This window comes from Lottia gigantea (genome assembly GCF_000327385.1).
Source record: "Lottia gigantea unplaced genomic scaffold LOTGIsca_26, whole genome shotgun sequence".
Taxonomy (NCBI): domain Eukaryota; kingdom Metazoa; phylum Mollusca; class Gastropoda; family Lottiidae; genus Lottia; species Lottia gigantea.
This window is the reverse complement of record NW_008708797.1, coordinates 3,019,014-3,091,102: the sequence shown is the minus strand read 5'-3', so window position 1 is coordinate 3,091,102 and position 72,089 is coordinate 3,019,014. Positions and strand designations below refer to the sequence as shown.

Here is a 72,089-nt window from a genome sequence, read left to right as displayed (position 1 = left end):
CCATTGATCTCTGCTTTTAAACCATTCATTCAAAAAGTTATAATCTACATTCGGTCAGTATTAACTAAATACATAACAGTATAAGTTAAAGTCCCACATTAATTACCTAAGAATGCGTCATTTATTTCATATCTAAAATAGTGTTCACACTAAACAAATTCACAACATCAAGGACCATGACCTACTTTTCTAATCCGAACAGGGTACTTTGTTTAGTTGACTTCTTGGCCTAAAGTAAGAATGATTCAGATGCTGAAGAACAACTTCAAGCAACTAATTTAATTCTCAAGAAATATAACATTATATCTGTAGGTGATTATAGGATCGATACTCGTCCGAAATGAAAGAAAAATACAGATAAAACTCACCTTTCTTTTCGATTATGAGACAAACAAAGGCTGTTCCCAGCAAAGCACCGGTCAGCTTCGGACCATTAATTTGCTAGTTCAAACACAACTTTTTCCAAATCAATCACCAATTATTCCTGCGCAAATGTATCAGCAATGAGTAATCATAACTCTCACACGTATTAATTGATGCAATATTTAAAAAATTTGGGTTAAATTCCGTTAGGTCACGACAAACTTACAGGATGAAAACCCTTGCCGCTCAATGGCGCGTGATCTCGCTAAATCTCGTAAGAAAAAAAATTGGCTTCATAATTTTATCGTCTTTTTATCAATTATTTGCAGTATGTTAAAAAATCCTCTTTTTCTTTTTGTAAATAAAAGGAATTTTGAATTCATTCTTAAAAAAAAATAAAACTTAATAAAACGTCATTATGTCTCATGCAACAGCGTAACCAAATTGTTTTCTGTAATCCGAAAAGTTCTACTGAACTGTATTACCAGATCCATTTATTGTATATAACGGTTTAAAAGTACGGTATCCTAAAATTACGCAAAATTACAACTTACTTCTGCTTTCAACTTGGATGATTTCAAAATCATTGAGTTAAAGCAGAACCCGAATTGTATAATATTGTATGGAAATGCAGTAGACTAAATTAAGCCTTTGATTTAAAGGGAAAGGTTCGCCATTAGTTTGACCATTGTACCTTGATATTTTGTTTGTTTTTTATTTTATTTGCTTCAAATATAAGAAGGCATAGTAGACTTCACATCTTTTCAAGCCGACATATCCATGAAAATTTCAGAATTAAAAATGGCTGTATAGATCTAGCTAGTAATAAGAAAAATAATAGAATTCATTTAAACAATTGATTTTAAGAAAGCCTTGATAGTATCAATCATGACTGTATGTATAAAATTCTTGAACTTTTTGGTTTTCGTAAAAATTTCATACGATGGTTAAAAAACACTTTATAAAAATATAACTTTTTTAATAATATAATATTAGAAACAATTAAAAGATAACATTAATTTACTTTGATAATGAAGAATTAAAATCTAGGCCTATATCATTTGTTGATGATTTAACATATTTCTTAAGACAAAATAGGATGCCAGACGTCTTTTTGAATTATTAGAATTATTTAAAGAAGTATCAAATTGAGTATCAACATTCAAAAGCGGATGCAATAAATCTGAACTTATCAAAAGAAAATTTTGAAAAATGTATGAAATTATTAAAATTGATAGTTGAACCAATAAAAATCTTAGGAATCTAATTTTACAATAATTTATAAATTTGAATTGTGAAAATAAATTGCAAGATATTGATACAGTTATTTCAAAATGATGTTTCAAGAAACTTAATCTTATAAGAAACATTCAAGTTATAAAATACATTATGTATTCATAGAAAAGCAATATGTGCCAGAATAAATAAGCAAAAAATTCAATGAAAAGGTTTATCAATGTCTATTGAATGGTGCAGATAAAGTCAAAAGGAAAAAATAACCCAAAATATACAAAATAGCTGTTTGAATATGATCGATTTACATCATTCTAAAATGTCAAAGTATATTTTAGATAATATATTTTGGAGGTCAACTTCTGTTTTTCTGTAATTATGACCAAAACCTAAAAAACATACCTTTCTTTAATAAATTTCTTGAGGACTGGGAATTTATTTATACTAGAAATATTGATAAGTACGGAGCCCCTTAGGCGCAATTATTTCGTTTAATCGAATAACTTATTTCGTTTAAACGAATTAATTATTTCGTTTAAACGAAATACATTTTTTCATTTCGTATTTCGTTTAATCGAAATAAGTTATCGATTAAACGAAATAAAAAATGTATTTAACTTATTTCGTTTAAAAAAACCAAGGATTGACCCAAGTTTTTTTTTACCTAGGAAAGCAATTTACATTTGTCTTGTCACTTGATAAACCAGCGTTTATTTCCCCATAACGATAATAAGATCCACATTCATTCCTTAATAAACGAAATATTTGATAAAAGTACGGAAAATTGCGCCTAAGGGGCTCCGTAGATAAGTATAGATTGAAATAACATGGAATAATAAAACATCTTAATCAGTACTTATAATTATAACTTATTCATGAAAGGTATAATTCTCGTTGAAGATGTTCATACAATATCTACACAAAAATCGCATATTTCCTTCAAAAAATACTTTAAACTAGGAATTTCACTTTCTTTTTCTTTGTTATATTAGTCTCAAAAAATTGATGAGTCGTCATTTTAACTTTCAAACGTGGATTATACTGGACACCCATGCAGATTTGAAGGCTAAAATTTCGACGGTGAGCTGTAAACACTATTACGATTAACTAAGCTAAAAAAATTCCCGTTTCTGAGAATAAAGTAAAAAAATCTTGATCCGTTGCTATATTATTTTAGAAATAAAAAAAAATATTTTCGGATTATTTGATAGGTTACGTTTGAGTTTTGACTGCTTACGATTTAACAATAACAAATCCACTGAGGAATCGTATCGATCAAAACAAGAAAATGGAAAAAGAAGTGAACATGGGGGATGTCAAATCTCTTGAACATCCCACTCTTAAGGTCCTTTTTTCTCATTATTGATTATGCGAGAGTGATGAATACACTGTTTTGTAACCTATGATAAGATCTTTCCTTCCTTCCCTTACGTTTCTGTTTTCCTCCCTCATTCCCTCTTCTCCCCCTTTCAATCGTCTCCTTCACTTTCTCTCCTTCATCTTTCCTTCCCTTCCTCTCAAATAATGTCCATGTCGACCTCTACCCAGGGTTTCAAGTTATAAAGTTTATGGACTATTGAGAGAAAACTGAGTTAAGAATCCGAATCAGGCCCAAAGTCGTTATCTTGCTAGAATTATAGCCTTCTTGACATCAGTGATTATGGTACTGTAATCAGTGTTTCTAGCTAAAATTTAACATTTCCTTTTTTGGCTTGACATGTTCGTTCTGTAATTCTAAAATGAAATTTCGCAGGTTCCTTATGAAGTTTTAAACAAAAAATTTAGAACTGCTCAGAAGAATATAGATAGAGAAGTTTCTCATGTACAAAGTTCTGGTAATGAATTTGAGAAATGTCTACAGAAACCAACTGTATCTGTTGGTGATGTGACTCAAGCAATTGGTAATATGGTTGAAAAGTTAACAATTTTAAAGAGAAAGGTATGTTTCTTTTCTTTTCTGATACAAAAGTCTTTAACAATAATTGTCAAATCAAAATCAAATCTAACTTTGTTTAAATGAACTATTTAATACTATATACTTCTAGGCTGATGAAAGTTTACAGCATGAAATTGATGCTGCTAGAGTAATAAAAAGAAGAGTTGATCATTTAAAAGAAGTAGAGAATATTCCTGCTGGTGCCAAACCACTGTGGCAGAAAAAACGACTGGACAGAATGATCGTGGAATTCTTTTTGCGAAAAGGTTATTATAACTCAGCTTTAAAACTGGCAAAACATTCAGATATAGAGGTATGGTTTAATATATTACTATTGATTTAACTGCAACATTTTCATTATATTTGCTTATCCAAATTTTACAGTTGGGTTTCAGTTATTCATGCCAATTTCAAAATATGATTTGAAAATAGGATTCAAAATCATTAATCAGAAAAACTCTTTTGATTGTTTTCTTGCACATTCTATAACATAATTCACTTACTGTAGTTCCTATTGTGAAAAAAGAACTGGCCTTTTTTTCAATACTAGATTTAGGGAAGATGAATTAGTGAAAGATAAAATGTTTAATTTTGACAGGATTTAACAAACATAGATTTGTTTTTGACTTCTAAAGAAGTAGAAGAATCATTAATGATGAATGATACTTCAGCCTGCTTAGCTTGGTGTCATGATAATAAATCAAAACTTAGAAAAATGAAAGTAAGTATTCGTTTATAATCTATAAGTAGCTGGACTTTTGTTATTAAAGTTTTGATGATAATGCACATTGTTACATGCCTCAATAGTAGAGAGGTTCAAAATCTTTGGCTACATATGTATAAGGCTTTTTGTAAATATCTTTGTCAATGTCATTCTTTTTGGAGGACATCTAGATTTGTGTTCGGTCTTCCATATATAGATGGTAATAGTGTGATGGAGCCAGGAAAACTTAACAAAGTCCCTTCTTTTCAAAAGAAGAAATGAGCATACTTGCATTGCAAATAACAGAAACTTCAACCAACTTTTTTTGCCGAGAATATCTTGAAAAACTATTGACATCTTACCAAGTCTTTTACTGAATCACTTGATAATAGCCATTTATCATCTTGTTGTAGAGTTGTTTGGAGTTTAATGTACATAAACAAGAATTTATAGAATTAGTTCGACAGAATAACAGATTAGAAGCAGTCAGGTAACATTTATGGCAATTATTTTTTTTTTGAACAGTTTATTCCAGAAAAATTTTAGAGTTTTTTTAAATGGACAGATTCTCTATTTTAGCTTTGATTCTTGAATATGTGTAAATATGTCTTCAGAAGTACTAGAACTATATGAAAATCACATAATTCTTTCAAAATATCACAAACTAGAAATTTCTTTCCTATTTTTATGTCTTTTTTATATATGCATTATCTCATGAAAAGATCTTTTTAACTTTCCAATGCGGATAATTCTGGACACATATGGATTTGAAGGCTCAAATTTCGACTCAACATAGATTGGTTTTGCTTAAAAATTCCTGTTTTTAAGACTAAGGTATAAATGATGTATATTATCTGTTTTGATGTTGTTTGATTTACAGACATGCTAGGAAATATTTTAGTAATGTTGACAGTTCACAGATACAAGATATACAGAAAGTTATGGGTCTACTAGCATTCCCTGCTGATACACAAATCTTACCTTATAAGGTTAGATTTTTGTAATTAAAGTTTTGACTGCTGATGTGAAAAATACTTCATTTTAACAAAAAAACAAAAGTGTTAGATATAAAATCCTGATAAATTTATTATCAATTTCAATATGACAAGATATAGCTGAAAGAGAGCTTGGACCTTGCAGGGACATGATATATTTTTCAAACATAGATTCCAACCTGGTAATTATTTTATTGATACACATAAATTTCTAATTTAATGTTTTATTTAAGGAGTTATTTGATCCTGGCAGATGGCATACATTAGTTTTACAGTTCAGAGAGGAGAATTTTAAATTACATCAGTTAAATACAACATCAGTATTTACTGCAGCTTTACATGCTGGTTTATCATCTTTAAAAACACCGTATCCTTTTAATGTAATAATTGTATATATATATATGGTACCTTATTGGCACAGATTACTTTTGTCAGAGGTGTATTGGTTTGAATCTGTCATAGATTAAGATTGTTTCTTCAAAAGGATAGAAAATTATACCAGCAAAAGTTTAATGTATCAAAATGAGGTGCTGAGAAGTGAGATGAAAAGCTAACATGAAAAGCCCCCAATTCTCTTGTGCTAGAACCTCTTCTTTAATTTCAGTTGTAGGTGTATACCTAATTGTTTCATAATGCATCCATTTTTTTTAAGTGACATTTGTATTTGATCCTTATACTTATGTACTTATGAAATTGTTACTGGGGCTCTTTACTGAATCCTTTTCTTGAAAAAATAGAAGAGAATGATAATATCTTAAATATTTATATTCTGCTGTGTTTTCCCTTAATGTATAATGTAGTTATTGTTATAAGAGAGAAAGAGATGGTAAGCCTACAGATTGTCCTGTTTGTAGTAAACATCTAAATGAAATCGCCAAACCATTACCTTACGCTCATTGTGCCAATTCAAGATTGATTTGTGCAATATCTGGTTGTTCTTTAAATGAACATAATCCACCAATGATTCTTCCAAATGGTTATGTGTATGGATTTTCAGTAAGTATACCTGTGATATTGGTGTTGAAGTATAGATTTTTATAAATATTTGGTGTACCTGCTGATAGAGCTTAATTTAATCTTTCTGCAACAAGTTAAACATCAGTTAATCAAAATCAAAGCAGAATATAGACTGTCATCATTTGCATTTAACATTCTTTCAGAATTGTGGCCAGAGAACTACACATTTGATTTGGTTTGTTATAGATAGCTAAAAAAAGAGCTTTATTAACTATTGAAGCAAATATATAGAGAACTTTTACCTTAGATTCTGAATTCAACCTTGTCTGGATCAAACCCTTTTTGAAGATTTGCCAAACATTTTTCATTTGGTCATTAGAAATAAACCAATATAATGTTTTGAATTTATCGCAATTTATTTTTCTTCAGGCATTAGCTATGATGGCATCAGAAAATGATGGAAGAGTAGTTTGTCCTAAAACCAAACAAATATTTCATTTAGACGATGCTCAGAAAGTATTTGTGATGTAAACTGGTTTGACCAATGTGGGAAATATACTTACCTCAAAATAGCACAGTATGCTTTAAGGCTTAATGGAATTATTTGGATGCTTTTAATAATAATGAAATGTATTTGAGTTTGGCAATTTATAAGCATATTTTCACTTTTGCACAATTGTAAGTCTCGTCCTGTTTTAAAGGGACAGGTGCGCCATTTTAGGGGGGCTTGAAATGGGCGTATATTGCCGTCACCCATGTCAGTCCCGCTGCCCTCAATTGCTCGTAAACATTCTACAAGGCACAATTCTTCACTGATTTCAACGAAGCTTGGTATGGTTGTCTGTAATCACCCAAGATGAACCTTATTGAAAATCAGAAGAATCGAAAAATGATTAGTATGAGTTATCGCTCTTGTTCTTGAAAACGCTTTCAATTTTAGCTTGTCACTCTAGAAGGCACAATTCCTGACGGATTTTGACGAAACTTGGTGTGAGTGTTTGTAATCATCCAGGGATGAACCTGCTCGAAAATCAAAAAAATCAAAAAATATTTAATATGAGCTATTGAATATTTCATACAGGTGATTGTTACTGTACTGCCAAATATTTTTATTTGAAATCAATGCGTATATTACCTTGCCTGGCAAGCTATCTTTTCTATATGGCAGTTTCTCAAAAAAAGACGACTTGTCTTTTTAACTTTCAAACGCAGATAATTCTAGACTCTTACGAATTTGAGGGTTCAAATTTAAACGGTGAGCTGTGAACACTATTACTGATTGACTTAAATATGATTGGTCAAAAAAACAGCGCGACTGTCCCTAGGTGCATTATTTGTTTCACGAGTACTTTACATTGGGTAGTTCAAGAAGAAATTTTAGTATATGAAATTTTTGACTTTTAGGCCAAAATTTACAGAAACAATACATCTTATTAAGGAGCCTGTTTCTACAGATGTTTTGTTTATGGAATGCAGTTTTATTTCCAAATGTGTCTGTATCAAAATATGGTTATGTTTCACTTAATTACTAATGTCTGATTTTGCTGATAGAGCTATGCTCCTTTCAGTTTTTGACATTCTGAGTTGAGAAGATATAATAATTGGCCAGTTTTTTCATCTGGTTAAATATAGCCAAAGAAATAAACTGAATATGTAATTATCATCATTTTACCAACTAACATAATAATAACAGATTTATATAATCCTTTTAACATACACAGCAAATGTTATATGTTTCAAAGCTGTTATACACCTACTATACTACTGATATTAAATTTGATAGCTGAGTACAATATAAATATTTTTTCTTATGGCTAGAAGAAAGATGGTCTTAAGAGGAGCAAGGTAATGTCCATTCAAATCTTTCAATACCTTAAAATTGTGAAAAAAATGCGTACTAAATCTGCAGTGTTTAGCTGCTTTATCTAACAATGATAAACTCAGTGGTTATCAGTAAGTCTAATATTTAATTTCTTTCTGTAAACTGGGCAACCAATTTTATAATATAAGTATAAGACACCATTAATTATAAAGTTAAAAACGTATGTCTGATTAAACCTTTGATATTTACAGAATTACAAAAAGGGATAAACAGCTAGTTCTGCACTTGTTTCAGCAGATATTATTTTGGAAAAGTTGAGTCTTTATTGTGCCATTAAGTGTGGATGTAGGCATTTAGATTTGAATGTTGATCAGTATATTGTCCCTTTTTTGTTACATTGACAGTAAGAATTTTTTTTGAGGAATTGAAAGAAACTTAAAATTATTATTGAATTGAAAGCAAGGTATAAAGGTTACTTATAATATTGATGATAATATGCAAATAATCTGTGATTACCAAGGTTATATGGCTTTTAGTTGTAGAAAATTGTGAGTTCTTGTTGAGGTTGGGTTTGAATGAGTTAGTATGATTTGATTGTGTATTGTATCAAGACAATAAATAGAATTTTAAAATACAATGTACTTGTTTTTATACGCCCACATTATAATGTGAATGTACACTGTCCATACTCCTATCCGGTTGTCCGTCAACAACTGGCTTGTGAAAGCTATAGAGCACAGTTTTGATCGGCTTTTGACGAATTCTGTTTTGCTCGATGTGATCCCCCATATGCCTATGGGCAATGATATACCTGCAAAGAAAAGAGCCATGAAAACAGGTGTTGCCTTTGTAAAATATATATTGTCAGGATATGAAAATAAGTCCGGTGGCTGGAAACCAATGTATTTATGAGCCGATGTATTAATGACAACGTACATTGGTTAACAATTCTCTTTTGCCAAAAGGTGATAGAAATGAATATCAGCTCAATGATTTCGCAATACACGTCATTCAACAAGAAAGTACAACAAGTGAAGTAAATAAATGGCGGACATGTAAACACGGTGTAATCAGTTCTGTCAAGATCTAGTTATAACTTTGGAAATAGAATAGACTATAATATGTGATATGGATAATTTAAAAGGTAGAGAGATAAGGATTCTTCTGATCTAATTTGGAACTGATTGACTTTGTGAAATGGTAATAATTTTGAAAAAAACTTTTTTTCATAGAGAATTATAATAATGAGTAGTAATCAATTATTAGGTCAGTTGACTAACTTTATAGAGATAAACAAATAAATAGTATTAACTCTCTTCACCTGTGAACCTGTCACTGTATGGAAGAGTATCTGGTTCATCACGGTATTTAAATTTCAAACCTGCATTCAAAATGAGTGGCAAAGATAAGAAACAACCACCAAAACGACCGCACCCATCTAGTTCGTCTGGTGACGTTTCTTTCCAATCGTCAAATCTCGTTATGATCGATAACAGACTTTCAACAATTGAACAAGCACTGAACAATATGATAACCCCATCTAATCTTGACAAAATGTTATCAGATTTCTTTGTCAAAATTAAACGTGAGATAGTAATTGAAGTGAAAGCCGAAATTGCAATCGAGCTGGAAGAAATTAAACAATCGTTACATAAAGAGAGGGAACGGGTCCTGTGCTCTCTCGAATGAACGTGATAAAATAAAACTAGAACTAGTAGAAATAACAAAAAAAACAAAGTCTTATGGACGAGGACATAAAAGATTCTATTAGGCTCGGCAACCGCAATGAACAATACTCTCGCAAGAAAAATATCAAAATTTTAGGGTTTAAGGAAAACACAGGAGAAAATTTGAAGGAGGACTTTAAAAGGTTCGTTAGCCAACATGCCAAGATCAACATACCAGACCATCAAATTGTTGAAATTCATAGAATCCCATCACGAAATCCAGACTTCCCCAAACCAATCATCTTAAAACTTTTACAATCGGACATTAAACTGGACTTGATGCGAAATAAAGCAAAATTTAGGGATCAAGGGATAAAAATGTTCAAGGATGTTACAAAACGGAACACGGAACTTATCAATCGCTTAAAACGAAATCCGGATATCGAAAGTGCTTGGTGCTTTAATGGAACAATTCATGCTAAAACTATTCGTAATGAACGCATGGTATGTGATTTGTTTGAAAATATTCAAAACAAAATTCAGAAATTAAGATTTAGACATTGATTTCTAATAGTGATGAACAAAAAGTTATTGATATGATAGTCATATTATAAAATGTCGAAACTATTAATTATACAACTAACTGAACCCGCTGTGCAGCTGTCTTATGAATGATAACGTTCTGGGAAACATCGTTATTGATATTCCACATTTATATATCAAATTAAGGGAAAATACACCAAACCTATTGGTCAAATTTATTGACATCCATTATTTGGTTCTGCGGTTAACAATACAAACCCTTACCAAACCAGGTAATCTTAATTTGTTGAGAAAAAGGCTAAGGGTAAAACGATATCAACGAATATAGCTAAATTATAAAGAATTGTGTATTATATTATTAAAAAATACGACCAATAGGTTTGACTTTCAGCAGATAACTATTTCAAGATGGGTTCTCTTATTTAATGAAAATGAAAATGCCAATACTTATATGATTAGAGAGTAGAGGTGTTCTAATGACTGGACACATTTATATAGGTGTACATACAGTGGTAATGATATTATGTTATAAATCATAAGGGCCTAATAAGAATATAAAAATACATGGAAATTTATTAAAACATAAATTATCAAATAGTTGCTTAATTTGACACTTAAAGATAGGAGGACCCACCTTTGGAAAAGAGATACCAGAATTTTTTTTTAGCAATATGTGTTTGACTATGTCTTGATAGTAAAAGTATATTCTATAACAAAATTTGGAAAAGAGCTATGAAAAGATTAATCTAACAAAGTTTAATCTCATACGTAATTCTATATTTTACATGTATTATTATTTAAGATTGACTGCCCCAAATGAATATTACGATATTTATGAAGGGCATTTTTCTTTGTCTTTATTTTTCTCTTTATTTATTTACATTATCCTAACTCATATAAGAATTTTATTAGACATGTATTTTAAAAAATTATGCTATATTATATTCCTTTATATATTTATTAATCACGACAAAGAATATACAGGCAAAATACATCATTTTGATTGTAAAACAATTAAGCGGCGATTCAAAAATAAGAAAATCAAAATCTTTAAAATATTATGGCTAATATCAGAATAGGGTCGTTAAACACTAGAGGATTACGGGACAAAATAAAAAGACATAAACTCTATAGGTGGATAAAAGATAATAAACTTAAAATCGTATTATTACAAGAAACACATAGCACAAGAAATGATGAAAACGCTTGGCAAAATGAATTCGGTGGTAAAATATATTTCTCACACGGGAGAAGTAACTCTGCGGGTATAGCAATCTTGTTACCTAAAGAGGCGAATGATATTAATGTGATTTAGTATGTAAATGATGATAACGGTTATTACAATATCTTACTTATTACGATAGAACAAGAATCATATATTTTAGTTAATACATACAGCCCTGTGTCTGATAAATTACAAGAAAATTATTATAAAAATCTAAAACTACAATTACAAAATGTTGTGGATGAAAATTTTAATAGGATTCTATTGGGGGGAGATTTCAATAATGTTTTAAACAAAGACATTGACCGTCTAGGAGGAAATTATAAAGTTAAAAAAAAGGGCCTAAATGAAATAGAAAATATAATTCGAGACTTTGATTTGATTGATGTATTCAGACAACTTTACCCTAACGACAAAAAATTTACATGGAAACAAAAATCCCCACCCATCAGTAGTCGGATTGACTTCTGGTTAATATCGGAATTGAATTTGAACTATATAAAAAAGACTGAAATAATCCACAATACTTTAAGCGATCACTGTGCTATATCCATTGATCTTAATCACAATGTTGAAAAAAGAGGGCCTAAACTCTGGATTTTTAACTCTACTCTAACCTTAGACAAACACTATATAAATTTAATTAGCTCTTCTCTTCATAAGTGGGAATCAGAATATTACGATAGAAGTGATAGGAGAGGTCTATGGGACTTTATAAAATATAAAATAAAACAACTTACAATTTTGTATTGTAAGGAAAAACAAAAAGTTAAAAGAGAAATTAAAAATAAACTTATTAATGATTATGAGAAAATAGGAAGTGAAATATCCCAAAATTTAAATGTCGACGAAGAGAAACTAATAGAATACGAAATTGTTAAGACCAGATTAGACAATATCTATACGGAAGAGGCAAAGGGGGCCATATTAAGATCAAAACTTGAAAATTATTATGAAGGAGAAAAAAACACAAAATTTTTCCTGAACTTAGAAAAACATAGACAAAACTCTACTAATATATACAAACTTTTAAGAAAAGATAACTCGTTGATTCAAACAAATAAAGAAATTCTGATAGAGATCGAACAATTCTATAAACAGCTATATTCAAAAAATAATGAAAAAAGTCAAAGCGAAATTAATTTTTTAACTTTCAAAAACGATCATCCCATATTAGAAGAATACGAAGCAGAATGCTTAGAATATAAAATAGACGACGGTGAATGTAGGGAAGCTTTAAATACTCTTAAACTAAATTCATCACCAGGCAATGATGGCCTTACAAAAGAATTTTATAGCTGTTTTTGGCCATACATTGGTAAATATGTTCTAAATTCTTTGAATGAATCCTTTGAAAATAAATGCCTTTCGCAAACTCAAAGACAAACAATAATAAAACTTTTACCAAAACCCGAAAAAAACAAAATTGAACTAACAAATTGGCGACTTATCTCACTTATAAATGTTGATGTGAAAATTGCTAGTAAAATACTTTACCTTAGAGTCAAACAATTTCCTAGTAAATTAATACATGCTAACCAAACGGCATTTGTTCCAGGTCGAAATATAAATGAAAACATACGAATTATAGATGATTGTTTTACACTGGCACAACAGAAACGAATTACAGGAATTTTATTGGCAATCGATTTTTCTAAAGCCTATGATTCAATTTGTCCCTTATACAAGATTAAGTCTCTGAAATACTTCGGTTTCAAAAAAATATTCTTAAGATGGATTGAAACATTATATAACAAATTAGAATGTGCAATAATGAATAATGGTTTCACAACCAAATATTTCCCAATAGAAAGAGGTGTTCGCCAAGGTGACCCCATATCACTGGTACTATTCAATTTTGTCATCGAAACCCTCTGCCTATTTATTAGAAATGATCAAGAATATAAGGGAATCGAATTTGGTACAAAAACGCTCAAAATGGTTGAATTTGCTGATGACCTTACTTGTCTAATGAAGGATTTTAAAACAGCAAGACATCTACTAGAAGTAATGAAACAATTTAAATTAATTTCTGGTCTATCAATAAATCTTACAAAAACTGAAGCATTTAATCTAAATAGCAAGTGTAAAAATATATCAAAATGTATCTCCAACTTAGGACTAAACCTATGTACGTCATCAATTAAAATTTTAGGTATTCATTTTACAACAAATAATGCTTTGAAAGACGAATTAAATTTTAAGAATAAACTCAACAATATAGAAAATGTATTAAAAAGATGGGCAGAACAGAACACTAACATTAAGAGGCAAGATTTTGATACTTAAAACATTCTGTATATCAAAAATAGCATTACAAATCCAATCACTTTTCGTATCAATAGAAATAATTAACAGTTTTAATCAAATTTTCTTTAAATTTCTATGGAATGGGAACGATAAAATTAAAAGGGATGTGATATACCAACCAACTCAGAACGGGGGGTTGGGCATGATTAATTTTGAAGAATTTTTGGCGTGTAAAAGCCTATTTTGGGTGAAAAAGTTATTCAATGACGAATATCAGCCATGGAAGGAAGTATTAGAATATACTATTATGCCATACAATCCGCGATTATTATGTACATGTAATTACGAATCTAAATGTATAAATATAAAATCCCAATTTTACTACCAGCTTTTTAAAAACTGGTATCAAATCTATAACCAATATATTAATAAGATTTCTCCAATTCAATCCCAAATAGCATATTTTAATAAAAATGTCAAAATAAAAACAGATGAAAATATGATCCTTAATATGATAAAGAAAAATTGTATCTTTGTTTCTGATTTTCTAAGTAATACATTAAATGAAACATTAAACGTCGCAGAAAAGTTAATCTTTAAAGGGTACAAAAAATCATGTTTAAAATTCGACGACGGGATACACAACGTTACAGATAAAACGAATAAGCACACAAATTATAAAAATGAAACATATTCTACTCTGAATAATGTTTTTCTTAAAATGTATCAATGTGATTTTCAAAAAGTTAAAGCTCGCGACATATATCATCAGAGAATAACCTCCAGATTTGTAAGACCAACAGCAATAGATAAATGGGAAACGGATTTAGATATATCACTAGATCAAGAAGCTATCAGAGAAATATTTAAAAGAATCTACTTAGTCTGTCCAGACGAAAAAAAATGGAAACTTTCAATATAAATATATTCATAAAATACATAACTAACGAGAAACTATATAAATTCAAAAAAGTTAACTCCACCCTCTGTGATTTTTGTAACTCGACAATCGAAACTGTTGATCACCTATTCATTCAATGTACACACACACAAACTTTATGGAGTAGGGTACATGAAGTATTTGATAACAATGAAATCGCGATTAATTTAAATAAAAAATCTATACATTTGGGAATAGACCTCAACCAAGTAGATAATCTTGCCCAGTACCAATTTGTTAATCACATTATTATCTTAACAAAATATTATATATTTAGATGTAAATGTAATCAAATATCTGTCAGTCCAAGTCATCTAATGTCATATATGAGCTCGATAGCGTCTATAGAAAGAGAACAGGATCAAATAAACCATGATAAATTTAAATTATTTGATATTGTATTATAGGTAAAAATAGCATATGTATTACTGTAGTACGAGAATAGCATATTTGATATTGTATTATATGTAAAGTGTAAAAATATGGATACTGTAAATAAACTTATATGTAAAAAAAAAAAAAAAAAAAAAAAAGAAAGTACAACAAATAGCTGCCCAAACACTGGCCGATTCCTAGACCAACGGGGATTTCACGGTAACTGGAAGATCACGATTTTCTGGATTATGTCTAGTCAACGATTGAAGAGTCGCAGTTGTGATGAGTTGTTCGGGTTTACTTTCTATCAAAACGTAAATCCGACCGGCGACATGGGCGAACGGAATGCTATCAGTTAATCACTTTCTCTTTTGCACGTTGGACGCCCAGGTTCCTCACCACCCACTAAAAACAAAGTAAATATTAAAACTTCTCAAGAGACTCAGGTATACACCCAAGGTGGTATCTAATACTCTAGGTTGAGAACAATGGTTTTGGGCGTTTTCAATGAAACATCCCTGTTAACTCATCAACAGGTTTTCACCTTGAAATTAAAGGAACTTAAAGCATCAACAAAACGTTAATTTCTAGGCATTTCATAATAAAATGTTATTTTACAAGACATAACATGGACCTATTTCATCTTGGGCGAGTAAGTGTTGTTGATGATACGCTTTGAACATCATCTAGTTGCAGGATAATTGGCACCATATCTATTAAGTATATTATTCACCATAGCTGTTTCTTGTCTTCAGTACGAGGGGTAAACTTTCGGTGTGCCGTGATAGGAGTATTTAAATGGATTATGTTTTAAGAAAGGTTGTTGTGATATGGCCATAACACGTAGTGGGGTTTTTGGGGTTGGTTCTTTTTGCTGAAACCAATCAGAAGTGGTCGTATCTAGTGGTATGCGCCCTTCCTTGGGAGCAGAATATAATTTAGGGAATCTCCTGTGGACGGGTGGGAATTCTGTTTTATTTCCCATATAGCAAGTTCTATATTCGGTATCTATGTAATATGGAGGGTCTACTCTATGACTAGGGTGGCCTAGGTGATAGGAATCTGTTAAATGCTGTCGTTTATGTAATGAAGCTAAATGTCTTCCTAAATTTCTTGTTTCTTTCCCCTAAAACATAAAAGAGAAAATGTAACCAAAACTTTTGGCTCTTCATTTATTTCTCCCTGCTTGGTTCCAATTTCTTTAATGCTCGAATGGTTACCAAAAGATATCGTAAGCTATGGTGCTGAGGTCGAACTTGCAACTGCTGGAATGAAGGGAAACTGGATTTTCACGGACTACTATAGCAACTGTTGGTATCTGAGACATCTGATACATCTGATCAATCACTGAACAGGGAGCATACGGTGGGTTCGTTTTGCCGCATTGCCCAACTTGCCGCATCGTGCCCAACTGCACAAAAACGACTTGTAAAACGAAACTAAAGGTTTCTGATAAAATCCGGAATGGCCGTTTGTTTCACATGAAACGAAATATTTTAATATGGTGTCCCGCATCGATTTTTATACGCCAACATCTCTCTATGTCGACGTATATTGTCGGCACCCCCGTCCGTCCGTCAACATTTGCTTGTAAACGCTCTAAAAACTAGATTTTTTGATGGAATCAAATGAAATTCGGTATGTGTATACATATTCATGAAACGAAGATCAAGTTCGAATTTGAGCTAGTTTAGAAGCAGAGTTGTTGCCCTTGCCAAAAAGTCTTGAATATTTACCATCTGCATTCCGTGGTGGACGTATATGGCTGTGGTCCACTATCTAATCGCAGGTTCGTCGATTTTTGTAGTTCCTAGTGTGGAGCTAATCAACCCCTTCTACCTTGTCCACCAGGACATTCTGGGACTTATCTGGAATCAGTGGGGGTTGAGCCACTGCCGAATTATAGAGCACATCGAATACGAGAATTTTAAACTTCCCCTTGCTTGATAATTCTGATTTACTATTCAGAAAATTTTCACTTTCAGACATTTCAGTTGCCATTTTTTCTAGCACGAGGGTGGCGTTATTGGCGCGTAGTAGAGGGACATAACTCTCGCAAGTTATTACCAAATTTATTTATTGCACTTGTCTTGTTTCGTTTTATGGATTTATGTATTTTGTTTTACGGTACTGGTCGTTTGTACTTGGTATTTATTTTATTCCAGATTTTACCAAAAACTATAGTTTCGATTTCCCTAACAGGTCCAAATAATACGTAATAAAAAAAAAAAATGCGGGACAACAGATTAAAATATTTCGTTTCATGTAAAAAAAATGGCCATTCCGGATTTTATCAGAATCCTTTAGTTTCGTTTTACATGTCGTTTTTGTGCAGTTGGGCACGGTGTAGCAAGGTGGGCAATGCGGCAAAACGAACCCACCGGTGAGCATATCCAAACTCGCGATCTTTCCAACAAAAAAGGATCTAGTTTGAATACATGCGACCATTCATCAGCAGTCAATGTATTTGTCTAAGTGAATGTGGACTGTCAATGGTCATGAAAAGCTATGGAATCTCCTTAGTTTGTGTAGTGCCATAGTGGTGGAGTCAACAACAGATAACAAAGGAAGCCCGTGCCCCGAATATATAGCTTACTACTCACATTCCCAAAATATGAACCATCACTCTGTAACAAATGTCGATTATCATGTTCTGAGAATTTATTCGAATCTTCCTGTAAATAGACAGAATATAAAATGATAAAAATGTGTTCGATACTCTAATGTGATGTTGCGGACAAAAAAAACAGACCTGGCACCTGGTTAAACAACCTCACGAAATGTACGAAATGTAATAAACGTCAAGGGTGGTACTTGATAATTCTGTAGCCCCTTCACGAAACGCCACTGACCCCGGGGTCAAAGATGTGATAAACGTTTAATGTCCAATGGGTTGGCATGTTTCTTCAGCATCTTTGAAAAAGGACCATGATGGTTGGGTTAGACTCTAAACATAGTTTCATGCACTTACATCATTTTTGTTAGTAAAAGGTGTGGGTGGTGGCGCTGGTTTGTTTCTATTTCTACTATCAAATGGTGCAGACATCATTCTTCCTGTTGATGTAGCCTCACTTCTCTCTAAACTGTTTTTTTCTGTCCCTATGTGCTGGAACTGAAATTACAGTAATAAATAGATTATGACATGATTCTCGAATTTTGGAGATCATTCCTGCTTAGTATACTTCTCCACAAAAGGAAAAGAAAATTCGTATTCTTTTTTTTTATATTCTAAACAAACCGTTTTGACTAATATATGATATATCTACTCCGAATTTCAAAACAGAACTCAATATATCAATAGAGAATCACATTTATACTTTAAAACATGATATGATTCTCACACCCTTAGACCTATATGATAAAGATTAGGTAAGGAATTGCAAAAACTGTTCGTGGTTGAATGAAAAAAAACCTTTTTGATGACTGACAAATAATATTTTAAAAGTGTTAGATAGTTATGTTGTTTTGTGTTGTAAAAACTTATTAAAGTTTTATATCTTCAGAAGTATTTGACACAAATCGACTGAGTATAGAATATAGATACAAAGAATACGTATTTATTGCTACTTGTTTTGAAATCTGATATTGATTATAGTTTTAAGTTGAATAGTAAAGGATCGATTAATCTCGAGAAGGTTGAAATCAATAGCTGTGATTTATTATAATAGAGGATTATAGTCTAATCTTGGACTGTTAAAATCATGTTGTTGGCAGGTAAAAATCGTTAAAGTCGTTACAACATTGTTTTATTGCATTCAATTCGACTTATTTTAAAACACCTGATCACGAATACTTTTATATAAACTAGTTCATGAAAACGGAAAGAAGCGTTAATTTTGATATATAACACAATAATAACCCAATGATAATAAACTATTTGAAAGAATGAATCAACATCTCCTAAATAATAATCGATATTATCCTCAGGCAGATAGATATAAAACAACGGTTCCATGAGTCAAAACAATTATACCATTATTCAAAACATTGTTCTGTTCTTGTGTCCATATTATAAACTTGTATAATCAAATCAAAATGGGTCGTTTCCAGGCTAATTAATGTAATCAGCACGTTTACATAGATTTACATTTTCGGCTGATAAAAATATCGTTATCAAGTTATATGCGATATTATATGTTTCCTACATCGGTAAGTCAAGTGTAGAGATCCGAGAAACATTCCCCTCTGAATTTAGTTTTTCCTTTGCATCTAAATGTGACGCATTAAAAAGTCTAGATAGGACTAGATTGACATTGCAAAAATACGAAAATGATGTTAATATCAGAGCTCTCTGATAACTTTCTGATAACAGAAATAGACAGAAAATAAATCTCTGTGTACTTACCCACAAACCATCTGTTTCGTTTGAAGGAACACACATTCGACCTTTAACCATTTTGAATTATAAAGAATAAATTATTACAGAAAGTGATTGTGAGAAACTCAATAGAACACACATATATATATATTACTATTGTTGTTTTTTTCACTTCTTCATAATAAAAGAGAACAACAACAACAGTTCCTTTCTTACTGATAAACACTAAAGCTCATTGTCACATACAGGTGTTTAGTTACTATAGGTAAACAGAACTACTAAATCACAACCAATTACTAACGTGAGATTATGTCATTATCATTATCATAATCCATGTTTGTTAATATATTCTAAACATTACCCCTTATCTCCACGTACTATACTTATTACAATCAAACGTTGCTAAGTTATTACAATAAGAACAGTAGTCAGGGGACGTCACTCAAGGATAATGAATGCATTATATTTTGAAACTGGATTAATAACAAGGTGAAAATATATATCCATGTAGGCTACACACTATCTGGTAAACCTCTTATTCACAATAAAAAGATACGAAACAATCAAGCAAAATCAAGTATTTCTGCTATCTCTATTGACTAATTGACACTATTTAGGCTACTTCAAGAATTTTCTAATATTGGCTGGACCCTACAAAGTCAACAAAGAATAAAACATGATATCAAGATGTGTTAAGCCTACAACTTTAAATTCCTATATTTAATCTCACTTAATGCCAGAAATAAGATAATCACAGAAATCATATATGGTCACGATGGATCGGTCTTCGAAATACCTATTTGAAGATAATAGTTATAGGCTAGCCACGAGTAGCCTACAAAATGCAGAGACAGTCACTGAAAACTAGTAATTTCTCTTCGAGGCCCTATCCTCTCAAAATCTTAGCAAAGACTACCCCATGCAACCCAAAAGCCTAAGAAACTGTCCTACCAGAATGAAATCATTGTGACCAATTCGTCATATCTTGACCAATTTTCTTGTGACTAATTTATTATTTGTGAGCAAATTTTCATGTCTTAACTGTTTGCGTCCCTACTTACTGAGCCTTTTAGCCACATATTTTCATGCTAGAATTCTGTGCTTTGTATCAAAAGCAACTTCAAGAACTGTGTCTGAACTCCTACCCATTCTCTGCAAAAAGTGTGCCTTACTTTGAGTCAGTTCCATATTATCCATATTTTGTTGGTTTTCTGTCCCATTTCTAAACTGAATGTTTGCTCTTTTGACGTTACTTCAGTTTGCTCAACTGACGTCAAGTAGTAACGATCACCAACACGTCAGTTCTGTCTCCAAATAAAAAAAATCCAAAAAGTTGACATTGTAGTGTAGGCTGGGGTTGCCTCCGACTGGCGTAGTGAAAGTTCTCTATGACGTTACATGAACTTTTGCAACCAGTCTTTTCCAGCAGCCTCGTTCTTGAATTGATGGGGAATATTATTCCGTTCCGCCATTTGGAATGCCAAGCTAAGCACACCCTTGTTGGTTACCCCAAACATCATCCCTTCCATAGTTAGAATGTATCGGACTAGTGCCATTTCCATTTTTTCAGAGAAAACCGACGTGAAACGACCAAGAATCTTGGATGAGCCCTTAACATTCCTGTTCTGATCCAGGTTCCGTCGCTTTAGTGTATTTCTAGGAACGCCAAATTCTTTGGCCGCCCTCTTATATCCCATTTCACCTTTCTGCAGAGTGGAAAGGGCTGCCTCCATTGAGACTGTTGTCCACGATTGTCGATTGCTAATATTTTGGTAGTTTCTGGGCATCTTTAAGTCTTATAGCTTCACCCTGTTATTGAAAGAAAGAAGAACTGTCAGTGGGTTTGAATGACAAAGTTAATGACAAATGATGGACGTCGTGGGGTCAAATGAGCCATTTTGATATAAATATGGCTACACGGGAAAATTTACAGATCGAGTAGGAAGTTTAAGCCGTTATTTTTGATAACTTATCTCTACCAAAGATGGCTGCGACAATTAACAACGATTCAAGGGAGGGGGGGGGGGGGGGATATTACCAGAGGGGGCCATTTTTGCCCCACTCCACCTACGACGTTTTTGATAATGAAGATGTTTTACAAAATAAAGCGGAATGCCTCTTTCATTGATATTAAATATCTTATGGCCATATGATAAAGGCTTTACACGAATTAACTCCCTTTATATGTATTGAACGTTAATGTATTTTTGTCAAAGTAGCTCTAAAGGCACAGAATGCACCAACTTTTATAAATAAAACATAGGAAATTATACATGAAAAGATTTCTAAAATATACACTTGATCAACTTGAGGTCATTTATAAAGTGGTAATAAAAAACGCAGCGTACTAATTCTTCTTAGTTTTGATCTAGTTTTGTGTTTGGCTTTATAACGGCTCTATATCTTACTTAAAACCTTCAGAATAAGGAGACACAGTCATTTCCCTATATTTGGCATTTATTTTGCTGAAATTCGTGCACCAACAACAACATCAATAAAAAAAATACGTATAGCGACTTTAAAATTAGCCTAAACCTTTTGACTAATTTTGTCGTTTTAAATTTAACTGATTCTTTAAGTTTAAACATAAGTTATAATTTTCATAAATTTGATAAAAAAAAAAAAGGATTTCCCAATGTATTTTATATAGTGTTTATGGGCTAAAAATTCAGTGTCTCAATGACATATTGCTTTTCAGACGAGGTACACAAATCAGTTTCCTCACAGTTCTTTTTAAGTAGCTGCGAGCTTCCTATCCGCGTGAGCACCTACAACCATCTATTATAGTCCCGAATCTGTTGAAAGCAGACGCTTGTCATTTACGAACCACGTCGGCCCTATTTAGAACTACTTTTCCGAAAACGGAATAAAAATTTACAATATTGGAATAAATAAAAAAGCAGGGACAGTAGGCCTAAGTAAAACTTTCATTATTATAAATGTATAGTGTTGCGGACTATGTCGAAGAACCGAAGGCCCATTCTAAATATGTTTTAGTCGATGACAATCTATCTTATACTAATTCTATTTTACACATAGTAAATTGCAATATTTTATGAAATATTATTTCTATGTATCTACCTGATGAACCTGAATTTGTTTAAAATCATGATATTGTTAATTAAAGATTGAACTTATTTTGGTATTTTCGTCCAGTGCAAGTTGAGAATGTAAGGAATTAGCTTGTATCCATTCTACAGTTTTCAATTCTTGACAGAATCTTTTCAATGTTGAGGAATGTTTCTTTTATCAGAGTAAGAATGATCGCTGTTGATTTTGGTGATTGGAAATTTTGAATGCTCGCCCAGGTTCGGCTTTAATTTGTTTGTAAATGTTATGATTTAAATTTGTTTAAAAAGTATAATTATTAGGATATTTTAAAAAATTGTAAATGGAAAAATTGTCTGAATGTCAGACATGAATGCCCGTAACAAAGGTAATGAAAAATAAGTGGTCAAACAGTTTACCGGTAACGTCAAGGTTATAGTTATGTAGATAAGGTATGCTGAAGAGTTCATTTAAGGACAACCCTTGCTTTGACCGTTCATAACCTTTTCATCAATTTGATATTTCACTAAACTTATTAACATTTTACGGTGACATATTTTCATAAACATCAAGAATATTCGGAAGAAAGATGGCGATTGGTACATTTTCCAAATTTATCTAACCAGATATTTTATCATCAATCATTTTATAGAATTTTTGTCACTATATAAGCCTAAACATCAATACAATATTTATATCATGAATAATCAATAATAGACAGTTGTTATATCATTATTTTGGAAAAAACAGTTTACAATATTGATAATTTATATCATGAACAAACTGTGTATTATATTTAATACCATGAACAAACTGTGTACTATATTTAGATTATGAACAAACTGTGTACTATATTTAATATCATGAACAAACTGTGTACTATATTTAGATTATGAACAAACTGTGTACTATATTAATATTATGAACAAACTGTGTACTATATTTAATATCATGAACAAACTGTGTACTAAATTTATCTTTTTATTATGAACAAACTGACAGTGTACTATATTTAATATCATGAACAAACTGTGTACTATATTAATATCATGAACAAACTGTGTACTATATCTAATATCATGAGCAAACTGTGTACTATATTTAGATTATGAACAAACTGTGTACTATATTAATATTATGAAAAAACTATGTACTATATTTATATTTATATCATGAACAAACTGTGTACTATATTTAATATCATGAACAAACTGTGTACTATATTTAATATCATGAACAAACTGTGTACTATATTTAGATTATGAACAAACTGTGTACTATATTAATATTATGAAAAAACTATGTACTATATTTATATTTATATCATGAACAAACTGTGTACTATATTTAATATCATGAACAAACTGTGTACTAAATTTATCTTTTTATTATGAACAAACTGACAGTGTACTATATTTAATATCATGAACAAACTGTGTACTATATTAATATCATGAACAAACTGTGTACTATATCTAATATCATGAACAAACTGTGTACTATATTTAGATTATGAACAAACTGTGTACTATATTAATATTATGAAAAAACTATGTACTATATTCATATTTATATCATGAACAAACTGTGTACTATATTTAATATCATGAACAAACTGTGTACTATATTTAGATTATGAACAAATTGTGTACTCTATTTAATATTATGAACAAACTGTGTACTATATTTAATATCATGAACAAACTGTGTACTATATTTATATTATGAATAAACTGTGTACTATATTTGTATTATGAACAAACTGTGTACTATATTTATATCATGAACAAACTGTGTACTATATTTATATTATGAACAAAATGTGTACTATATTTATATAATGAATAAACTGTGTACTATATTTATATTATGAATAAACTGACAGTGTAGGCCTAATATATTTATATCATGAACAAACTGTGTACTATATTTATATTATGAATAAACTGTGTACTATATTTGTATTATGAACAAACTGTGTTCTATATTTATATCATGAACAAACTGTGTACTATATTTATATTATGAACAAAATGTGTACTATATTTATATAATGAATAAACTGTGTACTATATTTATATTATGAATAAACTGACAGTGTAGGCCTAATATATTTTTATCATGAACAAAATGTGAACTATATTTATATAATGAACAAACTGTGTACTATATTTAGATTATGAATAAACTGTGTACTATATTTATATTATGAACAAACTGTGTACTATATTTATATCATGAACAAACTGTGTACTATATTCATATTATGAACAAAATGTGTACTATATTTATATAATGAATAAACTGTGTACTATATTTATATTATGAATAAACTGTGTACTATATTTATATCATGAACAAACTGTGTACTATATTTATATTATGAATAAACTGTGTACTATATTTATATTATGAATAGACTGTGTACTTTATTTATATTATGAATAAACTGTGTACTATATTTATATTATGAACAAACTGTGTACTATATTTATATCATGAACAAACTGTGTACTATATTTATATTATGAATAAACTGTGTACTATATTTATATTATGAACAAAATGTGTACTATATTTAAATAATGAATAAACTGTGTACTATATTTATATTATGAATAAACTGACAGTGTAGGCCTAATATATTTATATCATGAACAAACTGTGTACTATATCTATATTATGAATAAACTGTGTACTATATTTATATTATGAATAAACTGACAGTGTAGGCCTAATATATTTTTTTATGAACAAACTGTGTGCTATGTTTTGTTATATCATGAACAAACTGTTAACAATATTTATATTTATTTTATAAAACAGTTTAAGATAATTATATTTTATATAATGATTAAACTGTTTTAATATTTCTATATCGTTCTACAATTGTATTGAGCAATATTTCAAGAGTGAAAATATTTTATTATTGTATTTTAAACACAAATAGTGTGCAATATTTATACATTATTTTGAACTAACGGTGTACTATATTTTATATTATATGAAGAAAAAAGTTTATATTATTTATATTTTACATTATGAACAAACTGTGTACTGTGTACTATATTTTTATTTTATATCATGAACGAATATTATATACAATATTTATATTCATGTTATGAACAAACAAAAAAATTGAAGTTTCATTTTCTTTGTTTATCATTAAGCTATATATAGGCACAGCTTTATGGACCAACAATCACTGGTTAAACTGTGCCTATATATCGTACTCACAATTGCTAAATGCCATTCAAAGACTTTATCATTAAGCCGTTATTTGTACCTCTACAAATATTTCCTCAAGCTATTTTATTTTGAATACTGCTTCAGTAGAAAACGTTATTACACATCATGATTGTAGGCAAAGGCATTATGGCACTGAGTAACCTGGGTATCTTGTTCCGGTCATGTTTGGGTCATTTTGAGCTTTCAATAGTTTTGTTACGTCATATTCAATGCTCTCATCTTTGACTATTTTCTTTAAAAGGTCAACAACAATATGGGCGTGATAACAATGGCATTTTAGTGGTATCCCAATTAACTGACTATTGCAATCTGTATCGCATTCTAATTACTTTCTATACAGGCTAAGTTTGGGATAGAAGGAGTCAAAGCAGAAAGTCACTGAAATTGTACCAGACAATTATACGAAGGAAATGCCTCATCAAAGTTCTCAAGGTGTTGAAAAAATTATTATAATTGTGAATTTTACTTCAGTCACCATAAAAGTATGATTTATTTTGAGAGTGACTAGAATAATCGAACGATATAATTACAATTGTTGTCAATACGATTCCGCCACTTTGCCTTTTTCGTTCAAGAGAATTTGTACATTGTACAGATAACGGATAGCTTCAACATGTTTGTCGGTAATTTTGTCATAATATTTTTGGTAAGCAAATATAGATAAATGTACCCTAATGTTCATTTTCTGATTTTCTGGACCTTCTGAATGCGATACTTTTCGAAGTAAAAAAACGCTTGCACTTTCATATCACATACTAAAATATACATGGTAGGATTTCGGACTATTTGTAAATTATTGTAATTCATACAAGAAAGGGTAGCATGTACCCAATTTTATCTATAAAGCTATTCTTTGTGGTCACTTGACCAGACAAATTTTGACACAGTAACCGTTCGGTGACACCAGATAGACAATGATATTCGAAAGTCAGTTCAAGAAATTGAGTGTGTATTATGTAGGTAGATATAATAATATATAAATTATTATTGTGGTAGATAGAATTGGTTTATAAACAGTACGATAGTCAATGAACTGAATGATATCTTGGCCAATAATTTCTAAATATGTTTATTCATTAAGTTTAATGAGATGGATAGGTTGGAAGGTTAGAAGTTGTTTACTACCAGAGTTTACGACCAAAACTTCAAAAACAAAGATGGGTTACTCCTATACGTATCCTGCACGGCGTATCACAAGCCTGAAACATACTACAAGTATATGTCACTCTTGTTACAAACTGTATTTATATCGAAATAAATTATTTTCTACTCTTGGCATACCCTAAATTGCACTGATATAAAGTGTTTTCAATGGAAATATGAAATGTTTTACATTTGCAATATAAGATGTTTTACATTTGAAATATATAATATTTCGCATTTGCAACATTAAATGTTTTACATTTGAAATAGTAATTGAAATACTGTAGTTTACACCTGAAATATACTATAATTTACACTTAAAATATACTGCAGTTTACACCTGAAATATACTATAATTTACACTTGATTTTCACTATATTTTACACCTAAATAACACTATATTTTACACTTGAAATGTACTGTAGTTTACACCTGGAATATACTATAATTTACACTTAAAATATACTGCAGTTTACACCTGAAATATACTATAATTTACACTTAAAATATACTGCAGTTTACACCTGAAATATACTATAATTTACACTTGATTTACACCATATTTTACACCTAAAATACACTATATTTTACACTTGAAATACACTATATTTTACATCTGAAATATACTATAATTTACACTTGAAATACACTATATTTTACACCTAAAATACACTATATTTACACTTGAAATGCACTGCAGTTTACACCTGAAATATACTATAATTTAGACTTAAAATATACTGCAGTTTACACCTGAAATATACTATGATTTACACTTGATTTACACTATGTTTTACACCTAAATAACACTATATTTTACACTTGAAATGTACTGTAATTTACACCTGAAATATACTATAATTTACACTTAAAATATACTGCAGTTTACACCTGAAATGTACTATAATTTACACTTGATTTACACTATATTTTACACCTAAATAACACTATATTTTACACTTGAAATATACTGTAGTTTACACCTGAAATATACTATAATTTACACTTGAAATATACTGCAGTTTACACCTGAAATATACTATAATTTACACTTGATTTACACTATATTTTACACCTAAATAACACTATATTTTACACTTGAAATGTACTGTAGTTTACACCTGAAATATACTATAATTTACACTTAAAATATACTGCAGTTTACACCTGAAATATACTATAATTTACACTTGAAATATACTGCAGTTTACACCTGAAATATACTATAATTTACACTTGATTTACACTATATTTTACACCTAAATAACACTATATTTTACACTTGAAATGTACTGTAGTTTACACCTGAAATATACTATAATTTACACTTAAAATATACTGCAGTTTACACCTGAAATATACTATAATTTACACTTGAAATACACTATATTTTACACCTGAAATACACTATATTTTACACTTGAAATACACTATATTTTACACCTGAAATATAGTATAATTTACACTTGATTTACACTATATTTTACACCTTTAATACACTATATTTGACACTTGAAGACACTGTAGTTTACACCTGAAATATACTCTAGTTTACAATTGAAAATGACTTTTTAATGGAAAAACATATCTCCAAACCTCTTGCACTGCAATGGAGAAACGCTTTGCGCCGAGTTATGCTTTCATTTTTATGGCCAAGAGGAAGATTCTTAGATGCCTTTTTTTATCTCTTAGACAGAAACTGTTGTAAACTTTTGGGAACATTTCGAAATCTTTAATAATCCTTCCGTCAAGCTAACTGTAAATAATTCCGAAAAGGCGAAGCATTTCAACCTACTCAGTCATCCCATTGAAGATATTCTTGTCATGCCCATTGAAAAAGTTTCCTTATTAGTTTCTAGATCGACCAATTGCAAATTGTAGTACCTAACAATCAAATAGTACACTTTGTTGCAACCTATAATTCCACTGCCAAAAATGCTTCTCTGATTATCAAACGATATTACAGAGGAATTTCAAGATCAATTTACGAATATTTTCACTGAACGTTTGGTTAATGCTTTTAAGAGAAACAAAAATCTAAGTAATTTACTGCCATTAACTCTCTGAAACAATTATGTGTTTTAAACAATTTATTTTATTATTTGTTAGCATTGTATTTCAGTCTTTTTAGAAGTTACATTGTTGTAATTTCTTTTTGCACACATCGCAGAACATTGATAGTAGCATTTCAATTTAATCTTTCTTACTCAAATTGATAATTGATGTAAAAGAAGTATGTTCTTTTCTTGTGACTTTGTCCAGTGCTTCTATAACATCCAACACTGAAATATACTCTAGTTTACACCTGAAATATACTGTATTTTTTATATTTTACACGTGATTGAAGTACATTTTACGCTGGAAATAACAATATTCTACACTTGAATTATTCCTAGTTTACACATGAACATATATTTTATTTTACAATGTTGTACTTGAAATATATCATATTATACTTGAAATATATTGAATTTTATACTTGAAATATTATATATGTTATACTTGAAATTTGACACTTGATCTTGTTTCAATGCAGCTTAAAATATTTTATTTGCGATGAATATAGTTCAGTACGGTTCAGTAAATGACATCTGATAAATTGCTGAGTGTTTAGGCTCTTTTTATTTTACTGTCATGTTATTTTTGTCAAGTTAGTCGATCAAACATCTACTGGAGAGTCCAGGGCATTAAGAAACACAACCTGAAAAGTCATAATTTGGCCACTAAATTCCTAGTCAAGAAATATTCTTCATCAAATTTACTTTTGAAAAATGTTGCATGTATGTTCATTGATTAATGTTTTAGGCTTGCTTTTCGACCGAATGAATGTAGCTGTTTTTCACGTTCGGATTAAACTTTATACATGCTTCAATATCATAAATTCATTGAGAGCTATTGTTAGAAAATAAGTTAATGGCGAAAAAGACGGTTGACTCTGAGTTCACTGTCCTCTTCGCCCCATCACTTTCTGAAGGTAGCATTTTCTTGGGGAAAGTGGAGTATAGACATTAATTACCTTTTTTATTCCCCCCACACCCAATCACCACTTGTTACGAACATTATTATGATAAACAGTTTACAAATTGTAATCCAAAAGTTCACTTCGAAGTAGGATTGCCAAAAATGTTTTCTTTTCTTTTATTCAACTTTTCATATTAACTTTTAAACTTTTCACTTGAAGTCATTTGAGGTGATAAGCAGTCAAGGGTATGTTTCACTTGAAAAATTACACAATGGTAATAATCGAAGTACACAACGTACTTATGTTTTCTTCGCTTAGTCGAAGTTCAACGAATATGTCTATATGAATTGGACTATCAGCTTCAAAATAGTAATGATAATTTTAGATTTTGATGAAATGGTATGTACAGTATTTCTGTATTAGATCATTTTGATAACGAAGGTCTTTATTATGTCATAATTTTTAAATGACGTGAAGTTTATGACGCTATTATAATGTTATAATCATTAATATCACCCAAATATCATTAGAATCACAAATACGTGATTGCCCTGGAGCTGTAGCGGTACTTTTAAGAGTAGAGATATTGGGGAAAAGTCGAGGTCGCTTAAACCACTAAACAGAGGCAATGAGTTCATTATTTGAATGGACAATATTTTGTATTTTTTAGTAGCCCATAATCTACCAGGTTTCTAAAACTTTTGAAAATAAGACCCCCCCCATAACTACTTCAACTCCTTCCCCCACAGGGTGATAAAATTCGACATTTACATTCATTATCATATTTTGCATAATTTATGTTTTTTTGCGATGTCATGGTTCAGCATATTATTTTGAAAACCCTCCATAACTATACAGTGAAGAGAAAGTGATAAAACCATTGCTGCAGTGAATACATTTTTATTTAAATCCCTAAAGTCTATTTTGGGTGCGGATTTGTAAAATTCGGACACCTGAGAAAAGAACCTTCCCCGGGGGTGAGGTTAATGCCATGTATTTAAACATTACAATTTGTTAGTTTAGGACTGATTACGTTGATGACCTAAGGTTCAGAGTTCATCCGGCGACAATCAAAGCAAAAGTTCTTTATTTCAAAACCCACCCATTTCATGACGTCTTGTGACCTTATAAAGGAGGTTGTCGATTACGCCTGGAGTTCGAATGATAAAGAGGCGGGAAGACCCCAACTTTAATCTTCCTATAAAAACCTATCGTTTGATTGAAATCCAACCAAATATCATATATACCTCGTATAGTCAAGTCTCGTGGAACACTTCGCCAGAAACCTGATAAGACAGTTATTCCAGTTACAGTCATGGATATGTAAGTTTTTAAAATTTGTCATGTTTTAATTTTTTTTAATTCATTAATTTTGAATGTCGCCAATTGTTTTGACAAAAATATTTCGTGATAAATGGTTAAAAGTATTAATAATTAGTACTATAGAATAAAGTACATGTAATATTGAAAAAAAAAACAGTGAATAAATATTATTGGTTCGTCCGCAATAATACATGAGTTTATCATAAAAAATTTTAAACTCCTCAACTTGATGACAAATGATAGATCTGCCAGTTTAAGATTAGGCAGCTAAAATCTTCTTTAATTATAATCTGCATTATGTTGGTATGTTACATGATATTGAACAATTAGATAAAACCAAGTGAGTGATCTGCTTTAAATCCTTTATCTAGATTTAAAGTTACGTATAAAGATACACAAAAGCTATAAAACATGTACTGTATACAGAGGTCAAATTTTGCAGGTCATACATAACTTACAGCATTAGGAAAGATTGGGTGTTTTTCTATTCTTTACATTATTCTTATGTATGTGAGATATAAAAAGAAACCAATCAACAGCATATTTCGGGATTTAAAAAAAAGGAATGCTGTATGGTTTAAAATCTGAGAGCCCACTAATTCTTAGAATTGCTTTGAGATTCCAAATGCCATGGTTGACTGATATTACTTATTTCTGAAGTGATTTTGAGGAAGGATTTAAAATAAAACTTCTTTTTCAGGTCAAATGTTACAATATCAAACAATCTACCAACAGAAATCTTGAAATATTTGTCTCCTGCTATATCACCGACTGTCTTAATAGTGGTTTCGTGGAAACTATGGAATATTTATTATAATGTATCTAAAGACCCAACTTTATCACTGCCACTACCTCCTGGAAGTCTTGGTATTCCACTTCTGGGTGAAACTATTAGTTTTATCATATCGGTGAGTATATTAATCTTTGTACTATATTATTAGCCATTCAGAGAAAGTTATAATAGACAAATGTTTCAATAGACAAAATCCTTGTCCTAAAATACATGTACTCGCATTGTACCAAACTTCTATATTATTTCCATATTTGTTCATGCGTATATTTCACTGAGCTTAATAACATTCTTCTCTACCATGATGTCACAATGTCCTTCTGTTCATTTTCTAGGGTGCAAACTTCTTTAGAAGTAGGAAGAAATTTTATGGAGACATTTTTAAGACACACATCCTTGGAAATCCTACTATTAGAGTATCTGGACCTCAAAATGTTCGAACAATCTTAATGGGTGAAAATTCCTTGGTAACAACGTACTGGCCAACAAGTGTCCGTATGTTGATGGGAGACGGAGCAGTTTCTCATGCTGTTGGTGCCACTCATAAACTAAGAAGAAAAGCCTTATTGAAAGCCTTCAGCCACAATGCCTTATCGTCGTATGTACCAGTTATACAACAGGTTGTCCAACAATTTATCAGAAAGTGGTGCCATGAAGGTTATGTATTCGGTTATCCGGAATGTAAAAGAATGACCTTTAAAGTGGCGTGTCAAATATTAGTAGGGTTTGATATGGTACAGTCCGAACATCAGAAATTATTAACTGTATTTAGAGTGTTTCTTGATAATCTCTTCTCATTACCGCTGAATATACCTGGTACAGGTCTGTCAAAGGTATGTATATAAAGTTTAATTTTTCTTTTCGAATTTCACGAATTTACACCAGGCTGTTAACCATTTATAAATCCTTCCTAAAAATTTGATTAGTGGGTTATGTTTATACGCTAGTTAGGCCTACTACAGGCACAAAAGAGCAAACGATTGAAAAACGAATGCCTATTTACATTCCAAAGTATCTATTTTAGTGGAAAGTCATAATGTAGAAAACCGTTATCCACATTGAAATATCAATTTTGTATTGTTTTTTTTTTCAGGGAATGAAAGCGAGAAAAGTCTTACTAGCAAAAATCGAAGAGTGCATTAAAGATAAATATAAGAAATCTGGTGCTGATTTTAAAGATGCCATGATGTTAATGATGGATATGAGTGACGATGAAAAACTTAACTTGGAAGAGTTAAAAGATGTCGGGTTAGAGTTGTTGTTTGCTGGACATGCTACTTGTGCTAGCGCTGCAGCCTCCCTACTCTCTCAGCTAGCCAAAAATAAGAGTGTTGTAGATAAAATCGCTGGCGAGCTTCTTGAATATGGGTTAGATGAAGACACCAAAAAAATAACGTTAGATGATATCAATAAATTAACTTACGTATCAAATGTGGTTAAAGAAACATTACGAATATCACCACCGGTTGGTGCTGGGTTTAGAAAAGTTATCAAGTCTTTTGAACTGGATGTAAGTATATCAATTGTTATATTATCTTTGATCCCCAACCAATTAATTAAGTCAAGCTCTTTAAAAAGATCTGAAGAATCTACCATCACCGCCATGGAATTCTAGCATTCGAACTCGCGCATTCGAAATTGAATTTTTCTAGTATAAACACACCTGTATAACTGTTTGGCACTGTGGTTGGAGCTGATTCTTATGTCGAGGTTTCTTTAACTGCTAATATATGATAACCTATCCATTTGTTATAAATTTTAGGGATACCAAATACCAAAGGGTTGGACTCTAGCTTACAGTATAAGGGAGACACAAGAAGCTGCCGAGGTGTTTAATCATGGGGAAAAATTTGCTCCAGAAAGATGGAATAGCATTAAGGATGAAAAGTTTAGTTATTTACCGTTTGGTGGTGGTGGACGTGCTTGTGTTGGGAAAGAATTAGCTAAATTAGTGCTAAAAATATTCGCAATTGAACTATCCAGAAGTTGTAAATGGAGATTGTTAAACGAATCAGCCAAAATAAACTATTTACCAGTGCCACATGCCTCCGATGGTTTACCTATAGAATTCTCACAAATCATTACCAACAGACCTCGTGCTTTTACTTTTTAGACAATAATAATAACTACCTGCCAAATACTGCAAGACTGTTCAATAGCAAAGAATTCATTTCCAGTTGGAATCGTCCTATAGGGGCATTAACGCACAAGAATCCATAGAGTTCCAAGTGGAAAAAAGAAGTTTGCAATATGCTTTGAAATGGAGTATACCTGTCATAATAACATACACATGTCGTGGAGAAAATATCGAAATAAAGAAGACATTTACCGTTGTATTTTCGCCATTGTGTATCATAATGTACCTAGTCAATCATACTATCTAGAACTAGTTGTGTAATTTAATAATATAATAATTTTTATTTGAAATGTTCTTCACTAATAAACACGTCATCTTTTTAAAACAATGTCCATAAATGGGGCATCTTCTATCAAAATGTTAAGCTTTTGCGAACTGCATACTTATACCTTGACTGTAATAGCCACTAATTGAAATAGAGTATGCTTATACCACTGTCCTTAATGCATACTTCATGGTGTTGCCCGCCTTCATCAGCCCATATGGATGTAAAACTCCTTTTAATTTTTGCAATGGCCACAATTCTTGTATCACAGAACGCGGCGATTTGATTTGATTGTACGCCGGCAAATACAGCACCTTCGTGACCTCCGATTGACTGTATTAGCTGGATTAAAAAACATTCATGATACAAGAAAGTGACTATTGCAGTTAAGGCATGAGTAGGCTACGAAGTTCGTAACAGCTTGACATTGCGAAGATGAAATGGAGGAGGGGTGTCAAATTGTCCAAAGGAATGCGCCATTTTCTATTAGGCTATCTTTCTAAGTCAGGCTTTTCATTCACGTATTTTCTTCTGTGGGGCCCAGTAGACCCTAGGTCAGCGAATCTATAAATATCTACCCTAGGTAATACGTACTTTTATCAAAGTAAACCCAAATTGCAAAAATTCAATCTGAACTCTGCAGATGTCCTGAACACGGTCGCTATCTCATAGTACAAAGTTAGGTCATGACCTGTAAAGTATAATTGAAAAAGAATGTGAAGGTGTGGTCATGGCATCTCAATCAACATATGTTTCTATTCTTTCCAGTTTCCGATTGTTTATGGTTATATAATAGGCAAGGTGAAGATGGGGTCAAAATAGTCCAAATATTACAGTGGATTTCTAATAGGTCATCTCGTTTATTGATGTCATACCTTTTCTCAATCAACCAAATTTTCCCGCCAATTTAATCTTAAGCAATGCGCATGCACAACATATATTTCAGGATGGGTTTCTCTTGTTGATGATGACCGGGTCATGTTAAATGAAAGCTTGTTGTGATATGAGTTCAGATGAATGGAGAACTTTGAAAGGATTATGTCATTAATGTTTTTCAATCTCATTATAAAGTTAAGGTTGTACGTCACGTACTCAAAACGACCTTTCTCAGTTCAAGTGTCAAAGCCGGGTGAACCATGTGCCTCTGAAAGAAGCAATCAAAAATAACACCAGATTTTCGAGGCATACAATTTTTCAAAGATGTCAGTCTGTCTGATTTAAAAAGAAAAATATAACAGACCTACGCTTATGATATCTAGACTTATGGTTGTTACAGAATGATATGAATGTAGGCCTAACGTCATAGCCTAATTTGTTGATAATGTTGACCTAGTATTGAAGGTGTTGCGCGCGAAGCAATCATGCTTTTTCGTCGCAACACCTGATGGTAGGCTACTTCTCTTTGGAGGAGTCCACAACTATACATCTTTTACTCTGGGTTTTGTCATATTTTGGTCGATATTATGATTAACGGAATTGTCTTGCTAGTACGGATTTTAGTATGAAGAAGAGCAACGCATCGTGCCGTTTGCCAGACCACAAGCGGAACATTCACGGTAAACCGTTTGAAATTTTGCGTGCTCTGTTTCAATTTTCAATCGCAAGGATAAAAACGACATAAAGTAGGTCAGGTCAACCTATCCAAAACGCACAGAATGAAAAAGCTAAAGCCTACACAGATAAAACCAAACGATGTAACCTGTGTTTAACTGAAAACCATTCCATCATAAATGCCCCTTAGCACACGTCTTTAAACAAACGTTCCGAACGTATCTATTTCTACTTGTCCAAATTTAGTAGTGATAACTAGGCTGAAATAGGTCTATTTCTAAAGATCGCATAGCGTCAAACTCTGAGTAACATGTATCAGGTTCCGTTTTAATATTTATATGTCAATATATAATCATTTTATCAGTGATCCATTTTGTCAACACGTATTATTATGATTTGTCTGTAATCAAATATGAGTTCTGTCCCTTTCACCGTTAAACTCTTCAATGCATGACATTCTTCAAGATATAAAACTATCAATTACAAAAAAATGGCAATAATACTAACAAAAACAATAATAAAACAGACAATCGTTTGGCTTGTATCATGTTTGGAATGTGTGTATTTTGAACAACAACAAAAAAAACCCTTAGTTTGATGAACCATAATATATAAATTCCGTTCAGTTGATAAATACGGTGGCGTAAAATAGTTAGCTCCCTTACAGTTTTCCTACACGAAAATGTATCTTAAACAGATGATATTAAAAAGCAAGCATGCTAATAGTTTTTGCCGAATGAGTTCCGCACCAAAGACTAGCCTATCGCATACCATCGTTCTGGATTGACCAGAAAACGAACACCACAGATTTGATTTTTTAAGAAAACCACGTACAATCTCCTCGAAGCACTGTTTATTAGGGCAGTGGCTATTTACCACTGGCGTAGTAAGCGTTGTAAATAGTCATAAGTATTCTTACAGCTATTTAAAAATTAGTCATGATTTCATATTCCCTTCGGGAAAAATTTCTTAAAACTACTAAATATTCAAAATAACGGTTTTGCAATCAAATACTCATCATGTTCATCAAAAATTCCCTTTTTGAAAAAAAAAATATCTTTGTGTTTGTTTACAAATAAATGTCAAGGCCGATTGTGAAGAGTTCACGGTTCAAGGCTGAATACTTCTCAATTCAAACCTAAACCAATCTAAAAAAAGTTTCGCGTTGTGTGAAATTTGGTGTAGCCTGCATTTATTTGTTCTTTCGGCAATAGATCTTTATTACAAATTAGTCAAAATTTACTTTTAACCTTGATGAATTGGAAAGCAGGCTTATTACAAGTATATCTATTCAAAATCAATTCAGGACTAATCTTCCCAAATCGATTAATTGTAAGGGTATTTTGTTCGAGAATTAGTTTTGAAAATAAATTCCTGCATTTTATGCAATTTGTCTCCTAGTATTATATTAATACGTTTTTACAAGTAGCTACAGTGGCGTATTTAGAGGGTAGTGCCCTCGAAAAGCCAAAAAGAGGTGCCCCTCACCCCCGTCAATGAAATCTTGGCTACTCCACTGAGTAAGTAATGTATATTTCCACAAAAATTGTAATCTTGGGTCATATTGATATTAGTGTGACTTGAGAATAAAAATCCCCAAAAAGCGCAGGCCTAGATCCGCTATCATGTGACTAAAAAAGTGACTTTTAGTCTTTCATTAAACAATTTGTCGTCCAGAAACTTGCCTTCACTACCACGTGTTGTTTCTCTAAACGATTCTACATTTCTTAGTGTCCAGAATTAACATGAACTTCGAAACAAACAAATAATCAACTCGATGAATGCAGCATGGAACAATTTTATTGCGACCAGGACAAATATTTTTTTTTAAAGGGACAGTTTCTCCAATTTTTTGACCAGTCATACTCATAGTCTCAGAAACAGGATTGTTTTAGCTAAGCCAATCAGTAATATTGTTCACAGCTCACCGTCAAAATTTGAGCCTTCAAATGTGTCAGAATTATCCGTGTTTGACTGTAGTATACAGAAGAGGTCAGTAATTATACAAATATTGACAGTGTTTGACTGTAGTTTGTAGTAGAGGTCAGTAATGATACAGATAATGACAGTGTTTGACTTTAGTTTGTAGTAGAGGTCAGTAATAATACAGATATTAATACTGTTTGACTATAGTATGTAGACTAGGTCAGTAACGATACAGATATTTACAATGTTTGACTGTAGTTTGTAGTAGAGGTTAGTAATGATACATATATTGACAGTGTTTGACTGTGGTATACAGATGGAGTCAGTAATGATACAGATAATGACAGTGTTTGACTTTAGTTTGTAGTAGAGGTCAGTAATAATACAGATATTGATACTGTTTGACTGTAGTATGTAGACTAGGTCAGTAATGATACTGATATTGATAGTGTTTGTCTGTAGTGTATAGTAGAGGTTAGTATTGATACAGTTAATGATAGTGAACCAGAAACCAATACCAGTCTTAGACCAATATGTGTCCAGGCAAGTGGGTTTGCTGAGGAGGACGTCATCCACGCATTTGGTCTTATAGGGATGTCAGATACTATTTCATCATAACCATCTCCTGGTATAACCATCACCGGATGCAATATATCCTAGTGGCGCAGTCTAGTAGCGGTATCTACCCCAAGGTGTAATAAAGGTGGTAAGGTGGCGATCCTCTTGGCGGATTGGAACGCTATGGTACCCATTCCATCGAACACGTTCTTCTTTTTTCCATGTGGTACTGATCTGGCCTGATGAAATGCTGAAGGTGTGTGATGTGTTTCTCGAGTAGCGTGAGAATTGAGAGGTTGAAAGTCAACTCTGCGAAGTGACTTTCCGTTTTTCTTCGCACATATTACCATTCTGTGGCACCAATTAACGAGTTCACCAATTGGGACTGGTTAGAGGACAACGTACCATCCTTAAGTCCAGCCTTAACTCATCCTGGAGTTGAACTGTTAGGGGGTATGGTGAGCAATGGGGGTAACATTTGGATCTACCATTAACTGAATGGGTGGGCCGTCCATTAGAGGCAGGGGATGATGTTCACACGTGTTGAATGGGCTGGATTTATAGTAGTCGAGCAGGAACTGTTGAAGCTTCTCACGATTTGCAGGATATGGCAATTTGTTTGGTGGCGGTGGTGGTCTTTGATGTGGGTTGCATGAACAAATGGTTGACAAGCTACTGGTGGCAGAGTTGCAGTCATCAGCGTCTGTTGGCTTTGCCCCTGTTGGTGTATGACCTGTTCGCTCGTCATGAACTTCCCCCACAGTAGGAAAGTTTACTGATATAATTTGGAGGGCGATATAGGCCTCTCTGCTGATGAATAATCAGTCGGATGAGTCAGTCACATACGTCTGCTGTCGGGTTTCAATACGCTGGCCTTGTTCATCTGTGCCTGAAAGACGGAGAATTGTTGCACCTAGTATCCTAATGTCTCGGTTATTAGCCCTGTGCATTTTCGTTGTCACAGGGATGAGATCAGATTTTTGCAAACCGAGGTGGTAGATCACTTTAATTCCTGCGAGACAGCTTTGATATCCGGTATCGGCCATGTTGTGTTAGTCTGTGTCTTTGGTGAATCCAAACGTTTCGTAATCCCTTAACTCTGACAGTCAATGGAATGAATGGCTGTGGCCTTGAACCTTTCCTAATCCATGTGCTAGACAGATGATCATTTATGTGATGGTCGATGGCGATTGGTTTTCTAAATCGAGGTTGTCTAGAGGGTGTAATTGAGCACAAGGCGTCAAACACAGCACCTTCGAAGGGGTATCTACACCCTGTGGCTTTTCATTGCTTCGGCAGACGCTCTCCATATGATGGTCGCGGTTGCACTTTAAACATTTGTGTACGTAAGCAGGGCACAAAGTTTTACGAATTCGAGTCAGAGCATTTTTTCCATGGCCTGTCTTCCCACAATATGAACAAAGATTTTGTTTTTCTGTAATACATTTGACATAACCTATGTTCACTATAATTATAAACAGTGTAGGTCATGGTCAGTTTTTTTACCCCTTGTGGGAAAAAGGGACAAATTTTGGGGGGTAACTGACCCCATCATTCCACTAGAATTTTTTGTCAGTTTTTATCCCATTATGATCCAAGTTGGTTGAGCCTCACAGATATTTGAAATATGCTTTTAGGGTAAAAATATTTTACCCCTTTGTTACAAAATGGAGTAATTTTGGGGGCCAGCTGACCCCCCTTTCCACCAAGATATTTTGTCGGTTTTTGTGTTTTTTATCTTCTCATGAAATGTTTCATGACATGTGTAGCTTTTGGGGTAAAATTGACCCATGTTGGGTGACTTTTTAGGGGCAGCTGACCCCACAAACCCCCCAAAATATTTTGTCAGTTCATATTGTTTTGAGTTTTGAATATATTTGTAGTAACATAACCAATGTATTAACTATGTAGCTTGAATGTTAAAATAAACCTCTTTCAAGGGTTTTTTTGACATACCCTAGGGGCAACACAAACATCTCATAACTAAATTAGAATTTCGGGCAATCTCAGATAACCCCCCCCCCCCCCCCCCCTTTCGGACGTAAACCTGGCTCCGCCACTGTATATAGTAACGAAATTGAATGTTTCTTTCCCGTTCTGAAGTTGTCTCTTCAAAGTGCTGCAGAAGAACCATCCCCAACTTCGTCCATGGTTTTCTTTTTAATTAGTTGTTTATTAGCTGGTATAGTAACTTTAATGCTATATTTTCGAATCATGTCTCTAATTTCATTGGCCGACAAGTTATTTTTTGTTCAGGTCTACATTATAACTTTTGTCATTTTACATATACATTACTACGCCTATAACTATTTTAGTCCCTATGATAACCATACATTATGTAGATGTAGGGTTACAGTTAGGGCTATATATATATATATGCTTTGCCCGAGGGAATGTATGACATACGAAATAAGGGTTACGATAATATCCTTTTTCATCTTTTAACCCTTTTCGAGATAAAGTTCTATCTGTGATTAAATCTTATTACTTGATAAACGGTTTATTAGCCGCTGGCATTGTCTCTACTCAAACTATATATATATATATATTTATTGAACCTTGGCTTTAAAATAACACTTCAAGGATTTCGAACAACAGGTTACATTTTCTTCACGAGGTAAGTGTCATACATGTCTAACATATATCATTTTTCGTCCAATTTCGGATGTCTGTCGTGACCCTTTAATGATTTACTTATATGATCTATGGAATATTAAAACAGAACCTAAATCATGTAATTGGTAACATTTGTTTTTTATATTTCTCATAAATCTCTCTGCAATAATATATTTGGCACTATTTTGACAGTGAGAATATTTTATTATTGTAAATGTGCAAATATACATTTATTGGTCTATCGTGTCTTATTTTGTTGATTAAACACTTATTAAAAAAAACAGGTAAATACGTTTAAAATATTGATATCACACGACAGCAAAATCCATCAGATTTGCCAATATACACACTGCAAGTCACTATTGAAAGATGTCCTTCTACAATTGTATTAAAATTCATAATATTGAGTAAAGATATTTTCGATCGATATGATGAATTAACAATCAAGGAATTATATGAATAACCCACTTTAGTCTGCTATCAAATTGTGCATTATATACGTGACCTTTGTCTTTAATAAGTTTGGCGTGTATATGCTATATGATTTCCTGTATACAATATTAACTATTAGAGGTATACAGCATGAAATGTATTTTTTCTACATTAATCTTTCATTTCTATACTTATAGGACAAACAAGCTGTTACTGACAATTTACTGGATTTAGCGAATCGATTTTTACACATAGAGTTATGTTTGATGATTTACTCCAGTGAAAAGTGAAATAGCAAAAGGACAATGATGGATGGTGGTAAAATTGCTCATTTTTTAATTCGCAGCATCTTTGTTTGTAATGGCTTCTATTATTTGCAACATTTCTTTTTACGCAGAAGACACCTTTTGCTTCCGTCATTGCCAGCTATAACGTCTTTGTTAACAGGAATTGGGTTTAATATTTTAGTTCTGTATGACTTAGTGTTAACAGGTCTACCTGAAGGAATTGATGAACCTTTCTTAGTGCAATATCAACAATTCTCGGAGATTTTAGTAACGTTGGTGTTAGGAAGTTATCTGTTACGTTACGTGGGCGATCCGGCATTTAATCTTGGAATTCAATGGACAATTTCGATAGTTATACTTACTGTTGCAACCAATATTTACATGATAGTACGGTGTATTAAAATAATATCAACATCAGTAGTGTTCAAAGATGATACACAATACCTGATATATACACAGACTACCAGTAACACCAACCTTGTCATATATCTGTGTATTATTTTACCACAATATATAGCAGTGGTCTCTATTTTATATTACATTAATAATCCTTCAGGTAAGTTACTTATATATTCTCATAAACATATTTATTTAGACTTATTCCTGTTTTCGTTTGCATATGTCTAAGGAATTTTTTTCATAGAGATTATATTATATAATATGCTAATATATCTTATAATGGATATCTCAATTTGTCAACACTTTTGTTTGTAACAAGATGCCTATAAACTTAGATTTTAATTTTTAAATTGTACATTGAAGCGTTGTGTTTTTTTTAATTGAGTTTTTATTATATAATATTTATTATAATATTTTGTGTTTAGTGTATTCCCTTACTGTAAAAATATCACATTGGTCACCCGGTTCACTCTTTAAAACGATTAAGACTACGTACATTTTACCTACTTTCTAAAACTTATCATTTTACTTTACATAATATATTCGTTAGTCATGTGAAATGCTTAATTGTTCTGAAAATGCATGAAATATTTAGGAATTTTTACATATAAAAATATATATAAAGATATTGATTACATTCTATTTCTTTTCCAGAAAAAGAGAAAAAACTCCAAGATAGTAAAGAAAACCTCTCAGTTACCAATGGATGTGAAACCTGTTCTGTATTTGACTTTTATTACCAGTTGAATATTATATATATGGGCATAGTGATAACCATTGTTAAACCAATTTTATACTTGTATTCAAATAATTCCGATTGTGATAGAACTAACGAATTCCTAATCGTACCCCCATTTGTAGCTGTTACAGTGTTGTTTGTTGGACACCAAATATCAAACATTGCAGCCATTAAAACCAGAACTATTCAAAGTGAACCAGTATTTCATATTGATTATAAGAAAACCATACCATGACATGTTTTGTCATATTTCTAAGCCTAAATAGCATGTAACAGTTGTTGTATATACACGAAAAATATGTTGCCGAAATTTATTGAAATCTATCTGGATATTTAATTAAAGTTAACGAAGGGCACTGTTAAACTTAGTCTTATACGCTTTAAAGGGACAGATGCGCCATTTTTTTTTAGACCAAGTATACTTTAGTCTCAGAAACGGGAATTTTTTAGCTGAACCAATCAGAAATAGTGCTCACTGTCGAAATTTGAGCCTTCAAATCCATCTGTCCAGAATTATCCGCGATTGAATGACGACTTGTCAATTTAAGATAGGCCTGCCTTGTGATATATAGAAAAGACGTATATAGAAATATTAAGTAAAATTCCTAGTTTAGAGTACTTTTAACGGAATTGTGCGATTTTCGAACATTTCTAGTACTTCTGGAGACTATGTACATATATTCACAGCTAAAATCAATCCACCAAAATGGGGCATCTGTCCCTTTAATGTGATCTTATATTCCCATATTCCTTTAGCTGAAAACTATAATATAAGCTATAGTGTGGCGGTGTTTATAGTCTAATAGGTCTATCTATTTCCAGTACTTTTTTTGTTTTTTGAATGGCATTTGTCTATTTTTTATTCAAAGTTTATAATAAAGTCCATAAAAAAAATATGAGCAAAACAACTGTTTTGAGGTGCTAGTCATTTTTTGTTTTGTTTTTGGTTTTTTGAAAAAAGAACATGTCAAAACGCCAATTATCACTACTGTTGATTGTAATGACTTGTCTTTTCATAATTCAATACCGATTGTAGTTCAACCTTGCTCAATCTGTTTCTCCACTGTGAGATCTGCTAAAAATACAAAAATGAATATGTTTTTATTTATTTATCAATATGCAATACAGTATATACAGAATGTTCCATGTGCATAGTCAGTCATTCACATCATAATATACATGTAATTTCTTATAAAAATAATTTGTATCTTCATTATACACAACCATAATTATATACAATTTTCTTATCTTGTTATGACATTTTATGTTACATGACAGTACAAATCTTTAGATATAATATATAATATTGTTATTCCTTTTTTACTTTGGAATTCTGAGTTTGAAGATTTCTGTTGAACATAGGACTAAATATACTTAAGTTGGAAAGGTGAATAAATAAAATTGTACTCAAACATGTAACCACACATCCATGAATCTCAGTTTTATTTTTTTTGATAGTAAACTAACATATTATGGCAAGAATGTAAGTTCTAGCAAAAATACTTTTGCATCAAATATCATGTTTAATATTTGAATGTTTGGTATATTTTCTACACTAGCTGCAAAACATACTTCATTTGGTTTATGACCTAAAAATGCATTTGGCGACATTTGCTTTTCAAAAATAACTTAAAGAGAATTCTAAAATCATAATTTATTATCAAACACGAACTGGGATGAAAATAATTGTTGAAACATGAACTCACTAATCCTTCAGAAAAACAAAAGCAAAGGATGCTTAAAGGGATAGTCAGAATTCAAATATGAGGGGCTTATTATACATGATACTATATCATAATGCTTTGTATAGTTTCTATCTGTTAAACTAATAATCGTAGAACTGATTAAAACATTAATTAGAGATGACTGTATAAGATAAGCATTGTTGTTCGGGACAATAATTTTGAGGATAAAGACTAATGCAAAGAATCTGTTGTTTTGATTTGTGACTAGTGACAGATTTTTGATCAGAAATATAAACATTGACTTTAATTGTGGGTTTTTTTTATATGAAAGAAAACAATTTAAAAGGAAATATTTGCTTTTTTTAACCGTTTACATAAATACATTTTTGGTTGTTTGTGTCTTGAAGCTTTCATATTTAAAATTGAAACTTTAAAAAAAGATAATGGACATATTGCTCTACAAGTTGGCATACATATTCAGTACTGTACACTCAAAGCCTCAAAAGAACATGAAAAAAATTAGACTATCCCTTTAACTAGAATTCATGTTAATGCAAACAAAAACAATATCTGCTTGATTTGCTATAGCTTATAATAAGTAGTTTGGTTTTCTTACAAATGATTCATCAAAGATTTATTTACTACTTATGTCCAACTCAATATTTCAGAAATTTTCCAAAGGGAAGGTATTTAGTTCAATTTTATTCCATGATAATGTTAACTAGTAAAGCACTACATTCCTAAAATAAATCCTTACCATCCACTTGATATAAGTACTCTCATTATGTATGTATATTAATGTACTGTGATGTAAAATACTGTACCTGCAACACATGATTAAGTGACACATAGAACGAGAGTGACTTCAAAATGGATGTATATGTATTCAAAATTAGCAGAACTTCTCCACAATTCAGACAACTTGCATCTCATTTATACAAGTTGTCACATGATTAAATTCCCTTTGTCATTTTATATAAGTTTTTAGACTTGTTTCACAACTATAAAGGTTTAAAAAAAGAAAAACAGACTTCTCCTGCAAGATATACATTGCTTCATTCCTGCAAGTTTTAGGCACTAGCCACATGAATCTGCATATTGTAGAGATTATTTTGGGTTCCATCACAAGTCCTATATTAATGATCAATATAGAGCAAAAAATTCATAAAAACCTTGGTATGAAATATACCAAAACAGACAAATCAAAATAAAATTAGTAGATTTACCCACTGTCAATAATACAATAAGCACATAATTTAGGATCTATAAGTTTTTATCACATCTTTAATTGGCTGTCTACATATAGGACACAATCCACCTTTTTCTCTCTTGACTATTAAAGCACAATCAAAACACATACACATGTGTCCACAAGTATAGAGTACACTGTTTACTGATCGTTCACAACATACAGAACATTCCTGATTATCATCTGTGTTATCTGTAAATGATGTGTCTACTGATGTTGGAGTTGATGTTGATGAAGAAGGAAGAGATGTTGGTAGAGATGGATGGAGAGGAGCAAGAATAGAAGGAACTGCTGGTGATGCTGGTTGACAATCTGATGATTGTGTAGCTGGTACACTAATACTACGTAAAACTTGAGGTTGGAGTGGTGGTGGTAAGGACTGTGTTGCTGTGGTAGATGTTGGTTGACGTGGTGGTAATGCCACCGTTAATGATGAATAACTAGAAGCTGATCTTGATCTGGGCATTCTAGATTGGGCACCAGGAATAGTTGTCCCTATAATACACTTAATTACTATGATATGTGTACATGAAAATCTGAACTAATCCAGAAATTTTTATGTTCAGCAAAATCGCCCAGGATATATTATTTTAATCGAATTTTAATAGACAGCCTAAATATTGAGTACATCATGTTGATATTCATTGTGAAAGGACTGAAGGTGGTTAAAGTTGTGTCCCACCTGCAGACAGACATGCAACCTTGCTCTGCAGCTTTTTAACAACATGGTTATCTGTCTAGCATCATAATGATATAATTTCCTGCTTGGCCAGTGTATTTGGGTATGTTCATTTGGCATTCCCTTTGACAGAAATAATTCTCAAGTTTTGCCCTGAAATCCTGATCAAGTTTCCTTACCTAATATTTTTATTTTCTGAACATTACCATATACATCAAAAAATGCCCATAATGGTAGATTTCTGTCTACATGCATTAATGTGGCCACTTTATGATTATTTCTTGAATAACGAACTTCCCCTGAAAAATAAAAGAAAATATAAAAAATAGTTTGTAAGGGCTATGAATGAAAAGAATGTGATAAGGTCCATAAAGATAGCTTGCCAGGCAAGGTAATATAGGAACAATAATTCTAATTAGGTTCTATAGCATAGTCAGTTAGAGCGTTGGTTCTTTACATCAAGTCGGCATGTGAAAGTCCAATGACCTTGAATAAGTCATCTAAACTCATAATTCCAGACAACCCGGCTGGAGATGGACACCAATAATCTGAGAAAGATCAAGGCTAAGAGGTTTGGCAAGGACCAGCTGGTAGAAAGGATCCTTAACTGTGAACCAAAGTTGTTATCCTTGTAACATATAAGCTTAGTTGTTTGTTTGTTTCTTTCTTTATACTACCTTTGAACTTTTTGGAGTGATACTGAATAATATTACTTAGTTTCGTCAAATTCCTGCAAGAATCATGCCTTTAGTGTTTACAAGTTTACAATTGAAAGCGTTTCAAGAACAATGTCAATTACTCATAAAACATTTTTTGATTTTCAATAGTGTTCATCCATGGGTGATAATAAACACTTTCACCAAGTTTTAGAATGATTACGTGTTTTCAAGATCAGGGGCAATAACTCTTGCTTAACATTTTTAGATTTTTCTGATTTTCAATAGAGTTCATGCTTGGGTGATAACACACATTCACACAAAGTTTTGTCAAAATCTGTTAATTATTGTACCTTCTAGAGTGTTTACAAGCTTTCTTCAAGAACCAGGGCAGTAACTCATACTAAATATTTTTAAATTTTTCTGATTCATCCTTGGGTGATTACAAACATTCACACCAAGTTTCGTCAAAATCCCTCAAGAATTGCACCTTCTAGAGTGTTTACGAGCTAAAAATTGAACATGTTTCGAACAACAAGAGCAATAACTCATACTAAATATTTTTAAATTTGTCTGATTTTCAATAGGATTCATCCTTGGGTGATAACAAACACTCATACCAGTTTCACCACAATCAGTGAAAAGTTGTGCCTAAAGTGTTTACAAGCAATTGTGGATGTCCGCACAGACCAACATGGGTAACGACAATATATGCCCCCATTTCATGTGGGCGTATAAAAATTAGATAAATTAAACATTTTAAAGTGGGAAATGTACACTGATTTACTGGATATATTTTGAAATACTTCACTCATTCCTTTAAACTATGAAACCAAGAAGAGTATATATTAATTGTTTAGAACTAGAACCTTATTCAATCCATATGGATGTTAGTGCTGCTATAGATCATCAATACACTAATGGTATATATCATGAATATCTCATGGTATATAAGATAAATTGTTACCATCTTCATACCAGTACACATATAAACATACACCACATGTAGGCATAGTGCCAAAAATTTCTGATATAAGTACAGACATACTGTTTACTTTCAAGTTCATAAACCAAATACCTTCATCTTAGATATCTAATACCAAAGATTTCAATTATATTTTCATTGCTTAAATTGTGTAAATGTCTAATTTTATTTTGGGTGCCATAAACACTTTTTCAGAATGAAAATCATGTTAAACTTCCATCGTTTTTTAATATCATCCTAAATAGGAGAGTCTAATATATTTTGGACTGAGTCAAGGCATTATATCAAGTCTGGAGACTTCATACAGTATATCCCGTTCAGTAAGATTGCTTGCTCGTACAACCACAATCCAATTTTGAAAAGTTACTCATTATTTCCGTGACTAGCTATCCTGGTTTGGACTATGAATCAGCAGGATGATCCCTTTCATTTTAAATACATGATACAACTGGAATTAACATCCACCATAGATTGTCCCAATGATGTGTTGGCTTTAAGAATACATGCTTACATGAAAAAATGGAAGTCCTATGTACAAACAAAAAATTTCTTTTCATTTGGAAATCAAAAAAGAGAAGCAAGTTGACACATGAACTTTCTGTAAGACTAATCAAGTGCAGGTAGAAGAGAAAAATTAATACATTCTCAATCTAGGTTAATATTACTGTTATAAACTTACCTTCAGATGTCAGATAGAAACTTAATTCATCTCCTACATCAGGTTTTCTACATATATCTTTATTTACTACCCAATATTCTTTTCTATCTAATAAATAGTCAGAATCATCTGGTAAATCATCCATTATCAATGATGCTGGATCACACACAGTTAAACCAAAAGCAATTCCACCAACATACAACTGTTCAATATTCAATATCTGAATCACAATTTTTTCACCGCAGTGCAGTGGTCGTGATGTAAATGCATAGGCATTACAATACTCATCCATTGTGCGTGAAGCTATAGTCATGTCAGGATTAAGGCGTACATTGCGACCACACATAGCATGAAATGTCATTGGTGTCAATTCCACATTGGCATGGTAACGTACAGGAAGGGATGTAGAATCATTTAATGATAAAGTTTGAAAAGAAAATAATTCTGATTCAACTGAGACAGATGATGATGGTCCAACCATATTATTTAATACAGGTACTGCATCTAGAAAATAAAATATAGTTGGTAAACTTCAAGCAGGAAATTCTTTTATTGCAAGAAACATGATAATGCAAGATAATAGATGAAGCTCATTAATGCTAATTGTCACATTGGTTCTTACATTTTCAGGTTTCAGATTATTATTTGAATTCCTTTTTAAGATTCATGATGGTATAAATGCATTATGGTCATATATCTGTATTTTATATACATGTACATTTTTGTATTTTGTATATGATAGATACTTACAATAAATAAAATTACATACTGGTATTTATTGTAATGATTGTATTAGCCCAGGGTTTGATTTGTGTGATTAGAATTTCTGACGTCACAACTAAAGAACATTATTTAAATTGACATATAGGGTGCATTCCAAGTAACAGATAGGGTGGATTGAGAAACTACAAAAGTCAATTTGTGTAATTACATCTAATTTAATAAAATACCAGTACGGTATAGTTACTAGTAAAGTCACTTACTCAAATCCTCAGCTTTAAAATTAAAATTTCTACTTTTTCCTTTCAATTTCCTAAATTTGAACATCTCACCAGCTTATACTCTCAAAGCTATATGATTCATTAATGTTTTAAAATGAAATGACCCAATTCTATCAATATTTCAACACCAGTTGTCCAAAACTGTGCAATATACTCAAATATTTGACTATAAATTTATTATATATCTTATTCCTTTTAAGCCTAGTACTATTTAGTAACTATATTTAGTATATGAAAACCAGTATAGAATATCTTGTAAATAGTAAAGTAGGTCACCTATTGTGGGTGTTAGATGTCAGGTAAAATAAGTATATAGAAATACTTTTTAAAGAGACCACTCAGTATTATAAAATATTCAAATTTGATTAATTACTACAGTCCACAAAATATTAAAAATATTGGTTTATATTACACAAATGTATAGAATGTACTGTAGGATAATAAAACTTGTTTGTTGTTAAGTAAGTTTGTTGACTTAACTCATTACATCTTGAGTTCTATATTAGAATGTTAGCCTTAATTTCCCAAACAAAATAAGCTGTCTTGATGAAGATATAGAATATCTGAATCACATGCCAACCAAATGGATGAGTTTCATTATCGGATGAGGGCAAAATCTCAAATTATTTTCTGCGAATTATAAACATCATAAACGCCTTCCTAACACCAATATCTGAAATTCTTTAGAATGCCTTAAGTTCATTATATTTGATACCATCAGGAATTGATACAATGAAATAAAAGTCACAACAGAAAAAGGTCTAAATTCAAAGAACACTTTCATGCTGATTGCTCACTGCTGAAGTCCATAAATTTTTATTTCTTTTTTTTCTCAATTTGCGTATGAAAGGGAGAGACGGCACTGGCCCGACTCTCGAAAGCACTGGCACAAACCTTGAGGGGTTTTTCGGCAGATGTTTACCATTGGTGATGGTAATATTAAGAATTTTCTTGTTCATTGAAAAATCCCACAGACCACAAAATTTTATGACTATTTTCTTTCAATTCAAACAGACTAAGTCAGGGCAATAATTCATAGATTTTTGTTAAAATAATTTCACATATTTGACAACCAATCTTAATCACGCTGATATTGACAAAGAAAGACGGGCATACAATAAATCTCTAACTTGCATCATTGAGAATATCAAGGATGAAACCATGGTTGGTGATTTATATCTTGTATCAACAATTTAAAAAAAACTATTTATATTGGCCTTCTCCCTAAGTAAACATGTTTAAAATCTAAGTACTACATGTAGTTACTTCCCTTCAATCTCTTCAAACACGACCACAAAATCAGAATATTAACCTCTTTGTTTTTTTTAGTGAAGTTGATATCTGATTTCAAATAGTTCAATTCAAATCATTTGTGAAAAAGCAAGCCAACCACTCTCTGGAGAAACTTATTCCTCATCAAGGAGTACTTTCCCCACAAGAATTAATATTTGGCCAGAAATTTAAGAATAGTGACTTAAGAGCGTCTGTAGTTTCCTGGGAATAACATTCATAACCTGTGTTAAGTATAAATCTGTAGAATTGTCGTACAACAGGATCTGAATGTTTAATTGAGTTATTAGTAATAATAAAGAAAGATACAGACTATAAACTTATTCTGATACTTACCAGGTCTATGTAAAAACTCCACTGATATTGTATTACCATAAATATCTAACAAAGCCCATAATGGTCCATTTGTATTAACACCATTAAAAAATAGCCCCTTATCTTCTCCATTAACACTAAAAAACACATCTCCTCCACGAGTCACATAAAAACACATTACTGTGTTAGTCTTGGCAAATCTTTCTGACAATGCCTTGGCAAATGTTCCTGGTTTATTTGTGAGGTCAGGACAAGCATATCGAGGAAGTTCTACAGGGTTATATGTCATAGGATCAGTTCCAGTGAAACCAAATCTTAATACACCACTCCAACTAGTTGACACTTCAGCAAAGTTTATATAGACTTTCTCATTGACAGCTATAGGTCTGTTACTGAAACAGATTCCTTTACAGAAACTTTCATAGCGTGTAGCTCTGGTTTTATCAGCATTCAGTCTTATATTTTCACCATGTATATCATGGAAACATAGTGGCCAACTGGACTGTAGTGTACTTATATCACCAGCATTACCTACAAATATATAATCAAATTAGCAAAATTTTGAAGGGATAATAAAAATTTCTGTTCTTATGGGGATATATATAGGCCTAAAAATTAATAAATTGTTGAAGGAAAAAAAAAAGATTGAATTAAAGTCCAATAATCAAAATTTTTATCTCAAAACTACACATTAACTACATGTCTAATACAGAATTTCATATAGAAGGATTTGAGCTGACGTCACATCTGGGAGTTTCCGCATCTAAAAATAGGCTGGCCGTCAAGCGTCAATGAACGGGCATTGTTGACTAGTGTAGGTTGCTGTAACTGTGACAGAAAAACAAATAAATTTGAAGTTCCATCGTATTTCAGGATGATATAATTTATCAAAATCAAATACTAATATGGTGTGAGATCTATTTATTAGGTATTTTTCTTAAACCTGGAGTTTGTCTAGGTGAACTTGATTTGTTTAGGAAAGAGCATGCTCGCCGATTACAATGTAGGTAAGTAGGCCTAGGGCCTAGGCTAGACCTAGATTTGGTGTAAGTTTAGATAACAACAATTGTTATATTTCATCTGATACCAATCCTGAAAGTAACCTAAACACAAATCTAAATCATTTTCAAAGTATTTTTGTCCCAATTTTTAACGAAAGAAAACAAATTATTCTTTGAGTAGCTTGACTGCCAGTTCAAAGGGAATTGATTGGAATATCCAGACGTCTATTGTCATTGATGCGCTATAGTCACCTACGTCATGTTGATCAACTTCCTATTTATAGCTTAGTTTCGAGGAGAAAAAAACAACAAAAAATTCGGCCATATCGTAATGGCCTATTAATGAAAATGTAATGGCCGAATGAGAATGTCAAAAATGCTGACATCAAACTGCTGTTTCTCGAAAACACACGACGATAAAAATTATTTAAAAATATCGATAAAAAGCTGGTTCAATTTTGGTGTGTAACTATGTACAATATGTTTTTGGGAGTAAATTTTATACATTCAGAAGGGACAAATAAAGAAGTGGATATGACGGGTTTGCGAGTTTAGACAAGGTCGCGTTTCAATTGATTCCATTACTTAGTCATTTTATTCGGATTATTAAGAGCTTTTAAATCTTTGTCAGACTGCAACTTGTTTCAATACCTCTTAAAGGGCTTCGTTGTCGAGATCACAATGCTTTTCACATAAGCTTAAGTCTATAGCCGATAGCAAAATATGCATGGACACATCTACTGAAGGCCAGCCAGTCACTTGCGCAAAGATGACATCAAAAAGGGAATTCCCAAATCCTCCTATTCATCAATGTATACTACTGATGAAATCCATAGTCTCTTCTTGTGATCTAGGCCAGTGCTTTTATAGGAGAGTTAAGCTCTTAAGCTGCGTTTAAACTCACCTTTACACCTATAACTGATGAATCGACCTGCATATTGAAAGTAAGCATTAGGAATTTTTTCTTAATGGTCATGGTTTGCCATTTTTGGGGTTTATTTGGGTCTTAAAATTATAATCTATAGTCTTCAGAACTACTAGAAATGCACAAAAAACACAAAATCCCTCAAAATAAACTTCTAACTAGTAATTTTACTCCTCGTTCTGTATAAGCCATTTCTATATATGGCAGAGTATCAATAAAAGACAACTCTCAAATGCAGATAATTCTGTACAAAAATTGATTTGAAGGCTCAAATTGTGAGGGTGAGCTTTGAACATTATAACTGCAAACTGTTTAGCGTAGCTTAAAAATTCCTTTTTCTGAAAATAAGGTACGACTGGTCAAACAGATGGCAAACATTACCCTTTAATCCCCTAAAATTGCTCTGTAACAAATCAATCTGATCATTCCATGTTTGATTTGCATGTTACTTAACTTGGCAGCTACTAATTTTTTAGTTGTGTCAGCTTATTTCATCAAATATCAGATTCTCCCAGATGCCTGCAGGTTGACATGTACCCAAATTTATGCAACATTAAATACTTATTCGCTGTAACTTGGAGAGTGATTTGTTTGGAAAGTGACTTTGAGCTGAAAGGTGTATTATAAATTCTATTTCAGTCACTGTCACAAATATCATTCAAATGTTTGCCGTAATCAAGGTTTATTGAATGAAATCAACCCAGATATCTAATGGAAAATTGGTACAAATAGTAGTTTTTGAAGTCGCCAATACAAACGGCTAGATAGTCTATCTACTGTATACAATACATTGTAATTCTTTCTTCAAATCTATATCATAAAAAACATATATATTGATTTTTCATCATAATTTACTACGCAGTTGATTTTGATTACATGTATAAATATACAGCCAGTTTTTATTTTTTTTGATCAAGTAATACAATAAAAGACTTTTCTACCAGCTGTTTCTAATAAACTTATGTCATATAACAACAATATTACCTTTATTCTTTATAGTCTGACTATACTTCTCTTCATTACGTAATTTACGTTTTGTAATGCCGATGGTAAAAGTATCAAATACCATAGATTCAAAACTAAATATACCCATTTTAACCTTGTATATCTATCAATTACCATCCACTTTAGTCACCTTATATCACATGTTAATGAATACAATTAGTATCCTTTTGTTATATACACAAGTTTCCTAGTAATACACTGACTTTCACAGTGATTCAAATACTCTTAACATCTAAAACTTGCAAGTTGAACTTGAATAAAACAGATTTATCAAGATAGTTGGCAAATGACCAACAAGTAAATATAAAACTCAGATAGTAGGGGTATAAAAAGATTGGCACCAGTACCTGTGTATATCAGACTGGGTTTGAAAAAGTTTATAAATAACTGAAGTTAAGATATCATATGTTTTAGATGTAACATAGTAAAGTATAATACTACCTTCAGATAGAAAACAGCTGAATTTACCTATTACTATACCAGATTATAGATATTGTATAGATGTTCAAATAATATTTACATCCCCCTCAATATGACTACCAATGGTATTCAATAGTCTTTGATGCATATTTTTGTCTCATTTTCAGGTCATATAAACAGGACTTTATAACAAGTACAGTATTATTTTGAAGGTTTTCAAATCTTTAGGTACCAGGTAATTAGTGTAAGTTTTCAAACCTCTTGATGACCTCAGATTTTGTAACAGATACATTCAATTGTAATATTTTTAATTATACATAGGCCCATCTTGCTTCATAATTATAAGCTATGATTAAATTAATCTAGTTTTAAGTACAATAAACAAAGACAAAGTTGAATATAAATCAGGTTATCATGTAAAATAGCTTACAGTCAATGTAACATACAGCAGTATAGTAATAAGGTTGTATTCTTTTATTCAATGCATCTCATATATGAGGGTTGCCTGCAAAGTTCTAAGGTTAAGTGGGATTTCTCAATCAGATTGAAACTTTTGCCACCTACAAGTATATTGGAAATATACCAGTCCTTAAATACATGTCCTTAATTAATTCATAATTCGCAAAACTAGAAGAGAATTACCAGAAGAATTCCAATGAGTGACTGATCAAGAAAGATCAAAAAGTCATCTTTTGTTTATCCAGACTGTAAATACATGTACATTTATGATTGGTTAAAACTCTTAATTATATTCTATAAGAACATAATGGTATGATTAAGAAAACATGATAATTCATAACAAACACCAATTGAACAAATAGTTTGCTTAATTTGACACTAAAAAACAAGGAAACCCATCTTTAAAAGCAAAGAGTAAAAAATTCATAATTTTTTTAGATCTCTAAACTAGATCTAGTTAATAAAAAGTAATAGTATAAAAAAAATTTACGACGGAATGAATCAACTTTTGCAACAAAATAATAAGTTTTGATAAATTAACTGGAATTGAATTGGAAGCATGCAATATACCAAAGCTAGAAAACCTCTTTGATTTCCTTTCAAATCATAACATTTAAATTAAATAATGAAAAATTTTTTTAATACTTTTATATATGATGAAACAAACGAAGTTACTTCAATGCTATTTTGAAGCAATCAAATGTCTTTTGCTAGTCAAAGAGCATGAATAGAAATTAAAACTGGTGCATCTAAAAGCTTTCTAAAAGTCAGGAGCAAAGTTGTTGTTATATTTACATCATAAAAAATTCTTTTGGAATATAGCATTTCACCAGAACCAATAATAAACATTAGTATTATGATTTGAAAACATCCAGTCATCTTTGTTTAATGCAGCTACAGAGTGGAGGCCCAAAAGGATATATGCCCAGACACAAATTTTTACAGTGTCCTATCTTATATTGCTCAATGAAATTTATTCTTTAATCATTAAAAATAATACCATTTAAATTTTATAATTCAATGCATTAGCTTGTATAGTAAAAACTCTTTAAACAAAATTTTTATCAAAAAATTAATCAATATCAATTATCATCAATATAAGTTTTGGCAAAATCCAATCAAAAGTGTAATCCACAAATTTTGGCCAAGTCCTGGGTAATAATTTAAAAAATGTTCATATTATGAAAAACAAAATCATTAATCACAAAGACATGCCAAATTTCGTCAAATCCCCTAAAAAAATCAAACCCATACAAGATCTTAGTGTTAAGAGTGAAGAAGTTCCTAAAAACTTCTATGTAAAGCACTGGCCAAGGTCACAAATAAAGAGATAAATGTTCAATACAAGATAAGGTGAAGTTAGCATAGTTAGTATTAAGTTAAAAAAACAACCACGAGTAATCTATATAAACAAAAGTCTATAATATGAAAGTTTTCTTGTTACCAGTTCTAAAAGAAAAGAGTATTTATAAGTTCTGAAAAGATAAACATCTATATATAAGGATTAGAATATATTAAACTTAATGAGCTAGAAAATAGAGAGGGAGGTCAAGTATTATTGGATTCAATGGGATCGAGTCTACCACGGACCAGAAAATTACTAAGGTTTTTATTGCGCTTATAGGCAATTACAAGTCGTTTGGTATATACATTCGGAAATCTGTTCTGTAATTCACTGTAATACTGTTTGACGATGGATGAGGTTTTGGCAGCTGTATGATTAAAGGTGGCAGCAAATGGAATCATTTGATTATCATGCTGGATGTTAAGTCCATTTGGAGCCACTGTTTGGAGTTGGTCCATCCAGTAGCTTTCTCTCTGTAATCGTTTGGTTTTTGGTTTGATAAGATCAGAGTCAGGAATTGATTCAATAGGCATGATAAGAAGGTCTTCAATGGAATGGTCAGGTAAATTAAAATGATGAGAAATTGGTCTATTTTTGCTATGAATTATATCAAAGCGATGGCCGCTAAATCGAGTTCGCAAGGCATTCTGGGTTTAGCCGACGTATTGTTTGTCACATTTTTTACACGAAATTAGGTAAATGATATTTTTATCCTTACACGTGAGACGTTCTTTAATTTCAAATATTTTTCTGTTTTTTTTATTTTGAAAATAATGAGACATATGGATATGTTCACAGGTGCGACACCGAGAACCTCTACATGGTATTGCGCCAAAGTTATTTATTGGAGGAGGGGGTTCATTAATTTTCAAAAGGTCCAAAACAGTGTCATTTTTAATTTTGCGCAAGAATCGTTTGGAATAGCCCCTCTCTCTTAATTTACTGAAAACTAGTCTACAAGCTGCATCGAAATCTACTTTTTGAGTGCAAATTCTAAAAAAATTTGTGATTTGATTATTCCCGTAAAAGTATGTTTTGGGTAAAAAGAGTTTTTATATAAAAGTTGGTGAGTATCCCTTGGTTTAAAAAATACTTTGATGTCTAATTTGTTTGTTTGAGAGAAACTTGGTCCTTTGAATACCGTAGTATCCAAAAAATCCATACTTTGTTCAGAAATATTCGCAGTTAGTTTTACAGAAGGGTGGTGATTATTTAAAATTTCAAAATACTGCCAAAAATTTGTTAAAGACTCGGTCCAAATAATAAATATATCGTCAAGAAACCTTCCATAGAAGAAAGGTTCAAAAGGGGAAATGGAAGAAATTTCCAGTTCCCACTCAGCCATAAAGATATTTGCATAACTCGGCGCAAATCTTTTGCCCATCGCGGTGCCTGAAGTCTGGAGATAAATTTTTTCATTAAAGGCAAAGTCATTTCGCGTTAGACATAATTCCAAAAGTTCTAATATTTCTTTGTCGGGTCTATCTACGCAGGGATTTCGAAGAAAGGCCTTTCGGACAGCGTCTAAACCGGTTTTATTATCAATATTGGTATACATACTCGTAACATCTTATGAGATAAATCTTGCGTTTGGAGGGACATTCAAGCTTTTAATTTTTTCAACAAAATCGGTGGTATCCTTAAGATATGACGGATGCTTACACGCTAATGGAAGTAAAAAATGGTCAATGTATTCAGAAACTCGGTAGGATTCGCTCGCGCAATCTGAGATAATAGGCCTGCCTTTAGGAATCCTATTGGCTAAAGACCATTCAGATTCCGGGTTTTTGTGAATCTTCGGTAAAGTATAAATGTGACGTTGACGGACTTCGGGTTTCGCTGAAAGATAGTCATATTGGGAATCAGAAATAAATTGTTTGTTTACTAACGTTTTTAAAATATTGTTTATCTTTTGCGCAGTTTCCATGAAAATAGGTTGATCAAGTACACAGTAATGATTAGCATTGTTCAATTGTTTCTCTAATTCAAAAATGTAGTCTTCGCGATTCTGAATGACACAGCAACTGCCTTTGTCACTCTTTCGTATTATAATGTTCTGATCGTTTTTTAGGCTATTCAAAGCTTTCCTTTCAAACTTGGTGAGGTTGTGTTTTTCATTCACCAGAGGTAAATGAGATATTTCTTCATGTAATTTATCGCAAGTAGCCAAAATATCTGAGTCAATCGCGCTGTCTGGTGGAGTCCAACCAGACTTTTCAATGAACGGTATTCGGCCGAGTCTATTCCGAAAAAAGAAATTTAACTTAAAAGTCCTATTGACGTGTTCAACCGACGATAAAATTGGTTCATGGGAAAGAGTTTTAGATGTCGGAATAAATGTTAGACCTCTATCTAAAACTCTTTCTTCAAGGGGAGAAAGTTTTCGCGAACTGAGGTTAACCACAGTTTCTCCTAATTTTATAGCATTTCCCCCCGCGTTCAGTTTAAATGGGAGACCCATGAAAAATAAATACTTTTTGCAGTGGGGGACATCCAGTGGACTTGCCATGGCAAGTTTGAGGAGTTCCAGCATTCTTCTGTGTATGGATTCTCCTGATTCCTGTTTATTATTTAGGCCAACATGAAATAACACCTTGTTTAGGAATGGTTGTTGGAGAGATTTTGGAGAGTAATGTATTGATATGCTGAATTCGGGCATCAGGGTAAGATTCGACTTGGGTATCTGGATGTAGGAATGGGATGTTGCTGATGTTGGAAGATCCAATGATAACTGTTGGTTTGGTGAGTGTGGGAATAGACCATTTGGATTTATCCTTCTCATTATTATGACGTCATGATCAATATAATTTATTTACAAGGCTTAAAGGTTATTTGAAAAAAACAACAAGAAAAAAACAATCAATTGGGAGTTTCAAATCACAAATTTACGCGCTTTGGAAAAATCTCCTGACTTTTCACCCAATCTCCAGATTTTTCAAGGCAAATCTACAGATTTTTTTTCCTGACCTGTACACATGTATGTTTACAGGCTGGAGATGAGGTGAGGTGGTTAAACTTAAGCGGCCGCGAGTAGTGGTACGTTGAGGTTTCGGTGTTTCAGGGTTCGATCTTGGCGTCGTCATTGGTGTGGATGGAGTTGCAGTAAAAGTTGGTAACGGTAAAGTACGTCTATCAGTGTGAGGTTTCTTGCTTATGGATAGTGGTTCTTGCGAGGTACTAAGGCCAGAAGGTGATAGAGTTCTTTTACGTTTCGGCGTAGGTCTTACATCTGCGATTAATGGTAACTGGTGTCTGTTTGGTGTAGAAACTGGTTGAGATTCAGCTTCCATGTCTTCCACCACACAAGTAGTATACACAAGCATGCTTTCACAAGCCAATTTTCTGTTTTGGCTAAATCACAAGCAATAACTCGAAATTGTTGATAAAATTCTTGTGGAAGAAAGACAGGGTGAAAACAATATACATCCACATTATAATATGGTCATGGGCGACTTTTGGGCATCTTAAAACTAACTAACTAAATACTATTGTTCACTTTCTAGAACAGAATTGAAAGATAGATTGCCAGACAAGATAATATACACCCACTGGCAGCTTTGATTTTAAATAAGAATATTTTGCAGTAAAGTAACAACCAGTATGAAATATTCAACCTTCAGTCATACACTTCTTCTTGAACTTTTTGGGGCGATACTGTATATCATTACCAAGATTCGTCAAATCTCTCAAGAATTGTGTCTTCTAGAATGTTTACAGGCTAAAACTAGAAGGCGTTTTAAAGAACAAGGGCAAAAAACTAAAACTAAATATTTTTGTGATTCTTTTAATTTTTGAAAGGGGTTTATCCTTGATTGATAACAATTACTCACACAAAGTTTCATCAAAATCCGTCAGGAATTGTGCCTTCTAGAGTGTTTACGTGCTAAATATTGAACAAACATTAAAAAACAAGGGCAATAACTCATACTGAATATACTTTTCGATTTTTCTGATTTTCAAAAGGATTCATCCTTGGGTGATTACAAACAATCATACCAAGTTCCATCAAAATCAGACAAGAATTGTGCCTTCTAGAGTGTTTACGACGATTGGACAGACTGACAGATCGACAGACGGACGGATAAGGGTGACATTAATACACACCTCTCATTTCATGTGGGCGTATAAAAATTAGATTAGATAGTATCTAAAAGTATTAGTCTTGTAAGTGGAAAGAGTGAACTGTTATTTTATAATAAAAGTAACCATATCTTACTTTCTGGACATTTTTCATCCTCTAGAACAAGATTGTAAAAAGAACAAGATGCTGTAGGTTGTCTGGAATCAGTCGTTTTATGAACTTTCCACCTGTACCTTCCTTTTTTTAAAAGTTTGATGAAATGAGTTTCAGATGATCTTGTACCTGAATATTCTCTTCTTTGTCCTATACAAAAGTGAAAACTATTCAAACATGTTTCATGTTAAGCAATATTTCTGTTCAGCGAAAAGAAATATGCTAAAAGACCTATAAAATATTCATTTGTACATGTTCGGATGTCAATATTGATCAGTGTAGGTGCAACACTAAAAGTCTGCATAACTTCTCATCATGTTAGTTGATTAAACCTTTACCAAAAGGCATCAAAATCCGGTTTTGTTTAAAAATTAAATTACTCTGATCAATTATAAGGCTGCAACTTTTAGTACCTTTTCTAAACATTTACACTAAGGTCATTAATTATGAGACATGCAAGCCATTTTTTAATAGACTTGACCTATTTATTAATTTCACTCATCGCAGCAGAGATGTAGTGGGACAGTATGATTCAGTTTAATGTATGCTATTAATGTCAATAATAAGAAAACTCAAATTTGATATAGAGGCCATAATTAAGGAATTTTAGGGATATCTTTGTTTTTCATAATATCTGGATATATCTCAACAAGTAATATATATTTTGGTTATCATCAAGGTCCTTTTAAATAAGCATGAGAATGCATCCGTATTTTCATATAGGAGTATAAAGAAGAATGAAAGACTAGGTAGACATACATAAATAAATTCAGCATCAATGAAATATCAGAAGATGGCTTGGACAAACAGATGGAGGGACTGACATGGATTACGCCAATACATTTTATGTAGGTTTATTAAGATGACTTCATTTTTCTCTCTGTTTTTTATAAAGAGTCCAGTTTTTATAATATGAACTCACTTAACGTTGACATGTATAATTAGTCAGTGAGTTGTGATGATGGTATTTAAACTTTGTTGGGAAAAGTGGTTTGGTCTATGCCCCTCACACTGATTTGTCATGTAACTGGAATATTATTTTATTTCAACTAATCATGACAATATCTTAACCATCAATCACTTCAAATTGGTATCTTAAAAAATAAAGATTTTTTTTGTTTGTCATTTGGAAACAATTGTTGTCCTGAATGACCAGCACACCAAGAACATAATCAGGCCACACATTCTCGAAACGATCTTAGTGCTAAGATGTCCTAGAATCAATGTAAGAAGATGAGAACCTAGGACATCCTAACGCCAAGATCTTTTCAAGAATACGTGGCCAGATCTTTACAGGCGACCATTTGCTTTTAGCCATTTATAGTTCTCATCAATCAAATGTAACCTGATACATATCCCTAACAAAATGACATGCACAAATAACATGCTTATTATGGAAACATTTTCAACTTCATACCAACTTGAGATCTCATCATTTCAAAAATAAAACCAATCCTGCATTTGCATGTCAAAAAGTCAATGGTTTTAAAGATAATCTTATTTGCCAATTTTAGGATAAGAGTGCATAGAGTGTATAATTCCATGACATATTGCTTTATACCAATACCAGCATGCATTGCAGGAGCCATCTTACCCTGTAGATATGCTGACACGTTATGTGATCTTGTAGATCGAAACATCCTGTCTCTCAATGCTGTTTTAGAGTCAACTTGTCGGTCTACTGTTCTTGTAGCATTGAAGAACAAGCTGATACAGTAATAGTGGTCGGTAGTACCGATATTATCACTTAAAAGTGGGTGTGCCCATTTCACCATTTTTACTCAGTGTTGTAGACCTTAGTGTTGACGAGATAACTCGAGGTTGTTGACAAGTTAACTTGAGATTGTAGAGGAGTTCACTTGAGATTGTAGATCAGTTAACTCAGTTTGTTGACAAGTTGACTGTTGACATGTAGACGAGTTGACTGAACACCCTAGACATACCCTACAACACAACTGCATACAGAACTATCATGATCTACCTTAGATTTACAAAAATTTCATTGAACAACATAAGATAGGACACTCTATGAGAAATAATGTTTTAGCTGTATGATTACATATTCAATTTCATTTGTGAATATGACATCAAGATTCGGTTGTTAAAAGCGTAATTCCACAGAATTAAAATTAATAGAAATCAAATCGAATAGGCTAATAACTAATAAGTTTAAAAAAAAAAAAAGGGGGAAGATCGACTCACCTCTATTGGAATGACCAGAGCTTGAATTTCCCATTGTGCCTTCTTTATCACTCTAAGCCTAATAATAAACTGAATTAGATCTCATATTGTTCATTTTCTTTAATAAATTGGCCTTTTATTCTGATATTTCCTTTAAAATTTTTCCATTTCCGGATAATGGATGTTGTGGAAAAATTTTAATAAAAAGATGCTGCCATCATTGACAAAAACTAATTCTTTTAAATCAAAAAATATTGCTGCTTATATGCATGAATTAATCTATTATCAAATTCAAGATATTTGTAAATAATTTTCTATCAAATCTTAATCAATCAAGGCTTTTAAATCAAAATCTCAATACTTAAGATTGTTGTATGATATAAGCGGTTTTAGAAGGCCGACAACTCCATTATGTTGTAAACAAATCAAGGTTCAACCAAGCACCTGAGAAAAAAATTCATATTCAAAGGTAACCCAAGGTATACTTTATGTAGAGATGAAGTAATGAAACAAATAGAGGGGCTTTTTTGCACTTCAAAGCAAATAAAGGGCAGAGCCCCAACATTGGCGTTTCCGAAATAAGCTGGCTTATGTTAATGTTTATCATCATCATGGTAATGACATGTAGCCTATATCTAACTTGTAAGGAAATCATAGTATTCTTACTGTTTTTCACTGATCTTTGGTCTGTTGTAAGCTCGAAAGCTTCTAGACCACCTCAAAGAGTGACTTGTTTATAGTAATAAGTGCGTCTGCGTATTGTAGGAGTGTTTGGTCGGTTAATTTTGACTGGGATTCAATTGACTTGATAGGTAGGCTACTGGGTGTAAATTTGATAGGGTCAGATTACCAGGCTGTGTTCAGGTTGGACTTGAATTGATTGAGGGATCCAGATCTTATGACATAGTCTGGCAGGGAGGTCCATGAGTTGATTACTCTGATTGAGAAAAAGTTCTTTCTTATTTCCAGTCTTGAGTGGGGTTTAGCTAGCTTTTTAGTGTTTCCAATTGTAATTAATCTTGTAACAAGGTGTAGCATGTCCTTACTGGCGATTTGATCTATTCCTAATAAAAAATCGACTTCTCTCAAACATTAAGCTGCTCTTCCACCTCGGTAGGTAGCTGAAAAACCATGCAACGGTTTCCAAACAGTGACTTGTACAGTGGCTGTGGAATGCGACGGCAGGATGCTGGTCTATATTATCATGGATTTTGAAATGTTATTTTTCAGATGGATCCAGTGGCGTTATGTATTATATTTACCACTTCATTGGTACTTTTTATTGCTAGTATTGTTTATGTAAGGTTGAATTTTGGAAGATGTTTTAGTAAGGCTGATTTGTCAGACAAAACAGTCATTATTACTGGGGCCAATACAGGTAACTATTTAATAATTCTTTACAGCAAGAACAAACTTTTTTATGCCTATTTACTCGAAACATGTATATTACTTTCAATTCCCGTAAAATAGGTAGTTTGATCAGGGAAAATATTTGGTGTTTGGTTGTGTTCTAGAATATTAACAATATTGAATAGGAGCGACTAGTTTCTGAACATACCAGGTTGGTTTTTGTTGAATTGCAGAGGGATCACATGTCGAAATTTGATTCTGTATCATACTCAGCTCAGTTGAAATGATATATCCCTAATAATTATGCCTATATTAGAAACAATTAGAAATTCTTTCCATTTTTTAGGAATTGGATACTATACAGCATTAGATATGGCCAATAGAAATGCTAGAGTAATATTGGCATGTAGAAATTTAGAAAAAGCTGAACATGCTAAGAAGAATATAATTGAAGAAACAGATAATGATAATGTTATTGTTAAAGAACTTGACCTTAGTTCTATGAAATCAGTAAGAAAGTTTGCTAATGAAATAATTAAAGAAGAAAAAAGATTGGATATATTGATTAATAATGCTGGAGTAGTAGGTATGCATTCTTAAAACTTTTAGAACTATTATGCTGTAAATTGAGTTGGCTAGTAAAGTGTACTGTAGAGAAATTTTCTAGCCTCTGTTAAGTAAACCTAGCTCTTGTTTTGAGCTTAATAAGGGATTTTTGTTAAAAACTCTGAAATAAGTATAAGAGATATTTCCTAAACTTGGTTTTTATTATGATTTAATCTGTACATTAGTTTTCCAACACCAACCATAAGAAAGATTTACACAACTCTTTTAAATAGTTTTGTTGTTTTAAAAGTGAACAGGAAAATTTTTTTCAGTTAAAATTTTCATATAAATAAGGGACACATTTCTTTTCAAGAAGGAAACATGACCCAGAGTTGAAACATTTTAAATTTGTTAGAGAATGTAAATTGTTGCCAAATGAAATAATATCTATGATGAAACATTTTGGACAGGATATTTAATGTAACAGATTAAGAAAATAAATATTTCAAATATAATATTCTTAGTATCATTTTTTTCTTATTCTAGGACTGCCAAAAATAATAACAGAAGATGGATTAGAAAGTATGTTTGCTACCAACCACTTTGGACCATTTCTCTTGACAAATTTATTGTTGGGTAAGTATGGTCTCTTCTCAAGAATGTCAAGGTAATATTTTTACATTCTTTTCAATGAGACAATACTTCCAACAATAATGATTCCAGTGTTTCAGCAGACCATATTCCACACTGATCTTACTACTTGGATCACATTAGCAATGCCTCATGACTAATCCTATTGTTTGTGATTCTTCAAAGTTAATGGACCAATCAGGTATGACGAGAGAGTATCATCTGATATTTGATATATCAGTGAATTGAGAATATATGATCAGACTAAAATTTTTGTCATACTTGTATGTAACAAATAAATAGGAATTACAGATTTCCTAGGGGCCTTGGGCTGAGAGCTGGAATAAGAATTGTTAATAACAATATAAAACAATTCATACAATATGAGTCTCATATTCTCATTCACATCAATAAATGCAGAAATACTATAATATCAACTGATTTTACAGTGTGTTGTCTTTGAACAGATTTAATCAAGAAATCCTGTCCCAGTAGAATAGTCAATGTATCATCTATAGCTAGTAAAATGGGAAGAATTGAATTAGATAATTTGAGAAGTGAAAAATACTTTAATCAACGTAGAATATATTTTGATAGTAAATTAGCAAATATTTTATTTACTAAAGAATTGGCAAGAAGATTAAAAGGCCATGGTAAGTGATCTAATAGAAATGTCTTTGCTTAACCAGCTTATTTCAAGCAACCATCTTTTGGGAATTAAAATCTTACTCTGGTCTGGTTCTCCTGCAATTCAGTTTAGAAAGACCTATGCAGGCTTAACATGACCACATGCAGTGATAATGGACCCTTTTCATTCATTTGGAAAAACAAAATAAGTGTGCACTTAAAAGCTTTTTAAATCCAGTGGCATACTAATACACCAAATGTGATTTACTGAAATCATGACACTTAATTAAGCATTGATTAATTATAATGATGTTATTATATATAACAGGCTATTTTTATATGATTTTAGATGTACTAGTGAATTGTTTACATCCTGGCACAATACAAACGGAATTATTACGTAATCTTTCTCCATTCATTACATATCCTCTCATGTTTATTGGTAAATTCTTCTTCAAGGTAAGAGAAAACGTGTAATATATATCTTTTAAGGGCTCTGCTCACTCTTCTAGTCTTTCGGATTTTGAAAAATTCCTTTCCTTTTTAAATCAAGGCAGTTGATATTTTTGTCAAAATATGTATCGGCTGATAACAAATAAAAACCTGATTTTTATATGCTAATATATAATGTGGAGAGTATATTGATATCAACCCTGTCCTTCTGTCATGCTATTGCTCCTAAACAGAGGACTCAATTTTGGACCGATTGTAAGTGTTTATTATCACCCAAGGATGAACCCTATCGAAAATCAGAAAAATCAAAAAAAGTTATTATATTATGGCCCTTTTTCTCAAAAACACATTCAAATTTTAGTTTGTAAACTCTCTAGAAGGCACAATTCTTAATGGTTTTGACAAAACTTGTTGAAGTGGTTTATTATCACCCAAGGATGAACCCTATAAAATATCATCAAAAAAATCAAAAAATATTAAGTATGAATTATGACTGCATTTATTAGCTTGCAAACACACAAGAAGTCACAATTTTTGACATCTTTAGATGAAACTTTATTTATTTTCACCCCAAAGAGTTCTTAAGAAGTGTATGTCTGAAGGTTGAATATTTCATACTGGTGACTGATGATTGTTACTATACTGTCAAATATATGTATTCAATATCTAAGTTGCCAGTGGGCGTTTATTACCTTGATTATAATGTAGACAAACAACATCAAAATTGTTAAGGCACAATAGAATCTAGAGTTTTTATCTAATTCAAATGACTTAATATCCTTTATGTGGATTGAATGGATATCAGACATTTTTGGCAATATTTTTAGGGTATGTTTTTTTAATTAATGAGATCTCAAAATAATATCAAATATAATAATGGTAAATGATAGCACAACATAAAAGAATAATAAACATCACAACATATTATAATGATAAATGATATCAAAAGATGTTATTGTGATAAATGATATAAAAAAAATATAATAAATATAAGAAAATATAATTATTTCAAAAAATATAATTATGATACATAATATCAAAAAATATAATTTTGATACAAAATATGTTTATGATATCAAATAATATAATTATGACATCAATTAATATAATCATGATATCAATTAATATATTTATGATACACGGATATCACAATTATCATAATGATAAATAAGATCACAAATATCATTATAATAATAAATGATGTCACAAATTATCATGAAGATAAATGATAAAATGATACCAACAAAATACTGTAATAAATTATATAAAAAAATAAAGTAATAATGAGTTTTAATTAAAAACAAATATATTGTAAATAATTGTTATTTTTATTTGATTATAAAGAACTGTGAAGAAGGAGCCCAGACAACCATTTACTGTGCAATTAGTGAAGAGATAGAAGATGTTACAGGAAAATATTTTACAGATTGCTATGTTGATGAACAGTCATTGAATAAGTTAGCACATGATGAAACTTTAACCACACAGTTATGGGATATCAGTGAGAAATACACTGGATTATCTCAGTGAATGTAAGAATGATTTCATTATAATTTGCATCCTGATTTTCATTTAATTTTAAACGGGTAGTTCTTGTTATATGACTTTTGATCTGCCCTCTTTTAACCATGTTTTGCAATCCTTTTCTATATGAATAAAATATTGTTTACAAAAAAAAACAAAACATGTTTTCTTATTTTGAGAATGAGTATTTCTACTGAAAATATGCCACTACTTGTAAAATGTTATTTACGAATATTAAAAACTATCTTTTAAGCCAATGATGACAATGTAAGGGGTGTAACCAGACTTAATTATATTAAGATAGTGGACCACAGCCATATACGCCCACCACAGCATGCGGATGGACAGGGGTGTCGACAATATACGTCCACATAGAGAGATATGGGCGTATAAAAATATGACCAATACAACTCTCTGACTGATTATATATTAATTGAGTTTTAATTGAGTTAAATTTAAGACCTATCACAAACACAAGACAATATCATGGCATTAGCATGAAATATTTTATTTAAGAAGTGTGCTTAAATATTCCACAATATTCTCTTGTTTGTGATATGTAATCCTTACTTCTAAATATGTCGTTCAAGCCTTATATCAATTTAAGACAAACCTATAATGAAAGGTTCTACTTAATGATGTATTAATACAGTTGTATTTGATATAAATTACATTATATTTACTGTTAAAGGAATACTTCCTCTTAGAATGGACACAAATTTAAAGTCTAAAATTGAGTCAACAAGTTTATACATTCATCAGCTGGACTCACCAGGTGCCAAGACCAAAAAAATGGAATCTCTATATAGACAACGATATATCCATTAAACTAAATAATTATTGAAACACACATTTTAGCATGTTTCATAATTATTAAGTTTGAGGGATTATTACTAAGTTTTATTGATTTAATGGATTATAGAGGGATTCTGTTGTCTAGTTATGACACCAGATGATTTCACTATGTAAAAAGTTTAAACAATTTGTTATTCAACCGAAGAAGAAGTATACTGAATACATCAGGCTGATATTATGTAAAGCTGATATTATGTAAGTAAAACATTATTATTGGTTCTATTTTACCTTGATATGCAAATGTCTGTATATAACAAATTTATTTAAGTCTGATTTAATTGTGTTCTGCCTGAATTACTATTACTTTTAATTTGATTATCTATTGTAGCACATAGAATTAAAAGAAAAAAAAAGACTCGTCTTTAATTATGATTAACTAAATGTAATTAAGGTTTACAATAATTGTATTCTCCTTAAATTTATTTTCATTAGGTGCATATAGACTTTTAAGTTATGAATATTTTTAACTGAATAAACTTTTTTCACTGAATATATATTCTGTTACATTGTGCGCCCACAAGGAAATGTTTAAATTCCAAATTAAAATGAGATTTGAAAACAACCAAACATGAAGATGATTAAAAGGTAATCTCAGTTGTAAAAAAAACTCTGATTCTTTTGACAGGATGAAGATACGAGGCTTTAAAGAATAAAACTTCTGTCACAATATACCATTTATTCCTCCAATGTATCAGGTTTCCAAAACCAACACAATTCAAAAAAATTAACAGTCATTATATCAAAGAGTAATTTATGAGTTATTGCCCTTGTTCTTGACAAACTTGGTAATATTGTTCATTATCCTGCAAAAAAAAACCCCAAAAAACAGTTTGAAATAAATTTGTAACTAAAGGTTGAAATTTTCATACTGGTACAATTACCCTAACTTTATTAATGCTTTACGCCTTTAGCAACATAAAGACATGAAAGACTGGCCAATACTTAGTCTCTGGACAAAAATTCAATGTTCATGACTGTAGCAGGAGAGCAAGGGCTTCTAAATCCAAGGAAGAAGGTGGCACTGAAAATGCAAGGAACTGCTCCGGCACAACTCAAACCCTCTTCCAAACCAGTGGTCGTTTAAAAAAAAAAATCCCGTATCTCACAAAACTTCCAAGCCAAAAATTCAAACTCTGGTCCGAAGAGTATAAATTTCCAAGCCTAATGAGTTCTTAGTATAACTCTATGGTCTGTCCACAATATCTGCTAAACAGTTAGGCCTGCTTAAAATTTACGAGCGGAGCCTAATAAACTCCTATAGTCCATTTAGAGATAACCTACCCTGTGCAACGCACCGACTCACTGAATACCAATTTTTAAGCCAGAGCTTTTATACCCTACGATCTTGCACACTGCACGTGAAAACCGACACGGCTATTTTTAGACATTAGCGTGATTCCGGTTGTGTCGGTTTGCACGTGCAGTGTGCAAGATCGTAGGGTAGCCTATCTTCCCACTAATACATCTTCTACTACCAGTCCAAACATTTCTCCCACTACTAGTCCCCCCACATGAAGGGATATAGACTCTCATTATGGCTGTGATGCCAATTCAGATTTTAACCTGTAATTGGTATCATATAACAACACTAAAGGAATTTGTGGTCCTGGACCAGTAACTCTTGCACTCAGGTTCAAGTTCCAAGAGGTTGGATTTGTGAACTCAGGATCAACCCACACTTGTATATACGTTGAAATATTATTCAATTAGAATTGATGGATTATTACAATGGTAATTGATATTTAATAACAAATTTGGTGGTTTATAACAATTGTGGTGATTGGCCTGCCATTATTAATTTCGGCGGTCAAATTGTGGTGGTACTATATAACTGGACAATTTATGAAATAAAATATATATTTCATCAGCTGTGCCATATTATTGCCAAATAATAATCAATTCATATTATTTCTTGTTATTTCAAAGTTTTGCTTTGTTCCCATGAAATGCTAAAAAGATCTGTTGCATTGAAACTTTGAACTTAATCTTCTCCAAAACCACTCTTTTGGATATAGGACAGTCTGGTTCTCGGTGACGATGTGATAAGACATTTTAATTATTCCACATTGCTGATTGGCTGTCATGCAGAGCCAGTCGTCCACATTAAGTTAGAGATTTTATTTTTACTATTTAAAATTACGTGTATAAATTTTACGAAACTTTTCAATAGTTGAGCTTCTATGCTTAAGTCTTAGCATGGTGAAGATATCTACTATAGTGAGAATATTCTACACTCTTCTAATTGATTTTCTCCATACAATAAAATCTTTCAATACATGTAGTTTTGTGAGAAAAGCAATTAAGTAGTTGACATCCATATAAAGGCATGTAGTAAGTCCTGAACAGTTTATACTTAACATCGAAATAAGCAAATTGAAATTGCTTAAGAGTAAATCTTGAAAAAATATTAATGCATCTGTTAATTTGAATATCGTTTGTGTCATATATGCTAATGTGTTACCCATGTGCAATTCAGATTTGACTAATTTAATTGGTTTATCATTAAATATTACATCTTTAAAGTTTTTATAATCACATTTTCTGTCATAATTCATCAATAACTTTTGTCTGCATTAAAGAGTACACCATATTCTGGATTTTATTGAAAAACATATATCTTCGTTAAAATTAATTTTAAAGCTTGTCTAGAAGGTGCCAACAATGTCACATAATCGGCATAGGCTAGAGCTCCTGTATACATATAGGCCCTATTAGACCTAAACATTTGTCTCTAGTCCAGCCTCTGATATAGCTATTTGGACAGATATCGGCTAGTGTGGACACAGAAAAAATAGGCCCTGTTAAATGAGAGCATCGCAGTTGCGGGGGTTTTAAACCTATTTAGATACCCGTTCTGCAAAGGCAAGATATATTTAGAAAGATGAATATTTTTGTAGTCCAGTCATAGCCATACCATCATTTTCTATGTTACGTCTCCAGTTCCATCAAATAACAAAACTGATCTCGCATCGGCCGGTTAAAACTGAGTGCGCAGCCAAAAGGACAAAGTAGCAAAACGGAGGTCACGGTAATGTTCAAATTTAATATTTTGTTAGAAGATAGTTTGCAAGGCAATGTAACATATGCCCACTATCAGCTGTCAGAAATGATAACAAAGTCTGTTGTGGTTTAATATGTGAAACCAATTATCCTATTTTTACTAATTTCAAGCTTAACTCAGGTCTCATACCAAGTTTCATCAAAAAACGAACAAAAAATGTAGTCTCTATCAGGCCTACAAGCCAAATAAGACGCATTGAATTA

At 31.8% G+C, this 72,089-nt stretch overlaps 8 protein-coding genes across 8 annotated transcripts; 4 read left to right on the top strand and 4 right to left on the bottom strand.

Moving 5' to 3' along the window:
• Positions 1-2,902: 2,902 nt before the first annotated feature.
• On the top strand, positions 2,903-6,718 carry LOTGIDRAFT_117625 (hypothetical protein; the record flags this gene model as incomplete). The annotated part of the gene is made up of 9 exons (XM_009056111.1): positions 2,903-2,941; positions 3,350-3,535; positions 3,642-3,845; positions 4,131-4,253; positions 4,649-4,725; positions 5,116-5,224; positions 5,464-5,597; positions 6,031-6,226; positions 6,617-6,718. The coding sequence occupies 9 exons, from the start codon at positions 2,903-2,905 to the stop codon at positions 6,716-6,718; spliced, it is 1,170 nt and encodes a 389-aa protein (XP_009054359.1).
• A 9,042-nt stretch (positions 6,719-15,760) lies between these two features.
• Positions 15,761-19,405, bottom strand: LOTGIDRAFT_160937 (hypothetical protein; the record flags this gene model as incomplete). The annotated part of the gene is made up of 4 exons (XM_009056110.1): positions 15,761-16,135; positions 17,613-17,684; positions 17,981-18,121; positions 19,355-19,405. The coding sequence occupies 4 exons, from the start codon at positions 19,403-19,405 to the stop codon at positions 15,761-15,763; spliced, it is 639 nt and encodes a 212-aa protein (XP_009054358.1).
• A 3,878-nt stretch (positions 19,406-23,283) lies between these two features.
• On the bottom strand, positions 23,284-24,016 carry LOTGIDRAFT_117361 (hypothetical protein; the record flags this gene model as incomplete). The annotated part of the gene is made up of 4 exons (XM_009056109.1): positions 23,284-23,440; positions 23,554-23,652; positions 23,707-23,837; positions 23,969-24,016. Coding segments are annotated over 4 exons (435 nt in total), but the record flags the coding sequence as incomplete, so codon positions are not given.
• Positions 24,017-31,016: 7,000 nt separating this feature from the next.
• On the top strand, positions 31,017-34,303 carry LOTGIDRAFT_189041 (hypothetical protein). The gene is made up of 5 exons (XM_009056108.1): positions 31,017-31,052; positions 31,753-31,960; positions 32,178-32,675; positions 32,936-33,352; positions 33,605-34,303. Exons 1-5 carry the CDS (start codon positions 31,045-31,047, stop codon positions 33,953-33,955), a joined length of 1,482 nt encoding a protein of 493 aa, XP_009054356.1. The 5' UTR covers positions 31,017-31,044; the 3' UTR covers positions 33,956-34,303.
• A 6,564-nt stretch (positions 34,304-40,867) lies between these two features.
• On the top strand, positions 40,868-43,638 carry LOTGIDRAFT_232237 (hypothetical protein). The gene is made up of 3 exons (XM_009056107.1): positions 40,868-40,896; positions 41,525-42,170; positions 42,668-43,638. The coding sequence occupies exons 2-3, from the start codon at positions 41,633-41,635 to the stop codon at positions 42,985-42,987; spliced, it is 858 nt and encodes a 285-aa protein (XP_009054355.1). The 5' UTR covers positions 40,868-40,896; positions 41,525-41,632; the 3' UTR covers positions 42,988-43,638.
• Positions 43,639-45,693: 2,055 nt separating this feature from the next.
• On the bottom strand, positions 45,694-51,763 carry LOTGIDRAFT_117454 (hypothetical protein; the record flags this gene model as incomplete). The annotated part of the gene is made up of 5 exons (XM_009056106.1): positions 45,694-46,227; positions 46,369-46,505; positions 46,545-46,664; positions 48,686-49,117; positions 51,265-51,763. Coding segments are annotated over 5 exons (1,722 nt in total), but the record flags the coding sequence as incomplete, so codon positions are not given.
• Positions 51,764-59,340: 7,577 nt separating this feature from the next.
• LOTGIDRAFT_160932 (hypothetical protein) lies at positions 59,341-59,715 on the bottom strand (the record flags this gene model as incomplete). Its single annotated transcript, XM_009056105.1, has 1 exon — positions 59,341-59,715. The coding sequence occupies one exon, from the start codon at positions 59,713-59,715 to the stop codon at positions 59,341-59,343; it is 375 nt and encodes a 124-aa protein (XP_009054353.1).
• A 3,526-nt stretch (positions 59,716-63,241) lies between these two features.
• Positions 63,242-68,116, top strand: LOTGIDRAFT_189035 (hypothetical protein). The gene is made up of 7 exons (XM_009056104.1): positions 63,242-63,309; positions 64,071-64,218; positions 64,537-64,776; positions 65,283-65,372; positions 65,834-66,019; positions 66,343-66,452; positions 67,791-68,116. The coding sequence occupies exons 2-7, from the start codon at positions 64,071-64,073 to the stop codon at positions 67,974-67,976; spliced, it is 960 nt and encodes a 319-aa protein (XP_009054352.1). The 5' UTR covers positions 63,242-63,309; the 3' UTR covers positions 67,977-68,116.
• Positions 68,117-72,089: the final 3,973 nt, after the last annotated feature.

Coding starts and splice junctions, on each gene's coding strand:
- LOTGIDRAFT_189041 (XM_009056108.1), top strand. Junction 32,676..32,935: donor CTGGTACAGGTCTGTCAAAG/GTATGTATATAA, acceptor TTTTTTTTTCAG/GGAATGAAAGCGAGAAAAGT. Junction 33,353..33,604: donor TCAAGTCTTTTGAACTGGAT/GTAAGTATATCA, acceptor TATAAATTTTAG/GGATACCAAATACCAAAGGG.
- LOTGIDRAFT_232237 (XM_009056107.1), top strand. CDS start 41,633: ATGATGGATGGTGGTAAAATTGCTCATTTTTTAATTCGCAGCATCTTT. Junction 42,171..42,667: donor TTACATTAATAATCCTTCAG/GTAAGTTACTTA, acceptor TTTCTTTTCCAG/AAAAAGAGAAAAAACTCCAA.
- LOTGIDRAFT_189035 (XM_009056104.1), top strand. CDS start 64,071: ATGGATCCAGTGGCGTTATGTATTATATTTACCACTTCATTGGTACTT. Junction 64,219..64,536: donor TATTACTGGGGCCAATACAG/GTAACTATTTAA, acceptor TCCATTTTTTAG/GAATTGGATACTATACAGCA. Junction 66,453..67,790: donor TTGGTAAATTCTTCTTCAAG/GTAAGAGAAAAC, acceptor TTGATTATAAAG/AACTGTGAAGAAGGAGCCCA.